The sequence below is a fragment of the Myodes glareolus genome, chromosome 20 (genome assembly GCF_982192425.1).
Source record: "Myodes glareolus chromosome 20, mMyoGla1.1, whole genome shotgun sequence".
NCBI lineage: Eukaryota > Metazoa > Chordata > Mammalia > Rodentia > Cricetidae > Myodes > Myodes glareolus.
This window is the reverse complement of record NC_142045.1, coordinates 10,824,797-10,885,744: the sequence shown is the minus strand read 5'-3', so window position 1 is coordinate 10,885,744 and position 60,948 is coordinate 10,824,797. Positions and strand designations below refer to the sequence as shown.

At 43.9% G+C, this 60,948-nt stretch overlaps 1 protein-coding gene and 1 pseudogene across 1 annotated transcript in view; one reads left to right on the top strand and one right to left on the bottom strand.

The window, feature by feature from the left end:
- Positions 1-24,897: 24,897 nt before the first annotated feature.
- On the bottom strand, positions 24,898-25,236 carry LOC146890103 (large ribosomal subunit protein eL38 pseudogene; annotated as a pseudogene).
- A 28,852-nt stretch (positions 25,237-54,088) lies between these two features.
- Spmip2 (sperm microtubule inner protein 2) overlaps positions 54,089-60,948 on the top strand; it is a 104,123-nt gene continuing 97,263 nt past the window's right edge. Inside the window, exon 1 of the mRNA XM_087899451.1 lies at positions 54,089-54,461. Within this exon, the coding sequence (XP_087755577.1) occupies positions 54,401-54,461 (61 nt within the window). The 5' untranslated portion in view covers positions 54,089-54,400. The remainder of the gene's footprint in view (positions 54,462-60,948) is intronic.

The following is a 60,948-nucleotide window of genomic DNA, read 5'->3' as shown; positions in this document are numbered from 1 at the left end:
GCCCCATCTGCTGTTCCTTCTACCACCATGTTTTCTCTACCTTCTCCATTCCACCCCCACCACCCAGAGAGAAAGAAAACATACGAGACAGTCAGAATGTTGTTTCTCACCTCCTTCATTCTCCTCTCAAATTCCTTTAGTCAAATGTCATTTTCCCCATAGCTGGATAGCCTATCTTCCTGGCTTTATTTACCAGCTCACATCCCACATATTATATTTATTATTTTTTGACCCCCTCCATTGTAATGTCAACTGCAAAAGTCAATAATTTTTACTTATTTTGTTGACTGCTATATCCTTACTATATCAACTAATATTGTGGGATAGATACATGAAGTGGAGAGTGCAGGAGGAAACAAACCCCCCTGAGACTGTTTTCTGCTCTACAAAAAGAAAGCATTTACATGCCCTGAGGATTTATGAGTATCAAACACAACGCATGCAAAGTATCTTGCATGGTGTTTGAGCCCTAGTATGAACCCAACAGAGGGTTGTTATTCTGAAGATCATTCTCATCCTCCCCACCCTTTGAGGTTTGTGGACAGTTATTATCATCCTGTTTACAGATGGGGAAACTGGCAATAAAATGGGCTGTGATTTGCCCTAGTTCCTGACCTGCCTGTAGCCTTGGAGTGATCTGGAGCAAGCTAACAACAGGGGACTCCTCTGATACCCCATCGTAAACTCTGAAAGCTCCAACTGAACCAGGTAAGCCCGGGTGTAGGGAGTGTTGACTGTGTTGACTGCCGGCCTGCACACTGTACTCCTCTTCAGCCTGCCTCTCCTGCCTCTCATTTTTCACCAGGACTCACACATTTGAAGTCAGCCAAGGGTGCAGTTAAACCATACCACCCGCCTCACAAGCGTCACCCACAGCCTCTCCCTGGGGACACTTTGTAGTTAACGGTTGGTAAGGACAGAAAGTAGCAAGGCAGGAGTTCAGAGCTGGTGAATTTCTTGTCTCATGGGAAAGGAGAAAATGCAGAGAGGGAGGTGCACAGCATGGGCCCTGGGCTGCAACATCCTCGGTCAAATCTCAGCCAGAATATTGTGCATCCCACCTCCAAACCCCATCTCTTCTCCTCTCTCTCCTCTCCTCCCTTCCTCCCTTCTCTCTCTCTCTCTCTCTCTCTCTCTCTCTCTCTCTCTCCCTCTCTTCCTCTTTCTTTCCCCTCCCCTCCCTTCTTGGTACTCCACTGTGATACTGAACTGTACCAATGACCTTTTAGGTAAGGCCTAATAGTAGGCCTTATGCACCAACAAAATGACTAACTCGGGTTCAACTTCTAAGCTATCATTTAACATCAATTAAAGCCAATATCCTCGCTATTTATAATCTACTTATCTGCATATGTCAACAAAGCTATCACCACTCAGAATCCAGGACACCCGATCCTTGCCGTGCGATGCTGCTTTAACGTGTGAGCATCCGGGCTGCGCTGGGTGTAACTAGCCGGAATCAAGCACGGGTCTGACAACATGCCAGCTAGTACTCCTACACCAAGCAACCCAGAATCGAAGCACGTCATCTCTTATGCTGCCTCAGACTGGCAAGTGTAAAAATGAGGGGCTTTCTGTCCTGTGTTCGTTCATCCATCTAGAAAATGTGATGATAGATCCAGAGAAGTATTTCAAGATCTGGCTTGAAGATGATATCTACTTATTGCTTTAAAGGCCTTTTTCTAATACATCCCTAAGCATGTTGTGTAGATTAGGTGTTCTGAGTCATTTGGGGTTTTGTTTTTTTAAGCTCCTAGGAGTCTGGCTACATACAACAGAAGATTTGGGAGAGAGACTCATTAAAACCTTCTCAGCACCTAGTGCTCAGTTCAATATTTATTCATTGCCTCTTTGCTACAGACTGTGCACTGTCTCGTTCCTTCCAAGGGACAGACAGATGAGTAGCTGCTTGTGTCATATGCCAGGCACTATTTTAAATAACTTGCCTTTCCACGGAGGAGGTGGGGTGATGGAAAGATCCAGAAAGCTGCCCTGCTCTACTGGAATAGAGCTTCCTCTGCCGTCCATCTTGCCCATCCATATAATCCTCACAAGGCCAGGTTTCTGTCTGAGCACTTGATTCTTCAAACTTTCTCCTTCCTTAGAAACATGCACTTTTCCAATTCCTTTAACCATTAAGGTCAGATGAGTAGACTCTCAGGAGGGCTGAAGCTAATTTAGAGCCTGAGTCATTCTCAGTCAGCGTGCTCTACCAGCAAACACTTAATTCCCTTGCCAGCAGCAGCAGTGGGTCTCCATGGGGAGCGCAGTGACATACAGCCGGGGAAGGAAGGCTGGTCTCAGAGAGGGGTTGGATACAGTGTATCAAGGCACAATCAGAATCAGAATCGTGGGTTTGATTGTAGAGGTGTCATCAGTTCAGAGTGAAGGATGGCTGTCACGCGGATCAGAATGACATGGCACATAGATACATTTTCCCCTGACTCATCAATGTTTTATCATGGCTCTACCTGCACATAAAATTAATTAAAAATATAAATCAAACAATATACAAACTAGCAAAAGCGCTCTGCTCAGTCACACTGTTAAATCTCTCACGCGGACACAACCGCTTTCCTCCCTAACTTTCTGTGGATCTGAAATATGGGAGCACTGAGACGGAAAGACTTGGTTTTCTCTACTGCAAGAGAGCTGGGGGCGCTAACATTTCTGGAGGGGAAAACATAGCTATACTTCTGACCACAAGCAATGCCTTCTATTGATGACCGTGTGTTTAGCATCGATTTTTATAAAGTGCCCATGGAATTGCAGTTCCAAATCAGTCTGTTGGGCCTGGGGCATGGCTTGTTTGGCAGTGTTTGCCTAATATGCCTGAAACTAGGGGTTTGATCCCTAGGACTGCAGAAACCGACTAGACACCATAGAGCATTATATATAATCCCATGTAATCTCAGCATGTGGGAGATCAGAAGTTCATGGTGATCCTTGACTACATAGTACATTTGAAGCCAGCCTTGCTTACGTAAGACCCTGCCTCAGAAACAGAAAGGAAGTTCCCATCCTAGAATCTACAGCAGAAGGAAGAACTCTCTCCTTAGGGGTTAATCCTCTGACCTTCAGCCACTCTCCATATTATAGTCATACCTGCACACACACATACACACACACTCACGCACACACATGCACGCACATGCATGCGCATGCACACACACACAACACACACACACATGGACATACACACACTCAAGTACACATGCACACACACGCACACATGCACATACACACTCACGTACACACGCATGCATGTGTATACATGCACACACACATTCACGCACCCACGCACACACATACACACATACATGCGCACACACACACATACAAATAATGTATAGCAAAATCATTCTGCCAATTTTAAAGGAACTTATAAATGCTTTAGTTAAGATATACAAAGTGAGTCAGATGTGGTGGTGCATACCTTTAATCCCAGCACTTGGGAGACAGAGGCAGGCGGATCTCTGTGAGTTCGAGGTCAGCCTGGTCTATAAAGCAAGTTCCAAGACAGCCAGAGCTGTTACAGAGAGAAACCCTGTCTCAAATAAGAAAAAGTAAATAAATAAACCACAAACAAAAGCAAGATGTGCAAACTGAAGTCTTTTCAAGCCTGAAAATAAGTAAAATTGGGATAGTGTTAAAACCTAACATCAATGCCACAGAATAATAAATAGAAGCAATGAGTGAGTACATTAGAAATGTATCGCATTATTTATTTTTTTATGTTTTGTATGTAGAGGTTAGAGGACAGCTTACAGAAATTGTTCTCTCCTTCCACCACATAGGACTCAAGATGAATTCATCTCAGGCTCAGAAGCAAGAGCCTTTATCCACTGAGCCATCTTGACAGCCACAATTGAGAATGTACAAATTAGTAATTCAGAAAGGAGAAATAATCCTTCCATCTGTAGCACGCGAAGTTAGAAGCAATCATTTCATAATTAAGCGCTGTTTAAGGTCATGTCTAGGTTTACAAGTTGTGTGAAGGTGAAGAGACACAACGAAATTGTGCAAACAGGGCAATGCAGGGCAAGGATCTGTATGAATTCCAAAGAAGATCGCCTCATTATTGCCAGCTCTGGTCTCCAGGTGGTGTTCAAGGGTAAATGTGATGCGCTATAGTACAGCTGCCTACCAGAAGTGTCTCAAATTCAAAGTCGTTTGAACAACAACAACAATAAAAATTGTATTTTTGGCCAGGTGTGATTTTTCAACTGGCAATACTAATAATCACCCTGAAGTCATGCTTGTTTAATATTTGTTAAATCCGGAACTAGTGCTAGGCACCATATGTACACAAATAAAGAAAGGGAGCCTATGCGTTGAGCTTACAAATCAAAGTTAGGCAACGGAAATGAAGGGCAAACAAGGGCATGGGAAATAGCACTGAGGAGGCTTAGAAAATGAGGCTGTTTTATCTGCATTGCTATTTTAGTCTTAACTAACAGAAGATCCATTATGTTGCAACACAAAATCTTAAAAGAAGATGGTTGAAGGGGGAAAGAACTTGGCCTTTTTGGAGATGGAAAGAGGAAATCTTAAACGTCACTCGATGAAGGGAGGAGAGCAGGAGCAAGTGGCAGAAAGGGACAAGCTGAACAGTGGGCAGATGTCCTAGCTTCCCTCTGCTGCTGTGATAAAAGACCTGACAAAAGCATCTTTAAGAGAAGGGTGCACATTCCAGGCGACTGTCTGTCACTGCAGGGGAGTCGGCAGAACTTCGAAGCAGCTAGTCGCATCGTAACTAAGAGCAGGGGGAAATGAATTCATCCACACTCGATGCTCAGTCAACCTCTACACTTGCACAGGCCTGGTCCCAAACCCAAGAATGGTACCACACGCTTTCAAGTTAATTTCACAACAATTAAGGCAATCAAGACAACCCCCTACAAACTTGCCCACTGGCCAATCTGACCTACCGAGTCCCTCTTGTGATTCACTTCCCAGGCAACTCTACATTGTGTCAAGCTGACAAGTAAGCAGGAGATAATACCGTAACTAAGTCAAGACAACACCCTAGCCTGGAATCAGAAGAATACAGTTGTCCCAGCCCGTCAGAGGCAGACAAGATGGGGACTGACTCTCTTTGAGATTTTTCCTATGCTGGCATGGTAATTACCACATAGAATAAATATGGTTAAATAAATAAGAGCTGGTAAGACATTTAAAACAGAGCTCGGTTTCACCTGATGCTTATCTCACCTACAAGGAATGGGTCTGTGTCATCACATCCTTTCGGTAAGAATCCACAGATAATTAAACCAAATTAAAGACCAATAAAAACTCAGAGCGCTCCACACCCAACCTGGCCACATGCCCACTGATGGTTCTGTTGGCACAAAGGCCATGGTGGTGAAGTGGCTGTAGTTACAGAGGTTTGTCACGTTGCTACTGGAGAGCAAATCTGCATTGTCAGTGGGGTTAACTCTTCTTTCCATGAGCATAAGCGAACCCATGCTGATAAACTGGAGGCCTCTTGGACACCAGACAGGCTTGAATGAAGAAGCCCATTACTATCTCTGGAACCGTAAGCAAGGAACTAAACTCTCTGGGTCTTAGTCTCTAAGCCTTTGTCACTGTGACTGACAGTATCTTTGTGGCTAGATTGCTAGGTGATGACTGGAACCGGAATTAACAACCGTGAGTGTTCTTTCTCATTCCTCTCTTCTCCCCACACAGGAGCTGCCTTAGTCATGGAGAATCAGTGTGGCCCAATCCACCCAGTCCTGAATGTTTCTAGGAAAAATTTTAGGCTAAAAATATTATCAGCCTATCTAATTAGCTTTACGGAACATTGAATTTAGTGAACCAAAGCATGGGAGTTCATTTATGGTAAATGACTCAGTCTCAAGTGTAAATAATTCTCTGTCTGGACCCGTAGTTCCAAGCTTGGGTGATTCGTATTTCACAACACTGAGCGCTATCACAGCGGGACAGAGCTGGCCGTCTTCAGGAAGCTGCAGATGTTCCATGGGCCTGGATGAAGAGCCCTGGTATCTGAGATCTGAAGGCATCTTTGCCTTTGTTGACAGCACACAAAAAAAATTGTTTAAATTCATGAAAAAGAGCAAAATACTGAGTGAGAAAATTAATAAGGCTCACTTCTTCAAAATTAAAGGTCTCACATTACCCTTTTCATGACTTTCTATACAGCTACATTCATCAAAACAGTTTGACCTTGGCAGAAAAGCAGACAAAATAGAAAGGCCATAAAAATATGTTCATCTGCTGTCTTCCAACATTGGCCAAACGGACAAAAATGAAGGGAAAGAGGCAAGGTAGCAGACGTATGTTCTCTAGACCTTTAGGAAACAGAGGGCTGTTCCCTTGGCCACAGATATGCAAACCTATGTATAGATGATACCAAAGATGTCACGGCACTGGGTCCGGTTAAAAAAAAATACCCCATAAATGTTACCATGACAAAATGAGAGTGTCCATTGTCACCCAGCATGCTGTTGGTATGGTGACAACAAGCAGGTCAAAGGCAAAGTTCTTCCCTGAGAGCTAAAGTCTGTCCTGAGCCTGTTGAGCCCCCTGAGAAATGAGGTAGCTTCTGAAACAGGTGAAGGAAAACAGGTAGAAAGAAGGAAGTCAAACATAAAGGAGCCTGTGTTTAACAGAAGTCCGTTTTTGTCCTCTAGAGAAACACAATGAGGAAAAAGTTCAGGGACAGGAACCCAGTACCTATGAATTCATGGCTAAATAAATGTCCCCAAAGAAGTATAAGATCTAGACTGGGGGGGTGTTAAGTGATTTTTGACAAAGTTGCTATTGAATAAGAACATTTTTTTAATAAACAAGTTTTATTTGTAAATTTTTTTGAATAAACAAGTTTTATTTGTACATTTTTTTAATAAACAAGTTTTATTTGTGAATTTTTTAGAACAATTTTTTCAACAAATGTTGCTCTAAGAATTTTGATAACCAGGTGAGGGGTGGTGCAGATGTTTAATCCCAGCCCTCCTGAGACCAGGAGAGCTGTGAGACCAGCCTGTTCTACATAATGAGTTCTGGACCAGCCAGGGCTTCATACTGAAACTGTCTACGGGGGACAATATACCCTCTCATTTACTCCAGCCACGGACATCACCTCTGACTCATTTTCTCACTTTCAGTTCTTGAGTTCAATCGGTGACATTACGTTGATTCATGTGGTCAGCCCTCCCTCAGCCCCGCCTCTCCTACCAGTGGCCTAGCCCAACACTCTTTCCTGAAGTTTCATTTCCTGTGTTCAGTCCACCCAAATTAACACCTGAGAAGTGTGACCAGAAGTATCAGAGGAAACCATTGGTCTGGGTACCACTTGTCAAACTGGTATGTTTTTAACATTCTTTAGAACATCTTGGCTAGATGGGTTGTGTGTTTATCATCAGAAGATATGGTTGCAATTATCCTGTCAAAAGGAGAGCCATAAATTGTTGAGAGATCACAATAAGCGGGGAGACCCTTTATTCCATCAGCTGCCCCTGGCCCAAACACAGATGCCACCCCTGACTGGCCCTTGGCCTTGGCTCTGCTTTAGTCAGTATCTGCTTTGGCATGTACCATCTTGTTTGTATCTGTTTCTACAGAGGCCTCTCTCTAAAAGGCAATTAGAGTTGTGTATACTTCTAAGGCCGAAAGTCCTTCAGTGGCTTCCCCACACTGACTCCAGTAAACCAAAAAATAAAATAAAGAAGCCAGCGCCTTTCCACGATATCCCTGTTCGCTGCAGGGACCCCTATCTAGGTTTCTCCCCCAGCACTTCCCACCCACATAATTTTCTACCCCAATTATTCTATATAATTGGGCCTCTGAGGATCTGCCAAGTTCCCTAATTCCTTAATGTCTTGCTGATGCACTTCCTGCCCATGGTTTTCTCCTGGGTGCAAGACTTACCTAATCAAAGGGGTCTCCTAAGAGGGTTTTCTGCCTGTTTGGTTGGTTTTGGTCATTAGTTTAGATAGCATTATCTATTGCAAAAGGAAGGCATGGAAAGTGTTTACCTGATGAAACACTAGAACTTCAGCAGAATGGGAAGCTTCCCGGGACACCACAAAGTGACTTCAATCACATGTGTTTCAAGAGTGGCTCCATCTCTAAATAAGAGCGAATCTTTGTTGCCTAGCATTGCTTTGGGGCCTCTACATTTCGAATGAAAAACTTTGTCTCCACCTTTCACAGCGGTTGGTTGACTCTCTTCATCCCTTCCTGTAGAGCCCAATACCACAGAACAATTGTTGCCTACGATACTGTTCCTTGAGCATTTTCTGGAAGCACAATGCCACCTTTGGTTACAATTGTAGTTGCATCCTTCACAACTGATACTCTGTTGAACACCAAAAGCAACTTTCCACGTGGCTGTCCTGTCCTGACTCTCCCTGCTGCAGCTCTCTTGCCACAGTTGCAAGGAGAGGCCTCTCACCTAGATCTTTCCCCACAGCCCAGCTGCTTGTCTAGAGGCAAATTGCGTATCTCCTGGGAGCCTCTGGGGAAGACAGGTGGGTAGAGCCAGGGTCTTGCTGTGGAGCCCAGACTAGCCTTGACTGAACTCCTGTCCTGTTTACCTAGTGCTAGGATTACGGGTCTATGAGCCACCATGCTAAACAACAGTTATTTTAAAAATAGTAAGATATTTCAAAGAAAAGAAAGAAGCAAAAATAGGTAAAAGAGAAGTAAAAGAATGTAAAAGATAAAAAAGAATAAGTACACCAAAGGATACATTGAAAGGTAATCGGAAGCCCGGTGGTGGTGGCACAAATCTTTAATCCCAGCAGTTGGGAGGCAGAGGCAGGTGGATCTCTGTGAGTCTGAGGCCAGCCTGATCCACAGAAATAGTTCTAGGACAGACAAAGCTACATAAAGAAACATATTGTACTGGCTGGATTTGTGTGTCAACTTGACACAAGCTAAAGTCATCAGAGAAAGAACCTTAGTTGAGAAAATGCCTCCATGAGATCCAGCTGTAAGGCAGCTTCTCATTTAGTGATCAGTGTAGGAGGGCTCAGACCGTAGTGGGTAGCCCCACCCCTGGGCTGCTGGTCCTGGGTTCTATAAGAAGGTGGGTTGAGCAAGCCATAGGAAGCAAGTCAGTAAGCAGCTCTCCTCCATGGCCTCTGCATCAGCTCCTGCCTCCAGAATGCTGCCCTGTTTGAGTTCCTGTCCTGACTTCCTTTAGTGATGAACAGTAATGCTGAAGTGTAAGCCAAATAAACCCTTTCCTCCCCAGCCTGCCTTTTGGTCATGGGATTTCATCACAGCAATAGAAACCCTAAGACACCCTGTCTCAGAAAAACACATACACAAAAAAAGTGATCAGATATCTTACAAAGTAGTACTGTCTCGATGAGAATTAAGTGTGGTGTGTTTAAGATTTCCGAGCCAGCAATTAATGCTAGTTGGCTGTGACAAGAACTTACAGAGAGACAATTTGCCAGAGATTAAAAAGCGGGCAGGGCTGTTTGCTATCAACTGTGAATGGAGTCATGTTTTCTTTTTTGAGAGCCATAATGGGAGAGAACCAGCAACCAGAACAGTATGCAAGGTTAAATGTACACTTTTTAAACAGGGAAAGCCTCTGTCCTAGTACAGTAGAAAGGTTGGTGCGTTGTATCTAGCACATCCATGGTGACTGTAAGTCATGTCACCCAGTGTCAAGCCATGTTCTGGTTCTACAATGCAGGAACTTGAAGACAGAATTCTTGTGGTCACTTAGCCTCATATTATCAAAACTAAATGATTGCACTATATGCAACCCCCTAACGTTTATAATTATACCTCTCCCCTAAATATGTTACACTTCCTTATTTCATTCAGAGAATTCGTTTTCATCTGTATTCTTAAAGCATGAAGATAGGTAATAAATTCATAAAAACATAGTATTTCTGTTTTAGTTATGGCTCCTGTTGCTTCAGTGAAACACCATGACCAAAAATAAGTTGGAAAGGAAAGGGTCGATTTGGCTTATGCTTCCGCATCTCAGTCCATCAGTCATGAAGTCAGGACAGGAATTCAAGCAGGGCAGAAGCCCAGAGGCAGGAGCTGATGCAGAGATCATGAAAGAGTGCTGTTTACTGGCTTGCTCACTGCGGCTTGTTCAGTCTGCTTTCTTCTAGATCCCAAGACCACCAGCCTAGGGATGCCACCACCCACAATGGGCTAGGCCTTCCCCCATCAATCACTAATTCAGAAAATACCTTACAGACTTGCCTGTGTCCCAATTTTATGGAAGAAGTTTCCTTTTCTTTTCTTTCCTCCTTTCTTTTCTTTTCTCATTCTTTCTTTCTTTTTTTTTTTTTGTTTGTTTGTTTTTGTTTTCCAAAACAAGTTTTCTCTATATAACAGTCCTGACTGTCCTGGAACTTGTTCTGTAAACCAAGCTGGTCTTGAACTCACCGAGATCCACCCACCTCTGCCTCCCTAGTGTTGGAATTAAAGGCCTGTACCACCACTGTCCAGCCTGGAATCAGTTTCTTAAGTGAGGTGCCTCTCTCGCAGATGACTTTAGCTTGTGTCAAGTTGACGTCAAGTTTTCTGACGCAATCGTGAAGGACCCACTGCCTATGTTTTCAACAACAGCTTTAGTGATTTCAACAATATCCTAAAACACACAATATTTACTGTACCCCTTTGGACCTATGCAGTTAGACTGGGGAGTCCCCCGTGACTGCAGAAGCACCTTTAAAGTAATGGAAATCACAATGTACTCTGGAGAGAATTATGAGGATTTAATTAAAGTCAACTTGTCCTACTTTTCAGAGTTCCTCCAAAATTGAGAAGGGTGGAGAGTACAGCAAAAACTGACATATTTTCAAAATATGCCTGCTCTGCTACGGCTTCAGAGTCTAATGAATATTGAGAAAAGACAATTTTTATCTCAAAAATTACACGGTAATTTATACTTAGGCTACACCAGGGACTCTTCTGCATCACTGAAATCTGAAAGCACTAGGCAGTTTCTGCCAGAGAGAAATCAGCAACGTCTCATCCCCCAAGATGTGGCCTATCTGGAGTCTGACTTTGATATGCACACATAGCTATGCTGTTCGCCATGATGACTGCTAAGCATCAATTTAGGGAGAAAATTACCATTGTGAATCCATCTCCCAAATGATTAATAAACATCAAAAGCTGCATTTAAATAGAAGTCTAACTTAAAATATCAGGAGTCAAAAAATTAAGTTCCAATTATGCTGTCAGGCAGTCAAACAAACTCCAGGAGAGTGAGGAAAGCCAAAAGTCTGTATTCATGTGTGATAAGTGCTTCCCTTGTTGAATCCACACTGTATCTTCTGCTATGTAGCCAGGAGGGTTTCTGAAACTTTGTAACCAACCAATTATTGTCAGATTAATTACATTTCGGAAATGAGGCTAGGCTGAGGCTGGAGATGTAGCAAAGTTGGGAGTGTGCTTGCCTGGCAGGCATCAAGGCCTGACTGGAATCCCCTGCAGGCATATAGGGTACAGGACGCTTACTTAGCTGCACACCCACCATTTGGGAGGCAGAGACAGAAAAATCACAAGGTCAAGGTCAGCCTCAGCCACTTGTGGAATTTGAGACTAATCTGGAATACAGGAGACCCTGTCTCATAATTTAAGAAAGAAAGCAAGAAAAAGTAATTAAGTCATTTAAAAAGTTTTTCAAATTTATGTGAAGCTACCATTTCGGTACTCTCAGCTCAATTTTCAGACTTTTCTAACAGGCATACCTTTACCCACTCCCAGCCTTGAGTTCATCTTTGCTACACTCCTGTTTGGTCAGTCCTCATCCTCAGATCTAAAGCGCAGAGGAAGACAAGGAAGAGGATTCTTTGTTCTGCTCTACTTTTTCTCTGCGGTTTTATCTCTTAATTAAACTAGAAGCACAACTTTTAGGGAGTGCTTCTAAATGACTGTTTTCTTCTACTGAGACTGGATGAGAAAAGATGGAATTCCAAGTCCTTCTTGACTTTCTGTATACTTCTACACATTGATGATAAATAAGAGCTAAACATAACGCTTGCTTACAGAAGTACAAAGATGGTAACAATTTAAACAATCGATAATAAAAGCCTTAATTAAATAAATTGTATTGCCACTGTGGTGCATGCCATTAATCCCAGCACTTGGGAGTTAGAGGCAGGCAGATCTCTGTGAGTTCAAGGCCAGCCTGGTTTACACAGTGATTTTCAGGACAGTCAGAGCTACACAGTGAGACCCTATTTCCAAAACAACAAAATAAGTAAACAAATAATTCTAAAACAATAGAATACTACGGAACTACCCAAATCACATTTTCAAGATCATTTAACAATAACACTACCTGGTTACACTGTATTCAGTATAAAGATGGAGGGAGTCCAAACCTAAGTTTACAATGATAAATCTGGTAAAGGAGTGTAGATCTGAGTTACAGTGTTTGCCTAGCGTTTGTGAGTGCTAGTATTGAGCCCTAAGCTGGAAGAAACACAGAAAGAGATAGGAGGGAGGAATGGGGGAGGGGAAGAAAAGAAAGAGGAAGGGAAGGGGGGGAGAGAAATAGGAGAAAGAGAACAAAGGACTCTCAACATAAGGAAATATCCAGGTGTTAACAGGCAGTGGCTACCTTTGCTTTATTAATCTTTTTTTGTTTGTTTGTTTGTTTTTAGAGACAGGGTTTCTCTGCAGCTTTGGAGCCTGTCCTGGAACTAACTCTTGTAGACCAGTCTGGCCTTGAACTCACAGAGATCAATCTGCCTCTGCCTTCTGAGTGCTGGGATTAAAGGCCTGCGCCACCATCGCTGCTGCTTTATTTTTTGAAGTTTGTATGCATGTGTGTAACTCTGCATTTGTGTGTTTGTGGCTATCTGAGCTGATGTGAATAAAATCATGCTTGCTCCAAAGGATCTCATAACAGTTTTCAGGTCTGTGGGACTTTCTTGTCCCTTTTCAGTCTGCTGGTTTTCCCTACCCCATCTCTAGTTACTGCCAATCTGTGTGTTAGGATAGTTTACTGTCCATTTGTAAATCAGTTTGAGAGTTTGTTCAGTCTCTGTGCCTGATGCTTTGGGCCTTGGGCACCTTTTTGGATGAAATGTGTCTAGCAGTCAGAAGAAATTGACTCAAGCTCTTCACAGATCCTGATATAGTAACAAATAACTGATAGTTGCTACCTTGATGATTATGAGACATAATGTTATGAACAAATGATTATTTTTGAGACTGTAGGCGGAATTTAAATGCCAGAGAAGGGCTATTTTTAAAACAGTGTCCTCCAAATCATTTCTAAATATCTAAAAACAAAAAGGGATAAAACCAAACCCCCCAAAAAAGATTTTTAAAAAGTGAATATTATTAGTAACAATTTTCATACCACCAATACAGACAGAGCTTGGGACAACCATTGAAGCAGAAGCTCAAATGAAACAGCATTTCGAAATCCCTACTCAATTATATAGGTCATGTCCAACTTGGTCCAGCCATGAAAGCCCTGCATCTCAGGCATGGCAGCAAGCACCTATTTTCCAAGAAGTAGGAGGTAGAGACGGGAGGATCAGGAGTTCAAGGCAGATTTAGATTACATAGCCAGTTCCAGATCAGCCTACGCATGTGTACATGAGAAAGTCTGCAGTCCCATTAGCCCCGGAAAAGAAGGACTGGGGAGAAGTTCAGTGGGTACAGTGCTTGCTGCACAAGAGGCACGATTTGGATCCCTGACACCCCTATAAGTAGGCAGGTGTCGCAGCACATACCTGTAACACCCATGCTGGGCACATGGGGGCCGGTCATGAAATCTAGCCAAATGTTGAGTTCTGGGTGTACTGAAAAACCCTGTCTCAACAAAATATGGTAAAGAGTGATTTAAGAAAATACCAGAAATAACCTCTGACCTCGATATTTGCATTGCTCTGACGATAAAGAATCCAAAGTCTTCCTGAAGAGCAAGTATTTAAATTTTTAAAAAGTTATGTGTGTATGCCTGTGATACGCATATATCTAGGCATGTCCCTGATGTGTCTGCCTGCATATGTGTGCAGGTGCATGTGCACACATGGATGTGGAGGCCAGAGGTTGCCATTGAGTGTCTAGCCCTATCATTCCATGTTACTGAAGCATAGCCTCTCACTATACCCAGAGCTCATTGACTTGGCCTTACTCAGGGATCGCCTAGTTCCATCCCCTGGAACAGAGTGGGCTTGGAGTTCTCATGAATTCCTTCAACCGAAACAAAGAGTGCTAACCAACTTAAAGCTGTATGCCTCTGAAGAGCCCTTGCTTGTTTCAGAACCTGAGTCCCGAAGCTCCCAGTATTTCTTTAGTTGAGGTACTTGCATTTGGGGCACCCATTCAAAGCTGCTAGGAATGCCTTGGGGTCACACTGGTGTGAAATCCGTGCTGTCTCCTCATTCTGGATTCCTACTGGCTGCTCAGGAATTCATTTATTCTGTGGAGATTCCTTGGAAGCCTACCACAAGGCTAGACACTGCTCTCAGATTTCAGCCTTATCTCCTGCTCCAGACTACACAGAAATTGTGCAATAAACCATGGAATAAATGGAAAACTTGGTTTAAGAGAAACAGTTCGCACTTGACTTGTTCTAGGTCTTCTCTCCTTCCTAATTTCTGTTTAATTTTAAAATCAACAACAAAGGTAAAAAGCAGAGGCGATTTAAGTGGCAAACTCCCTGCCTCACCACGCCTCTGCACTCCATCACATTTGCAGTGGATTTGTGGAAGTACCTTGGTTTGTTTTGTGATTCGTGAGTGGATTTGAGACTCCTCATCACACACCATGGAAAATAAAGGAATGAACATCTTGCTCCCACAGAGGGCAGGCTTTCATGCCCAAGTTCAGCCTTTGTCTGACAGGAGATGACCATATTACACCCAGCAAGAAGTCACTTTGTCCTGCTTGGTTATATTTGTCCCCATGATCATTCAAGACATTCTTCCTAGGTAATTTGAGGTCTCTTTATCTTATGCTTTGAACATAAAGGCTTCAATGAATTTAGCGGACTCTGATTGTCTGGACTATTTATCATAAAGTATTTAATGGGAGAAAAAATAGCAAATTGTCTAGGCTGGATGTATGAGTCAGTTGGCAGAGCATTTGCCTAACATGTACAAAACCTTGCTTGATGCTCAGTACCACACGAAGTGAGTTTGATGGCACACACCTGTAAATCCAGTTCTGAAGAGGTATAGTCAGTAGGGCCAGAAGTTTGAGGTCATCCTGGTGAGTTTCTTCAGCCTGAACCGCTGTAGAAGTCAACAGCAAGTGGAAAATTGTGGCAATCTATTGAGCTTTGTATGCATGCAGATAGACAGACAGACTGACGCACACATTCGATAGGCTAGAAACAGCTGTATAAGCAAAGGGGCTCTAACGCACAATGTCCAAAACCCTGAGTTTCATCCCCAGAACCACAACTGTGAGTGTATGCACAAGGACACACACACAGAGAAAGCAAAACTGCAATGAATAGTCAACACATATGTATATAAACATGTCAATGCAGTGATTTCCTGATAAATTAATGATTAAACCAAGCCCTGCTTGAACAAATATTGAACAACAAGATTTGACTCATGCTTTTCAACTTCTGGAAGCCATTCAGTGTTTCATAGACAGGTTTCTACTTCTGAACAGCCATGGGCGTTGGCTAATAATAACTTGTGCTTCACTGCTGGTGCTGAACAAAGATCTGATCACTGGATTCTTCTCATCTAAAGTCAAAAGATTGAGTTGGAGGTATAGCTCAGGGTAGAGACCTCTCTAGCATGTATGATGGGTTCCAGCATTTGAAAGAAGAAAAAAGAGAAAGGGAAGAAGGAAGAACGGAAGGAAGGAAGGAGAGAGAGAGAGAGAGAGAGAGAGAGAGAGAGAGAGAGAGAGAGAAGAGAAGAGAAGAGAAGAGAAGAGAAGAGAAGAGAAGAGAAGAGAAGGAAAGGAGGTAAGGAAAGAGGAAAGAAATGAAAAAGAAAAAAGTGAAGTGATGTCTGACCTGAAATCCGGCTACTCGGGAACTCATGCTTGCCCTCCCCAGAGACCAGTCTCTACACTGCGGCTCAGCAGATAGCTAGGAAGGATGGCTGACATCTATGGAGGCTTCTGTGACCACCACGGCCCCCAGAGAAACCATTTGCAGGAGCCAGGAAGGAAGTTCCATTCAATACAACTAAGCATTCAGTATTGGTCTAGAATTAGAGGGTGTGACTCCAAGGACTTATTTTAAGTATATTAAAGCACAATACAATTTGGTGAAAAATTTCCTGGCAGATCAATCCCATGCATACTCAAGCTTAAGATGTGACTACATTGGAACTATAAGTGATGGGACATCCCTGTAAAGGTGGGGTCTATGGACTGACTACACGCAACACCTTCCATAAAGGTAGGTTTTATAGACTGAGAAGCTCACAATTAGGGTCTAGGAGAGGATCTAGTGTGACCTCATAGATAGTGCAAAGGTCACCAGGCTACTAACCACATCCACTCCCAACTTTCTGGGTGGAAAACAGGTTACACATCGCTCCCTTTGAGTAGACAACCCTGTGTACTTAACATTGCTGGTTCCCCTAGTGCTTCTCTGTGAACACAGGACCTCTGTACCTCTCACAACCCCAAAGAGAGGGCCCTGAAATCACTGTGTCCAGGCCCCTATCCTAAGGTCCCTGGACTCCCAACCTTCAGCACTGTGAGAAATGAACTTCTTTTCAAAGACATCAAGCACCTGTCATCCTGTTACAACAAGAGACCAGACTAAAACAGTCAAATTTCGATTCAAATGATTGGAGTGTCCATCAAAGGCAGTTGAAGTACCGAATCGCATAATAGTGAAACAACAAGCTAATATTTGTGATATTTGAATTCCAGTTCTTTAGGGAAATTCAACAGTGGAGTCAAAAACAGCCCGGGAAAGGCCCTTGGCTACAGGCAGTGGGGGCTTTTTATTGCCAGCAGTTCTAAAATCTCTATTGAAAATTTTTAGGGAACATTTTGTACAGAATTCTGACTATATTACCCACTGGAGGAAAACATGATGAAACAGCGGAAAATGATCTTCCATTTTTTTTAATCTTCTTCCTCTTCCTCCTTTTCCCCTCCTCATGTGTATGTTTAGATGGTGTTTGATTGTCTTACTATGTTGCCCAGGCTAGCTCCAAACTCCAGGGCTCAAGGCATTATTCTCACTTAAGCGTCCTCTGTTCCAGGACTACAGACTCATGCCACTAGCTCTCTCTTTCTTTGGAGAAGAGACAGGTCATAGCCGAGGCTAACTTTAAATCAACTATGGAGTCAAAGATAACATTGAATGCTCAATCTTCCTGTTCTCACACCCCAACTCACAGGGGTACTCCACCACAGCCTGCTTCTTTTCGTTTCTGAAGTAAAAAAGCATAATTCAGTATCAATGATTAATAGTGGTAGTCTGATTTTGTTATTCACTGTGGGTTTTTTACTACGTTTTTAGTAGCCTTGGAATAAGTGTAGGTAGAATAACAGTAGAAAATTTATTTTTCTTAAACTTGGTGTGACATTGTGTATGGACTCAAAACAAGACAAACAAGGGCAGCACAGAACACAAGCGCGGACGTCCTCCGCACAGCGATCTGCACCAGTGAACGCTGGCAGCCCCGCCGCGAGTCTCACAGAGCCTTCAGAAAGACTGGACATGGCCCATAAATATTAAAGGGACTTTACCTTTGTATATTTAAAAAGATCAAGCCAATACGACTCATCACATTGTGTGTGCTTATCAATCAAAACCCATCTTTTCCAGTAAAATTATCAGTTCAGTTTTAGAGTACTTGTATTCTTGTCTGTGAGTTCTTTCTCTGAATATCTTGGGCACTGAAGCAACAATCTGTGAGATTAGCAACAGGCATCATTAGAACACTGGAATAGAAAGGTAGAAAGTGATTGCCCACAAATTGTTGCATTTAGCTCTCCAAAGAGATTTTGGTGGATTCATTCAGAATGCAGGAGAATGCATGCTTGGGGAAATAAAGTAAAGGTGGTAGATAGGTTTCCAGTGGGGTTTGTAAATCAACTAACTGTTATGGTTTAAGTAAAATGCTACAGAATCCCGAGTGGCTACAGTGTGCAGCGGGTCCCAAGACCATACCACAGGTTCCGGAAATGGTGGCAGGCAGTGGGCAGTTGGTCCCAAGACCACGGTTCCAAGCAGGGAGCCACATGGTGGGTGAGAAACAGAGACATGGATAGACATGCCATGCAGAGTGAAACTGGGTATTTGTTTAGTGGGCTGTGGAAGGGAAGGAGGAAAGTGGGAAGAGGAGACAGAGAGAGAGAGAGAGAGAGAGAGAGAGAGAGGGAGAGGGAAAGGGAGAGAGGGAGAGAGAGGGAGAGGGAGGAGAGAGGGAGAGGGAGAGGGGAAAGGAAGAAGGAAGGGACTGGGGCTGGAAGCTGAAGATCAGCTTGGGCGTGGCTTGTCTCTTAAAGGGACAGGACAGACCATTACACTAACCTCCTCATGATGGAACTAAACACCAGATACCTGTAGTTCATTCTAGAAAAAAGAGAAATCCCATCCTACGTGGAGGTGACTCGAATGACCTCCTGCATTTGGACACTCACTTCCCTCTGTAACTCTTCTACATCCTGGGGCAGGAGTGGACTCCTCCCATCACTTCTGAACCAATGAGGAAAAGATGGCCTCCCTCATGATGAAAAGGAACAGAAAGGGATTTTGAGGGAGCCAGTGTGAGAGGAGAGGGGGCTGTGATCGTAACCAACAGGGATGCTCTAGCTTAGTTTCCAGGACATGGGAAGACCCAGTTCAAACCTTTCCTTTCTTTTCCTTTGCAGTGAGTTTCTCATTGGCACCTTTGATAGACAATGCTGGGCAGGAAATGAGAGAGGGCTGTTTGTAGTCATTTACTTTCTGGTACTACTTATGACACGTGAATGCCCTTATCATCATTCTCTGGCACAAATACCATGACCCATGACCCATCAGTAACATCTCCATGGTGGAGACCTCCTTATGGACATTTCGGAGTGTTTCCATCCTTGAACATAAATAACATGATGACCAGAAATCCTGTTTACAAATACTATCCATGGTCAGTCATCAGGTAGATGATGGCCACTGTTTCCCCGGTCTAGGCAAGGGCGAGGCCCCTCCTACATCAAAGGGGATATCTGATTTTATAATCAAAAGTCCTGAGGAAAGCCAGAAGGTGAGAGGAAATAAGATATAACTGAGGACAGGATGTATCTCCTAATAAGATAAGTATGCATTCCCATAATTCCTTTCTCCCCCAGGAAGTCGCTTACAGACCCACAAGGCTAAGCCTGCTGCCACTCAGAAAAGGTCATCCATTTCTATTTCTTTGCATTTCCAATCCCCCAACCTGCTTGCCCTGATATTCGGCCCACTCTCTTTTCTCTGCAGCCCCCTTCCTGATGTAGTCGCTCACAACCTTTATTGTAGAGCCTTGTGTCTTTCTTGACTTCTAATTCAGAACACAGCACAACTTTCTCCCTCCTCTTTGCTTACCCCTCCCTGGCAGCTTAGCAAGTTCTCTAGCTTGGCTTTCCTGTTTCTCTCTTTCATCAACTCCAATAGATTGTCCTTAAGTTGTCATCTGTGTCTGTGTGTAAAGTATCTCACCTACGAGACCAAGAACTTCCAAAAGAGGAGCCTAAGTTCTTCAATGGCATACTGTGGTGGTTTGAATAAAAATGGCCCTATATTTGAATGTTTTGTTATCAGGGAGTCACATTAGAGAGGGATTAGAAGGTCTGGCTTTGTTGGAAGAAGGAAGTGTTGCTGGGCAGGCAGGGGAGGAGGGGAGTGGGGTTGGGGGGGCAAGCACACTTTGAGGTTTCAAAAGCCAAAGCCAGGCCCAGTATCTTTTTCTCTTCTGGCTGCCTGCAGGTGTAGACCTCTGAGCTACTTCTCCAGCACTGTGTCTGCCTGTGGGCAGCCAGGCTCCCTGCCATGATAAAGAACTAAACCTCTGAAACTGTAAGCCAGTCCCAATTAAATGCTTTCTATTATAGAAGTTGCCATGGTCATCTTGTCTTATCCCAGCCACTGAACACTGACCTATACACCCTGTGTTTGATTTAGTTTGAGAGACATAGCTGTGTTGCTCTTCTGTGAGAGATGGTGAGTGCTTGGAATCTTCTTTCTTGTGGAAAGACAGAAGAATTTGTCCTTTATCCTCAGAGGCAAGTTCACTTTAAGTGACCCCAACGGCCACGTCAGCAACCATAGGCAGGTCCAGCAGCTGCAGGGTCCCAGGACTTGTACAGTGTAACTAACATACAACTTCCAGCAACCAAAGCTACAGAGTACACTGAAATGCATTTTTAAACAAGTTTCTGAAGTTCTTCTCTCCACCTCCCCATGCCCCCGAATCATTAGCATGCAGAGGAGTTAATAGGAACTAATGACTTTTTTTTTGCAAAATTATTAGCTAGTTATTCCAATTATTGCATTCTTAGTCTATCAAACTATGCTTTGAGCATCCAAAGATGGAAATGTTCCCTGGAATCAATCCACAGGATAACAAACGGAATCGGTTTAGATCGCTCTTCCTGAAAACCACAGTGCTAGCAGGACTTGTCATCAGGGTTGGCCAGCGAGCCAAGACCTCTCAGAAGATGGGACTTCTCTTACCAATCTTCCCCACCTAAAGCATTCATAAAAATCAATATTTGCCTCCCAGGTGTATATTCTCTGACACGGTTACCATTCTCGTCCCTCTGTGTTCTGGAAATTCTGAGTGTATTGTCACACACACACACACGAGTAAGCATTCTGTTTAGAATTTTAAAAATGATTTCACTGAAGTTTTATTTTTATTATGTCTTATTCTTTGGGGGCACACACATTTCACAGAGCATGGGTGGAGGTCAGAGGACAACGTTCAGAAGTTAGGTCTGGGTCTCAAACTCTGGGCACCAGACTTGGCAGCAGGTGCCTCTACCAGCTGAGCCATCTCTCCACCTTCAGTTTAGATGTTAAAGCACCATTCCATATATGCCAAATGAGTTATATAATGCCTAAACATAACCCGGTGCAATCTGTATATTTGCAGTTAGATAAGAGCAAGAAGTAGCTATAAATAGCAGGCAGCAATTCATTATACATTAAAAAAAACTGCAAGAAAGGACTTTGCCTTTACCATAAAGAAACAATAACACTTGGGGATACGTATGTTCAAATGTTGCATAACACATACATGTGTCAAGATATCACACATTCCCCCTCTCACCATATATAAGTTTTATGTTTGTACCAGTCAAATTTAGAGACCTTACACAAGAAGAAGGTGAGAAATATCCACAAAATACCAAAAATCTTCGCCGCAGCCACGCCTGGCTGCTATTAATGATTTAGGGTTTTCTAAACCACCCGTGTACCTTTACATTGGAAAATCTCTGGGGGAGAGATTAGAAAGAGAAGCGTGAAAGTCTAATCATGAGGGAAAACTTGTCGTGTGTGGGTCAGAGTTGAGTGAACCTTAAAGCAGTCGTTAGCATTCACAGTGGAACTGTCAAGATGGTGGTAAACAATGTGGCAGCCATACCTGCAAGCCCCTTACAATAATTACTGTCAAGGACGGTTGTTCGCCACCTCTGCATCGCCTGTGAATCGCTTACTTGGTGGCTATTCATTTTTTTTATTTAAAATACTTTACTAATTTTTTGAGGATTTTATGTAATTTATTTAGAACACTTTCACCCCCTCCCTCTCCTAGCTTCTCCTAGATCCACCCCCCAGCTCCCTATCCACGCCGACTTACTAGCTCAACTTTGTATCTTTTTTTTTTAGAATCCCACAGAGTCTAATTTGTGCTCCATGATATTCTCCTGGGCATGAGGGCATCCTCCGGAGTCTGGTTGACCTACCGGTGGCCCTACTCTTAAGGAAAACTAACTCCCCCTCCCCTTGTGTGTGTATATTTATGAAGTAGTAAGCTTCCATATATGGTTTTTTCAAACATCCTTAGGGTGAGTTATCCCTCTCTTCATCCCCTCCCATCCTGCCTCCCCCTTCTATCTCTCTCCTTAATCCTTCCTCCCTATTATTCCCCCTTTCTCCTCCTTGTTACCTGCATTTTATCCCCCGCCCAAGATCTTTCTTTCTTCTCCCACCAATGGTCCCTTTCCAGTTCCCTAAATCTACAGGTACTCCAGATTAGACACTCAGATCTAGAGATTTGATGCTATAGTCCACATGTGAGTGAGAACACGTGACATGTGTCTCCTTGGGTTTGGGTTGTCTCATGTTCATGTTTGGTATGTTTCCAAGTTCCAGCCGTCAGTCCGAAAATTCGCTTTTGTTTACAGCTGCATAAAATCTCCTCATGTAATGTGTACCATTTTCATTATCTATTCATCAGCTGACGGACATCTAGGCTGTGATGGACAGCTAGGATGTGAACAGTGCATCCATGAACATGGATGAGCATGTGTCTCTGCGGCGGAAAGCAGAGCCCTTTGGTCATGTGCCCCAGAGTGGTCTAGCTGAGTTATACGGTAGATCGACTTCTGGTTTCCAGAGGAGCCACCACTCTGATTTCTCCAGTGGCCACACCAGTTTGTTCTCCCGCCGACAGTGTAGGAGGATCCTCGTGCCCGGCATCCCCACCAGCATCTGTTATCTTTTGTCTTCTCAACCTTAGCCATTCCAACTGGGGTAGGATACAATCTCAGAGCAGGTTTAATTTCCTTTTCCCTGATGCCAAAAGATGGTGAACCCTTTCTAAAATATCTCCTAGTCATCTGTATTTCTGCTGAGACCCTCGGCTTAGAGCCACAGTGACTGTTGGTTTATCCAGCCCCTTTCTACTTTCGCTCTCTGTGTTCTCGCCGTATTCATTACACTGTGATTTTAAACAATTCGGTGGCATAAACATAGTATGGATCTTTAGCATAGGTCATTTGGTACCCTATCCTATTTCTGGTAAGGAATAGGAATTGTAGTTAGGGGTGGAATGTAACAAGAACCAGCAGTCCTTTTTTGCCTCTGAGTCCTTCTGTTGTGGTTGTTCTCTCTCTCTCTCTCTCTCTCTCTCTCTCTCTCTCTCTCTCTCTCTCTCTCTCTCTCTCTCACACACACACACACACACACACACACACACACACACACCCCTACTACCTTCTTACCAGTGCTCTGTGAGGGTTATGAAAAACTGACATGCTTAGAACATTACATGCTGAGTTCTTTGTAGCTCTAAATACACAATCTCTGCTCTGGGGGCTTTAAACCCTTGCCACAGGCTTTATGACAGGTGGAAGGCAGGCCTGTTCAGGTCTAAGTCCAACAGAATGGAGGTGTCACTTAAATGGCTAGTCAAGAATGTTCCACTGGGCAATATGCCTCTCAGATTTCTGCATCTAAAGGAATTAAGAAAAAGAAAACTCATGAAAAGACCAACGTATCATATTTTCACTGATTATAACTTTCTAATGTGTGAGGAAAATGCTGATATTTCAACCAGGTATATTACTTTTAGTCTGATAGGAAATAAGTTAAAAGCATAATTCATATTCCCTAAAGACTTCTACCATCACAACTTCAAAAGCAAGCACTTCAGTGTTCATTTCAGCAATACAATACTGAAATCAAAAGCATTTCAAGAGAAAGAAAAAGCGGCCAGATTAGAAAAAAAAAAAAAACTACAACGAACTGATTTGGGTGGTACATAGGAAATGAAAGATCTTAGAGATGAACCATTATAATCTTTAAAGAGGTAGCTCCCAAAATGATCTAGTTTAGACCAGAGGAAAATTCCTGGAGATGTTTACCTTGTACGTATTCAGAGGAAGAGGCAAACGTGACAGAAGATATTAGTTCATTTTTTTTAATCACCAAGGACATTTAACACAGTTAGGAAAGTAAGATAAGACCCAGAGCAACAAATGAACAAACAGAAGCAGCCTATAGGGTTGTGATTCAAAACCATTTTTTGTTCCCTTGTCTTGATCTACCAATTTTTCTTTATCTTTCCTGACAACTCCATTAAACCAGGACAGATTTTATCTTCATGTAAAAGTGCGATGTGTGTGCATACGTACATGTGTGTGTCAGGCGCACGACGCACACACCCCGCTCTTACAAAGTTCTCAGTGTTTAAAGGTGCCCATATAATTATAAAATATTGTATCTTGGCTTTACTGTCACCTAAAACAAGGCTCTCTATATTAATAAAGAACAAGACATGAAATGAGAGGAGCAGAATGACTTCGCATCGGATGTGCAAAAGAGGCAAAGGCAGCGCTGGCAAGTTCTGAGAGTGACAAACCACAAGCACTCCTGGTTGACTGTGTGGCGAAGAGACCAGGCCTGGCATTGCTGTAAAAGACAGAAGTCAGTAAGCATTTGTCCAAGCTCTGGAACCTTCTTAGGAAGCCTAGTTGGGCAGGGTATGGCGACTCACACTCTGACTCCAGCACATGTGTGACTCGGGCAGAATTATGAACGTGAGGCCAGACTAGGCCATGTAGCCTGTTCCAGGCTAGCCTGGGCTGGTCAAAAGCGACCTTCGTGCTTGCTCCTGAGGCTGAGGGTCTAACTCGTGATAGAGTGTTTGCATTTGCTAATCTACAATTTCCCTAAGGCCGTTGCTTTGCTTGTTTGTGTTCTGTTTGGTTGAGACAGGGCCTTACATGGCCTCAAACTCGTCTTGTAGCCGCATTTCTCTTTGTTCTGCTTCCACCTTCCCAGGCCTCGCATTCGCCACTATGTCCAGCAGAGACATTGCCTTTACAATTCCGAATTCATGCCTAGGGATTGATTTGGATCATTATCTGTACAAAGCCCCACTGCCTGGAGACACTTAAATTCCTATTACTGCATTCCGGACTGTATGCAGCCCCCTCTGCATAGAACTCGATCCCTATAACCCCTATGTGCATGACCCTGTCTCCTGCTGATGACACTTTTGAAATCAGCCTTGCATCTTTTTTTTTTTTTTAATCTTTTAGAGTTTTTAATAGTCAAACACAGAGGTCTGCTTCATTTCAGCTCCTTTACTGCCAAGCCAGGGGGCAGGGACTGTTTCAACTTCTCGGCTTTCTCCTTGTCTGTGATGACCAGGGTGTAAAGGTACCTGCTGCAGCGAACCTTAAACTTCACATTATCCTTGTTCTTCTTGATCTTGACAGATTTGGCATCCTTTCGCCGGGCCGTGAGCAGGAAGTCCTTGATTTCCTCAATTTTCCAAGGCATGGCGACGGGCGCTCGGCGCTGGAGACCGTACCTCGGATTTAACCCCCTTCCCTGACTACCCCAAAGACTCACAGCCTCAGCCTTGCATCTTGATAGGCATTTTGTAGCAAAATATTTTTCAAGTTACATAATCTGCAATATTTCTGGGAATTGAACGTTATGTAAAATATCACCACAATTTTGGAAGACTGAAAAGTTTTCAATTTTGCAAAAACAATTTTAGACTCCTGAGTAAGTCAATTTCTGTAGAACTAGAAAGATAAACGCTGTCTAGAAAAATGGAGAGGGAAGTGGACCATGAAGGTAGTGAAGACATGTGTGCAGTCTCAATGGTTGGTAGCCACAGGAGGCAGAATTTTCTGATATCGGTCTTACCTGTATCTGAATCCTTCCTCAGGAACTGTGTTTGCCTGACTTTCTTGCTAATCGCATCCAGTGTCCAGGCGAGTCCTAGAGAAAAGAGTTCTGTCTATTTTAGCTCACAGCCTTGTAGGATGAAGGGCAAGAGGCTGCATCTGGTGGCACCCTTCCTGCCAGCAGAGCCCTGGATTGGTGCGCTGAGAGCCAAGGGAAGAGATGGAGATGCTTGCATGAGGCCTCCTCTGTCAGGGAACGCCACACTGACGACCTCATCCAATGGCAGTCACCCCGAAAAGCTACCTCTAAGCATCATAGTCAGAGTTCGCCTTCTTAACATCTCTCAATGAGAATTACAGTTCAATGCATCACGTAGTTGCCCCAGACACTTGGAAAACTAACTGGGAAAATCTCTTGAGTGAAAAAGTTTCAGTGCCTCTGGACAGGGTAGTAATACCCCATCTCAAAAAAAAAAATAATAAATTTCCACACATACACCATAGAGGGATACATTCAAGCCATGTCCAAACCACATAAGTGGTCTTGAAACATCATTTAACATCTGACAGCCTGTCTCCATATCTGTAAGATAGAATGACATCCAATATAGGAAAAATCTCAGTCTAGGACCCTTGTAATTGCTGTGGACAGATGCAAGGATGGACACTGGCTATGAAAGGGATATAAAGCTATCTTTTCTAGTTCTAATTCTGTCATAAACTTTTTGTTTTGTTATTGGTGGTGGATGGTGCATGCATAAGACACGTTTGATATAGAAAGTATAAAATTTAACATGAACCTCCACAGCTTCTGTTTCGACTGCCTATTCGAACTGTGTGGAGTTCAAGGCAGTGTATAGACTGCGGGTCTGGTTATTTCTGGTGAGTGATGCTTTTGTTCGTCTGCAACGATTTGATTGAACAATAAAGTGTATAAGATTATTTTAAAAGTAATTGCCATACGTCTAAAATGATGTTTTAAGAATGGATTAGGAGAGGTGCCACTCTGTAATCCTAGCGCTTCTGAGAGCGAGACAGGAAGACCATGAGTTCGAGCTCAGCTGGGGCAATAAAAACGTAACAAAGGGACCAAGAGAGCGAGAGAAACAGAGAGGGATGGAGGAAGAGACGGAGCGGAGAAGAAAGAAACGAACAGTAAACATAGGCCCAAGCGTATGGCTCTTCAGGTCGCCTCTCCTTCTGCGAAGGAAGGAAAGCTCTGTGCTTAATGTGAGGCACATGGGGCAGCAGATATTCCTAGCCAAACTTAGCCAGTCGCCGTTTCCATGGCAACCCCTCGCTCTGAGGAAAGGGACAAAACATAAAGAGATTCTGTACGCGATTTCTGGTCACTTCTTTGAGATGGTCTGGGTAACTCTCCGGGTGAAGAGGGAAGGAGTTTGCTCCAACACGGCGGGGGGGTGGGGGGAGCAGAGACATGAACTCTTTATGCACCATCTTATTTGGGAAAGCAATGTTTAATTGTTTAACCGTCTGGCCTCATTTTCAAGCGCAATTATCCTTCATAGCCTATCAGACGGCTGCAAGGAGTCGATCCGAGGATGCTCATTAGGGAGATGTTACAAAAGAAAAAAAAAAAACAAAAGCTAGAGAGGGTCTAGCTGGGAGAAGCAGGCGGGATGTTGTTGGTTATTCTCCTGGTCTGTGAAGCCTCCAGGAAGCAACAAGCCGGAGCCGCTCAGAGAACTGCCATCGGAACGAGGCAGGTCAATGCTGTTAGAGCTCATTGACGTCTCTCTACTCAGAAGGAACATTTTCTCCACGCTGAAGAGGGGTCAGAGAGGTGGCCCAGCGAGTACAGGCGCTTGTTACCAAAGCTGAAAGCCTGAATTTGATCCCCAGCACCCACATGGTGGAAGGAGAGACCCCACTTCAGAAGGCAAATGCGTATGCACACTGCACACTGCCCTTCCCCGGGGCATGTAGGGCTTTGCCTGTTGCCATACAAGAAGTGATCCTCTGACGATATAAAACTCGAAAACAGTCTTTTCAAGAATTTTTTAAAATAGAGTATCAGTATATAGCTCTGGCTGTCCTGGAACTAACTCCCTGTGTAGATCAGACTGGCCTTGAACTCAAAGAAGTCTACATGCCTCTCACTGGCTCCTGAGTGCTGGGATTAAAGGCCAGTGCCACCAGAGGTGGTTCCAAAAAAATCTTTGCTGATAGAATTTTTCATTGTCTGGTGTGAAAGACAGAAGACGGCCCAAGTCCCCAGCAAACACCTGATTTTTTTCTAATGTCGTACACTTCTGGAGCTGTTTCCAATTGAAACACTGAATTACAATGAATATACAAATAAAAGCCCTCTTTGGCTGAGAGCTTACATTATTTCTAAACATATATCAATGTGTCATAATTCACTTCAAGTAGACAAAAAGAAAAAAGGAAACAGTTTAGCGCTTGAATACTTCCTGTCACTAAAGGACAGATACTCTCCTCTAAAACCCTCATTATGAAGCTTTTCTTTTCGGGGGAGAAAGATCTGTTTCAGCTCATGAGTCTGAGGCATGATTCCCTCATGATGGAGAAGGTGAGAGGCTGGAGATGGAGGTGCCATGATGCTTGCCTGCATCTCCATGGATCAACAGACAGAGCAAAATCTCCCATTCTGTGAAAAAATTGTCTTTTAAAAGTCAGCTAAATGAAGAAACACTGAAGCATCTCAATTTTACTTAATAACAAGACTGATAAAAAGAAAGATACTTTTCCATGTGGTATGAGACATGAAAAAAAAAATGCTTCTACAGATGTCCGGGATACTTATTTCCGAAACATAGTGTCATTACCAAATCAGCTGAGGTCAATTCTAAAAGAGTCATGGGGCTAGGGAGCTGGTCCAGTCAGAAAAGACACTGTACAAGCAAGGGGGCCTAAAAACCTACATAAAATAAATCAATGTAGAAGAAGGGACCAACTCACGAAAGTTGTCTTCTGACCTTCACACACACACCGTGGAAAGTGCATCCCCTAAACAGAAATAAAATGAAACGATGCTGGGTGATGGAGGTGGACAACAGAGGAGGACACCAGCTGCTGACCGCTGGCTTCCGTGTGCATGCGCACCCACTTGCGAGCACACATGTGTGCATACGCACAAACTGCCCAGCTGTGAGTTCTATTAGAAAATTTGTTTAGAAAAGACCTGGCAAGGCACCTTTGACCAAGGGTTTTCCAAAATAAAAGGATTTATATGCAATTTTATATGTATAAAAGTATTTCTATACAGTTTTGTGACTTGGTAGTGTGTGAAACACAGTGAAAGGTCCCTAACCAAAATGCCTCTGCCAAGATCCCTGCAGACCAGGATTGCAAACATTCTGTTTGCAAATATGTGCATGCATTATTAATGCAAAGGAGTGGAAGCAAGTAGAATCCCAAGGCTGTGTCCTACTAATGTGACTGCAGAGCTAATCAATGCCTCCTTTATCATTTCAGTGCACGTGTGTGTCTTCTCCAGAAACTTGATTTTAAAAAAATCTATACAACTTCACAAGTGATAGACAGACTAAGACCTTTTCATGAAGATACACAAGGCACGTATGTGCACATGCACACACATATATATGATTGTTCTTAATATATATTATGTATATATAATACATAAATATTTATTGCAACTTTTATAAATTTGGAGTTATTCATTGTTTTTCACACATTAAAATAGAATTTAGAGAAAGAAATGTTATATATCATATCACGTTCGTGATAGGGAAGCATTAACACAAATAGCAAGTAATGTTTTTTAAAAGAAATACTTCAATCCTCATAGTTAGTAAAATAAGAAGAAAAATAATTGCTTTTCGATGTTTCAAACAGGACACAATGAAGAATTCCAAGAAAATCACTGTCTTAGTTGGGGTTTCTATTTGCTATGAAGAGATACCATGATCACAACAACTCTTAAAAAGGAAAATATTTAAGTGTTGTGGCTTACATTTTCAGAGGTTTAGTTCATTATCATCATGGTGGGACATGGTGGCATGCAAGCAGACATGGTGCTGGAGATGGAACTGTGAGTCCTACCGCTTGACCCACAGGCAGCAGGAATTGGTTTGAGACACTGAACTTGGCTTGAGGATCTATAAGACCTCAAAGCCCACCTCCATGGTGACACACTTCCACTAAGAAGGTCACATCCACTAATAGTACTACTCCCTTTGGAGGCCATTTTCTTTCAAATCACCACAAATCACTAACACAAAAATGTGATTTTCCCAAGTAATTTTTGTCGAGCCTGCTTGGCCTGCTATTTTTCTTTCTTTTTTTTTTTTTTTTTTTTTTTTTTTTTTTTTTTTCCTGTGTAACAGCTCTGGCTGTCCTGGAACTAGCTCTTATAGACCAGGTTGGCCTCAAACTCACAGAGATCCATCTGTCTCTGCCTCCCGAGTGCTGGGATTAAAGGTGAGCACCACCACACCACCCGACACCTGCTATTTTTCTAATGAAAATAGATATAGAAAAAATTGATATGGTCCTGTGAAACACTGATGTGGGCACTGAGACAGAACCGCAGTGAAGCTTGTAACACACAAACTCAATTTTCTTACAAACTTCTTGCTGCTGGTGGAAGGGTTTTGCTTTTTTGCTTTTTGTTTGTTTTTTTCTTGAGATAAGGGCTTGCTTTGCAGCCTGAGTTGACCTGGGGCTCTCCTTGCTCCTACCCCAGTCTCTGGAATGCTGGGGTTCCAGTCATGTTCTACCAGGCCAGCCCCCCTTCTTTCTTAGAGATATTTATATAGTGTGAATAATTTATCTGACATGTGTTAAAGCTTCCTGATAGTGTGAAAGCATCACATGGTCCTTTTGCCCAAGTAATATATATATAAAAAAAAAAGAGCTTCATGCTCTGAGCATCAGCCACTGTTCAAACTCCCTGCTCAAAATAATTCGCTGATTCAACACTTATTCACTGTTCATCTTGCTATTCATTTCTTATTTATCAACTCATTGCTAACACATTCTGATGAATTACAGGTATCAGAGTTAACACTCTGGCTACTTAAATAAGCAGATGAAAACTAAGGCTTACCGAACAAACTTCAGGGGCAAAAAGACAAGGAAAATACCACTGGTAAAGTCAGTTTGTTTATTTTTGGATCGCAACAAAACTAACTCATCTCCTGAGTCAGGAGAGTTTTCATTACATCGTGTGAGCCTCCTATTTTTGCTCTGCAGCATCCTTTTGTTGGTCTCTAAAACGAAAACACTGAAACTTGCATTACAAAGCCACCCTAAAATTTTATTCTGTAATTATCTTTGTGGGCTGAGTCAGAGAGAGAGAGAGCTAAACTTAAACCAAATGGTAATGTCTTGATACATTTTTGCCAACTTTTTAAAGGGTACAGACCACTAAAACTGCAATTGTTCTGAATGAACTCTAAGAGCAAATGGAGAGACGTAGAAACACCACGTCACAAGCCGTCTCTGAAACCAGTCATGCTTGGGTGGCTAGGAGTTGAGACACTACCCTTCACTCAGCTTGGTAAGCAGTAAATGAACATGTCAAGAATATGGGCTTTGAAATTAGGAACCAAACCTGGGTGAGTCTCTTGGGAAAAAAATCCAATGGCCAAATTCATTAAGTGAACAAGGAAGGTGGCAATCCGGACCCTGTAAGTCAAGTTTCTGTCCCACCATAATGGCTATCATATCAGGTTTAGCAGCAAAGACAAAAGATTTGCAGTAGACTCCAGTGTTAGCTGTAATCATTAAGCCAGCTGAGTAGAAGCGTCGTCCCTCTACAGTGAACTCGGGTCTCTGAATCTGCACCCTGCTTTGCCCCATCCTGCAGCTGAAGCCCTCACTAAAGTTGCAATTCCTAAATACCTTTTCTTTCTTTACCTCTTTTTTTTCTATGTATTTGTTTTTTTCTGTTTTGGGGGTGGGTTGGGTGTGGATATGCTGGATACTCCAGGCTGATTTTGGTCCTCACAAGCCTCCTGAGGAGCTGAGAGAAAGATATCACTGTGCTCCACTCCGAGTCCATTCTCTTATCGGTCTTAGCTGATAAAACCGGAAATCTACCTTGGTCCCTCTCCAAAAAGTACAAACATTACCAGAGTTTTAGAAAAGCCTGCTCCCCCCCCCCCACACACACACACAGTCAGGGCTGCGGGAATCTGGTTATTACCTGAGGCCGGAGTGTGACGAACCCTGGGCACCTGAATGAACCCCTGCTGTTTTCCCATGGGTCTTCACAGTCCTCACTGTGACCAAAACCACTGTCTGGCGCGTTTCCCGCGCATTGTCTGACCCCAGAGAGCCTCTAAAGTCGGCCCCTGGAGTCAAGCACCATGCCTTGAACATCTATGACCAACCATAAAGAGACCATGTGAGTCTCTCATTCCGTCTGCTAGAAACCAGCCAGCCAGCCCCATCCTCTCACCCTGACCATCTCCCTCCCCTGCTCAGACGCCATCCCTCCTGCCATCCCTCCTAGTACCACTTAGAGGGTGCCACAAGACTCATCGCCTTTTGTTCCTAATGGTGGCTGCCGTAAAGCGAAAATTTTGGGACCCCGGGATTTTATCACACCTAGATTCCCACTGATATTTTAGGCTACAAAACCTCAGGAATTTTACTTTCTGGACAAATGACGTGAGTTCAGCCCTGACTTCTGCTGATTTTGGAGAATATACGCTCACGCGCGGAGCTCCCTTCCAGGTGTATTATGCTGCAAAGTAGTCCCCCCACCCCATGACATTTGTACTTAGACGGGTTTTAAAACTCTACATCTTTGTCGTAATGATTATCTTAAAATCCAAGTGGAAAGGCAAATTAAAGGTATTATTAGCCATTTGTAGACCAGTATTTTACTTTGTGTAAGACTGTGGAGATAATGGGTAAGAAAGGGCTTTGTAAAATATTATTCACATTATTATTTTAGTCATTCATGTGTTACTGCATTTTTATAAATGTGCCCTGAAAATAAGGAAGGCGTGTTGGGCTCTATACTATAATTATGCTTTACCTGGAAATCAGCTCTTAGCCATGCATTCCCTCTGTAGCTATTTATTTTCTTTGTCCTGGAATAGCTATGCATTTTAAAAAATAATAGTCATAGAGCCACACACCAAACAAAAAAATAAAAAAGAAAGAAAGAGAGAAAAGAAAAGAAAAGAAGAGGAAAGAAAAGAAAGGGCTTAAGCTCTGAACAGTTTCTCTGCCATTACACGGAGCTGCCCTTAAACATTTTCAAACAGATAGCCATACATCATGGAAAAATACAAAGCCAACAGTTCCTGATTGTAGATAAGACTTACACATTAGAAAAGAAGAAGAAGACCCATGGTTCCTTCAGCTGGTTTGACATTACAAGACTCGGCGATCAAGGGCAAACCGAGGCAGTGCCAAAGGCCGCACTTTTGCTAGTGCTTAATGTGACTGGGCAGCAGTGTTCTTACCCTGAATTTTCTGACCCCTTTGTCCTATTTGCTTCTGCCTATAATTAGAAAAGAATAGCATTAGAGATGCTCAAAGCCTGGGCTAAGGAGGTAGGTTCTTCCCTAAAGTGCTTGCTTTGCAAGCAAGAGGATGTGTGAGCAGTCCATCCCCAGAACCCGTGAAAAAAGCTGGGTGTGGCAGCTTGCAGCACCAGGGAAGTGGAGGTGGGAGGAGCCCTGGGACTCACTAGCCACTCAGCCTAGTCTACTCTGCCAGTCTCTGGCCTGGGAGAGAGCCTGGCTAAATCCAGGACCCTGATGAACAGCCCTGGGGTTTCCTCAGGCCTCTATAGGCGCTGGCAAAGGTGTGAATGTAAATACACTCACGTGAAAAATATTCAGACTCATTAACAAGAATTTCTTCTAGAGGAAAACAAATGTAACAGGTAAGGAGAAGTCCCAGTGTGCACTGGGTAGCAGGGTGACTGCAATGCCAGTAATGTGCTGTGCATTTCAAAGAGCGGGTCACTCAGTGGTAGGGCACTTAGTGAGGGTGTAAGTTCAATTCCCAGTACTACAAAAACAAAAGAAAGAAAAGAAAAGTTGGTAATAGAAATGGGATAATTGAGTAGGACCAGAAGGTAAAGAGCACTCACAGGAATGTGAACTCATGATCTCACTAAGTACTCTACCTCTGTGAGATCTGAGCAGCCTGCTATGTACAATTTCTGTTTTAATGCACCAGTTAAAAGATATATTTAATGAGAGGCAGGCAGATCTCTGTGAGTTTGAGGCCAGCCTGGTCTACAAGAGCCTGTTCCAGAACAGGCTCCAAAGTTTCAGAGATACCCTGTCTCAAAAAACAAAACAACAACAAAAAAGATACAATTAATGAAAACGCAAGAAGACCTATGCCAATTTGAACATATGAAACAATGAAAATTGTCATTCTCTACTTCAGATTTCTGTATTTACCAAGATATGTACTGTTTTTTTTTTAAAAAAAATTGTAGTCATTCTCAGCTTTTTCATACAGGCTTCTATTATAAATATGTCTCTAGCCATATTTATATGAGGTTGCCAATGCTCACTTTAATAATTAATAGTATTTTAGTAGGTTAATATGCCCTTGTGGTTTGTTTTTTAACACTATGTAATGATACAATAAACATTTGGGGATATATATATATATCTTCCAAACTGAAGTTATATCTCTCCTCAGGAAAAGCAAATCAAAGTGTATGGCCTGAGTGAATTGGTGTGCACCACATGGTTGCAAGAACCTGAAGAGGACAGGAGGGGGCGCTGGGTTCCCTGGAACTGGAGTGACCGGTAGTCGTGAGCCTGCGAGTGGGTGCTAGAAACCAAGCCAGGTCCTCTGCAAGAGCAGCAAGTTCCCTTCACTACTGAATCATCTCTCCAGCCCCTGCTGCTGTTTTTTGAGGCAGGGTCTTAATCTAACTTTGCAAAAGTTGGGCTTGAGAGTACAGGCTGAGTTATTCCTTCAGGTGCTTCTCTTCTTCCATCAGCAGCAGACACAAGGACTTCAGCTCTGAACCGGCCAGTGACCGTGTGTCCTGGGCTAAGCATGTACTCGACCACTGAACCCTATTCCTAGCCTCAGTGACTTTGATTTGTACTAATTATAGAATAGTTGTCTTTGATATAATTCATTGTTTAGGAAGCAAAAAAAAAAGTACTTTTAACTGAGATTACAAAAACCTCCGATTACATTTAGATAATGAGAGAATACCCTTTCTAAGATCCCATATCAGATCATAACAAACAGATAAATAGATCAGTTATATTAGATATAGTATAATAATATATAAAGGGCAGACAGGAAATGAAAATTGCTGTTCCTTTTTTTACAAAGAGTGGCTCATCCAACTCTTTGTAAGAGGTTGTTGGATCACCGTAAAAGCTACACATTTTGAAGATGATTCTCTTCTCGTTTGATTATAATTCTCCCTTGTTAAAAAAATTGTTTCCATGGTTACTATGATCCATAAACTTGCAAATCTTACATCCTATTCAGGGACTATAAAGGATGCACGGACCAGCTGTACCCAGGAGGTCACCTGCCTCATGTGTAGAGGACCTGTGTTCTAGCCTCTCTCTATAGTAAAAATTTGTCTTCCAGCTCACTTCTCTGTGTTGTGATATTTACAAGGCTGCATGATCGGTGGATACTGTGCAAAGCCTCCCTGCACACAGCGAGAAGCAGCCTTCGTGTGAATCCCCGTCGCTTTAGCTTGGACTCAGCCCTTGTCATCTATCAGCCGTGGATCCCCTGGCCTATTTGATGCTCTCCTGTTCTCTATCTCTACAACTGTTGTCTCTAACAAATTCCTTTCCTCCCTAGCCCCAAAGCCCATTCACAAGCGAAGGAGAAACTTGTCTGGTATGAACTTTCCAACAGCAACAGACTTCTTGCCTCGGCCACCATACTTTCCCAAAGGACCACAATTTATAGCCACTCATACGGACATGGAGTCTGTGTCTCAAGGTTCTTTGTATGCCTACATCAGCTTAGCCTGATAGCAATGTGGCTCAAAGAAAGCAACTGGTTATTGCTTGTGCTTAGTTCTGTGTTGGTATAGCTCATGGTTTCTCTTACTCTCCCCCCCCCCCGCCTTTATTCTTCATATTTCACACCCAGGGTTGCCTCACACTGAACACAGCCACCGTGAACGCTGGAGATGGAAGACCGTCAATATCCCTTCACTTCCAAACAGGCACACAAAACTTCCAGTAAGCAAGTGAACCGAGTCTTGGAGAAGGGAGGAGGGAAAGCCAGCTTCTCAGAGAAGCAGCTTTTGCATGTCGAAATCTGCCTGCCTTGGGAAGGAAGCCAAAGTTGGGGGTCCAAGACAATTCCAACTGTATTGCATTCCATTTATTATTTATATAGTGCTTATTGCTGTAGTCGCGGGGTGCTTTCCAGTGAAATACAACGTACCGTTGGGAGCAAAGGAGGAAATGAGGAACGGGGAACGGGGGAGGTGCTGTGGCATCCGTTATCATGTGAGGTGCTGGAGCCTTGGCTGAGCCAGGAGGCGCCGCCCCTGTCTGACACAGGTGTGAATAATACATTGTTCGGTATCAGCAGCAGAAACCTTGGAAGCTGGAAGCCAAGCTTTGTACACAAGAGTATTTCTCCTCTAATCAAAGTTCTCACAGTCCTGCAGAGTGGGGGAAGGGAGAAAGGGGTCCATAGGTCTCGTGTATCCACCCTGAAATTCAAAACCTGTGTGGAACATAAAGGTTACCCAAACCCACCGTATCTCCTCACCCTTCCAGTTTTGGGGTTTGTGTGTGTGTGTGTTTTCGTTTAGCTTTGGTTCCTGTGGTAACAGAGAGAGCAAGAACTACAATTTCTGGAATTCAAGCTTCGTTCATCTGGATAACATTTGGAAATCCTCAAAAGGGGGGGAGGAAGGGAGAACCAGGTGATGACATCAGAGTACTTCTGGAGCCCCATCAGTGTGTGCGGTAGAGGTTCAATACACACTTTTCTCCAGCCAGTTCTTCACGTAGCCCCTAAGAAACGCTCCCTCCTTAAGGATGTCCCAGAAGCTGAGGAGCTGAAAATACAGCAGGCACTTGATGACATCAAAGACTATCCCTGAGTAAACGTTCCTTTTCTTGGGTAAGCAGGGACTTCCGTGAGCCACAAAAAGCCATGGAAATTTCTTTGCAGAAATCTTGTACTGATGAATAAGTTAAATACAGCTGCTTTAGCCTGCAGTGTTCAATATTGTCTTCAATGATTAAAAAGGCTGACTCCAGTGGGAGCAGAGCCCACGCTGCAGAGATGATTATGTTTTGAACCATTTTTCTGTAGGAGGAACAGGGGGTGGGGGTGGGGAGGAAAGGAACAAGGAAGATGCTAGCTTCTGCAATGAGCTGCCAGGCTCAGGATGACCACCACCCTTTGTAGCTTTTGCTTCTTTTGTTTAGACAGGATCTCCCTCTGTAATCCAGGATGGCCTCAGGCTTGTGGTCATCTTACTGCCTCAACCTCCCAAGTGCAGAAATCACAGGTGTGATTTGGCTCAAGAATCACGATTTAAAAACTCAAGCGTCCAGTGGATTTCCATGATGTCTGTTCATGTCCATCTGTAACTACCTACCCTTTGGTAAAGAATGTTAAACACCAGGTAAGTGTGGCCAGTCAGGCCTGTAGTCCCAGCTGCTCAGAAGGCTGAGGCAGGAAGTTCACAGGTTCCAGGTCAACCTGGATTACACAAGGAGACCTTGTCTCTAAATAAGTAGGTAGACAACATTAAAAGGAATGTTAAGTACAGCATGTCTCTTACTGGTGTTGGCAAGGAACCAGCTAAAGCATGTGCCTATGCTGGGAGTGGGGGTGGGGGTGGATATGGAATTGAGGCAAATGCTAGGGCAAAGGTGACCCAGGAAAGGCCTGAAGCAGAACGTTTTATGTTTATAGCCACAGTGGGCTTGCAGAACATGTGGACATGACCCCGGAAGAGAAGCACCAGGATTCAGGTTGTGTTTGCTGCACCCAAGTAAAACATGACAAGATAAGAGCGGAAGAAAGGTTATGATGGCATGAATTCTAAGCAAGGGTTGAGTTGAAAAGATAGGTTGCTTATGTCAGTGGGGTTTGGGGGAATCCCTTCATGGCTGCCAGATGACGCTGGGAGGAAATGGAGCCCTTTCCGGGGGTTCCTGGTCTTGTTAATAAGAGAAGTTGAGAACAGACAGAAGCGGAAGCTCAAATTCATTAGGGTTTAGAAGACACGTTCCTCACGGCAGGCAACGTGAATTCCAGCAGCTGCTGGAAGAAGAGAATGAGGAACGAGAAGATGTGGAAGGCGGACACATGGCCAGTGCGCAGCCATTGGATGCCAGGGAAGCGGTGTAGAAAGAGTAAGGAGGGTCAAAGGAAAAAAAATCTACTTAGGTTCTGACCAACATCTGAAAGTAAGACACAGGGGAAAGAAAAAGAAGGAATCGTTACCCCTTCCAGAAAGGTGATCAGACCCAATCAAAGGTCTCTCATGGCTGCTCAGCTCTAGGGGGTTGCAGAGGCGTGGGGGAGGTGGGGATTCTGGGAAGGGAACCTGTCGTACCTCATTAAGGAACCAATTTTCCCACCTATCTCTCTAGTGTGGCAGAAGGTGAGCCCACCTTCCTAGGGTGGTCCTTAGGCCAGGTGTTTGAACTGGCGCAACTGGAATATCTGGTCCAGCCGGAGATTCTGTTCTCTTGGCCAGAAGGAGCTTTTTCCTTAATGGGCCTTTACTGCTTCTCTGACACGTGGAACAAGAACCACAGATGTGTGAATGGATTTCTAATTGGGGGAGGAAAGGAAAGAGAAGGAAGCGAATGAGGGTCTATTGCAGGGCCCTGCATGGGTCCCATCTGCTCAGAACAGATCCTGGGGAAGGAGCGGAGATCCCGTGTACACAAGAAGGGACATTAAATGATGCCATTAAATGAGTAGAAGTTAGAAACAGAACACACTTCAAGTGACTAGAACATGAATGTGTGGGTTCGAGGGACCCCCAGACTGTGAAATGCTAAGTTCTCTAGCTAGGGTGCCCCTAATTGCTCGGCAATCATCTCTGAAGTCTCAAAGACATTACTTGCAGGTAACTTTTCCTGGGACGTGTGAACAAATATTCCAGACAGAGCACCAAGAACAGACCAAAGTAAGCATTTCTCCGAAGGATAACTTGGTAAAGTTTATTTGGCTTACTTAGAAGACTCTGGGTAGAGGGTTACAAACAGCGCGTGTGCGATCCTCTAACAATTCTCCATGGAAAAGTCCAACCCCACCCCCCACCCCTGCACAGTCACAATTGCCTAAAAGCAGCCCAGATGGAGGAGGAGTGGCTGGAATCTCAGGTGTGGGTCTAATGACCTTTCTCATTCCCCCATTCTCTGAGGGGACATTAGCCCACCTGGTATCATGAGGGCCTCCTGAAGATAATCACAGGTTCTCTGATTTCAAAAATGCGCTCGTCCAGCCAGGTCCAGAGGACAGCATTCCACACCACACATTGCTCAATATAGTGACTGCCCGTGGCTGGTTGTGTTTGAAAAGAAGGTACATCCTGTAGGTAATGCTTAACCCGAAAGAATGATCGGGGAAAGCTAACAGCTACTCCGTTTAGTGTACATTTGGTACTTTCGTTCCGATCATTACAAACTATTTGCATCCGTCCCACGACCTACCCCACGAAGACAGCAGCATCAACAAGCTATCCACAGAAGGAAAGGTACTGACCCAGACGTAGTTGGGAAAGCGTGCCTATGAAAGGGAGAGGCACGTTTCAAATCACAACCTTTCACCTTCTTCAGACCTCTTTACCCTACACAGCACGCTAGTGGGAGCCTGTGGCAGGGAGGTGGAGTTGTGCACAGCAGGGCTCTCGGGCTCCGTGCTTCGGGAACCTCTGTTCAGTCCTGTTGACGGCTTCTCAAGGGCAAATATAAGCCCAGATCATCTCATTTTCCCAGAGAGGCTGGACATTTATATGTCAAGTCTGCTATTTTAATGTTGATGCATTTGAAAATGAAAATAAACAAACCTCATGTGATTTGAGCAAACACGCGCAGGCCTGAATGGGAGACTGCTGCTTTGCCCCTGTGTTCTTGGCTCCCTCCAGGGTGGTTTCCAGGAAGAGCTCAGACCTGATGTCCCTGATGTCTGCGCCTCTGCACCAGGGTCTTCCTTGCTCTCAAGCGCAGCCTCTCAATCCTTCAGGTCTTTCGTCAGTTTCTCTCCATTGACTCGGTCTTACCTCTCGGAGGGGACAATTGAAAATGAAGTTACACAGGGGAACTTGGTTTCTTTCTTGTGGTCCTTGTCTGTCTGTCTGTCTGTTGTTTTGCATTCAGCACTGGGCTGAGCTATAGCCGGCACTGACGGCAGTGGGGACAGGGTGAGGAGCCAGCAGGGATGGAAGGCTTCGCACCCGGAACTTGCACAGGAAGATAAGGAAATAAAAGGACAGCGCCCGCTGTCATAAAATAGAGAGTAATAATCTACCAAGACAATGCCATGCGCATGCCAGGCCTGGGCTGCATTTTAGTCCCCAGACAGGCAACTTCCCTTGTTCCTCTGACACTGCAGACAGCTTTACTGTGCTGGGGGAGAGGAGGGGGGAGCCAAAAACAAAAACAAAAAAAAACCAAAATAAAAGACAACTGTGTTTGCTCTTAAAGAAACAAGTTAAGTCATAGGAACAAAACGCAAAGAAAAGAGAGGAACTTAATTTTTATTTTTTCCAAATAGATATTTTAACTTTTGACAGACAGGATTCCATTTATTGATAGTAAGTAATTTTGAAAACTATGCACACTACAAGTGGACCCTTCTCTACATTCAGCCATGAAAGTGCTTCAAATGTGGTGCTTTAGCAATTCAGACACACTATTAAATTAAAACAAACAGACAACAACCTATATTTGTCAGGATCAGGGGAGGGGGCACTCACAGTGAACAGAGGACCAACCCCTTCCACAACATTGATCCGGAGGATCAAATTAAGGTCACTAGGCTTGACAGCAGGTGCCTTTACCCATTGAGCCACCTCCCTGATCCTAGACACTGGTTCTCAGCTCCTGTTGTGCACAGGGTGCCAGGCACTGTCGGGAGAGGACTGGCAAACAGTGGCTGGAATGTCTTCAGAGCAGCTCACAGTGATAGATTTTCAAGGGGGACACGAAGCTCCCCACACGCCCGTGTCAAATCCTAAACAGCTCCGAGCAATGCGAAAACGCCACACCAGACACCGTGCCCAGAAACATCGGTTCGCATTCATGTGAGCATAATTCGAAACACATTTGCTTCGCAGGAGCCCCTTGGTTTTTGTTTCTCCAAAGAAAAGTGCAAAATTGCACTTTCTCGGGAGCTCCTTCAAGATCTTAAACAGTCAGTGGTGCTAATATTTAATCTCGAGTCAATCTTGAGACAGGCTGGAGGTTTCAGTTACTACCCACAGAGATTTTCTGTTTCAGCCCGACTGCTTTCCCCACCTCTATATTGCGTTTCCTCACTATATCTTCAGGAATTCCATGTCAGTTTGTGGAAAAGGCTGTCACAGCTCTCCCCACTTTCTCTCCACCTAGTACAAAAGCTGGGGAGTCACACCTATCTTCCTGTTCTGAAGGCTGATGAGAATTATCAGTAATCACACACACAGACAATAAAATAAAATAAATAAAATAAAAATGGAGCAGTCCGGTGGTTCTGTCGCCCAGCAAGAAGAATGAATTCCAGATGCTGCCAAAATAAAATGGGCTTGCCTAGTGTGTCAATTCACTGTATTTTGCTGCCTCTCCAGCAGGGTCAAGAGCAGCCACTTCGGACCAGAGAACAGTGCAAACCCCGAGCATGTCAGTTAATAAAGAAGAGACTTATCCTAAAATTTATTTTTTGCTCAAGTCCTGGCTATTTGGCACATTACCAAAAGGTTGTCTTCAACCGTCCCGCGCTCATTCCCTACCGATAACCGCGGTGTGATCGCCACTTGCCTCCTCAGAGGCACCACTACCTCTGCTGTGCCGCAGTGTGCACTCGGGCCCTGGGACATCTGTGGAACTTAGATCCTGTTTTCCAGGCAGGGATAAAATTTGTGTGGTTTTTAATTTATTTTTTTAAGTAGATCCCGACCTAGTATACAAAATTGAGAACAGGTGACCAGTGTTTCCCAAAGAATGGTAACAATTCCAGGCATTCTAAAGAAGAAATGGTGTCAGGAAAATCCCAAGCCAGGAGTGAGTAAGTGGCTGTCCTTGAAATCACCTGGGGAAGGGCGGCCGGGTGGCACTCAGGGATGGAGCGCATCTGAGCATTGACAAAGCTCTGGGTTTCGTCCCCAGGACTAAAATACAATAAGGTGAAATTATAAAATTAATAAAATGAAATCGAGCTTTAAAACCACATGGTTCCCATCCCACGCAACCCTGTTTAAACCTTGATATCTATGCTTTAAACTTTTATTCACCTCCTCCCAACCAGTTCTAAGGCTATGTGAGGAGGGCAGCACTACCTGGCAGGAAAAGGCTTTCGCCATCAAGTCTGACAACCTGAGGACGTTCCTGGGCCTCACATGGCAGAGTCTCCGACCTCCACCTGCGCATAGACATAAATAGCAGTAAGAACAAAATAATCCGAAGCTACTGTCGTAATAGTAGGTAGTCAATAAAAAATGTCACAGGGTTCTGTGTAGGGAAAGAATAGAAAAATACAAAGAGCTTAGCTGGCCTGGCTGGCTTTTCTTGATTACTCATATTTTTTAAAAAGGGCCTAATTGGTGTCGACTGTATGTAGCCCACTGAAACGCGATGATGCCTCCGTCTTCCTTGAATCTCTCCTCAAGTAACTTTTTAGAAGTCTGTATTAGTTGGTAATAAATTTAAATATAAAATTATTTTGGTGACAGTGTCTAGTAATTTTTTTCTAAATTAACACACACACACACATATCTGAACCAGAGATTGTAACCAATCTAACAGCTCCTCGAGTAGCCCCCCAGGAGCTCGGAAGAGACTGTGGAGTAAAATGGCGACTCTTCACCCGCACCCAAAGTGAGCTTAAATGGCTGTGTGGTAGGAAAGGGTTCTGATGGGAACCCAGTAGCAAGGGAGGGCAGATGTTCGAAAGCCTCTTCCATCCCATGACTCTGATGACTCGTGGAGAAAGAACTTGAACCTGCGGGATGACGCAATCACATGCGCGTCTTCAGGGAAAAGACGCCGGTGTAGGGTCTAGCGCATGTGATTCCAAGGCTGTTTACGCACAAGCCTCCGCTCCTTCGCGTTAATGTCTACTGAATCCAAACAGCAGTGTGAGCAGCCGCTCTTCCTCTGCATCCAGATTTCAGCCCGTTGTTTTTAACAGTGGCTTTCTCCCGCCATTGTTAAATCATTAAAGACGATTTAATTTTTTAAAATTCAAGGTAACAGTCAACATGCATTTATTCATTTTATTAATCCATGCTTTCCATCTTATCCAGTGTATGCTGGACAAAGGTTCTACCACTAAGCTATGCACCCAGCCCAACGTCTGTACTTTAATCACATTTTACCAATTAAATCACTTTAATCACTTTAAACCGCATTTTGCCAATTAAAAACCTATGTTGTTTGTATGTATTTTTTTTTCAGGTATGGAGATTAAACCTAAGACCTGGAGCAAGCTAGGTAAAAACAGCCCCTGAGATACACCTCCTGTTCTGATTTAAAATAACTCTTAAAAACCCCATTATTGGGTAAATTATCTCAATTAAAAATGTTGTCAGTTATTATTGTAAACATGCTTCTTTGGCAGTATCTTTATAAGCCAGCCAGCGTCAGTGGCCTGCATTTGCTACCCTGGGCTCCCATCCACGTGGCTCCGGACCAACTGAGATTCCTGAAGAAAGGGAAGCCTTTGCGAACATGCTGGCTGCATTGTGCAAGACAAAAAGACAAAGCTGCATCCAGAGAAACGTCTGAGGACACTTCCACATAACTGAGCATTTTGAACAGCCCTAGTGGGAATGCGAGCTTGGAACCGGAAGGCGATGTGGAGCTTTCTCTCTAAGATCCCAGCATTCCGGGGCAGGTGCAGGACAGTGATGAAGGAACTCTGTTGAGGACCTCGTTTCTGAGTCCTCTCTGTAGAGGCAAAATGTCAATCTCTTTTGACTGGTCTCAGATGAGGCATTTTGGAGAAGGCATAAGAATATCTTCTATTGTCCGTGAGCACAGGCCGCCCAGAGAAAGGTAGAGTAACACCTTTATAGGAGGTAGGCATCACCAGAATGGGCCAGGATCTCTTCGAGGGAGTGAACATCCTCTTTCTAAATGCCTGTAGCGTGAGCTGCGCTTCTTTTTCTGTGTGTTTTTCCCCTAGGATCTGCTTGTTCTGTGACTGGTATCACATCGTGGGCTTCAGAACATCCAGCCTCCGCTCCCAGGGCTGTGGAGCCCTGGGCCAGAACCCAGCAAAGCGGAATGGCCCGCTAACCACAGAGAACCCACTCTACCGCCTGCTGGTTTTTCTTCAGAGCATTTTCAAAAGCATGATGGGAATTCTCCGTCACTGGGGTTTCATTTATCCAAGAGCATCTTGCCGTTTTTTTCAGATTACCGAGAATCTATTATAATGTGATGCTGACCCCGTGGATAAGGAGATCAGGACCGATTGCTCCTGCAGACCGTTTCCTGGTGTGGGTGATAAGCAAAAGTAGATAAAAAATGCAAACAATCGGGACCCCGCAGGAACAGGAAGAGGACTTCAAATTCAAAGTCTGGTGTAAATTCAGCCCTTAAGAAAATCAGAGAAAATGTGAAGAGTCAAGAAAACCTAAAAACCTTGAAACTGTGTGTTGTTTAGTTACCTGGAGATATAACTGATCAGTAGAGCATTTGCCTAGCCATGTGAGGTCCTGGGTTCAGCCCTGGCCCTGTTTATAAAAAAACGGATATTTGAAATGGTGGATGTAGATACAAGCATATCTATGTGTGTTCAGATGTAGGTTTTTCTTTCTTGTTAGGATCAAGTAACTTTTTTCTTCTCTAAAAAATAAGTTTTATTAATTTTTTACAAATTTCCTTAAAAGTATTCGGATCATATTCACCCCCCTCCTGCAACTCCTCCGAGACCTTCCCCTGTTTTCTTCCCCACCCAACTTCACCGTCACTCATCGTTTATTTTCCCCTTTGAAAACCAGTTGCGTCCAGTTCGTGCCGCCCAAGTACTCTTGGGTATGAGGCCATCCACTGGAGCATGGTCACCCTACCAGAAGCCAGACACTTACTGAACACTGATGCTCCTCCCCTCAGCAGCTGTCAATCACCAATGCTCCTCAAGTATCAGTGGGACATCGAGCCCACCTCTCCTTTGGACTGGCTTGACCAAGGTTTGTCATGCTTTTTGTTTTCAGGAACTGTAGGGGAAGGAAGTCATGGCTCCATGCTGCCTTAGAGACTATTTTAAGTTTATAGAAGACTAGCCAGATAGGGTTCTCCGCAGGGGGACCAAGACAGTACATACTTAATATTTTCCATGGTCATATAAATGACCACATAGGTCTCAATATCGTTGTTTCTCTGACTCAGTCAGTTCAACAGAGCCCCCCAAGAGCTTCCCTGTCACCTAGCAGATGCCCAAATATTCCGACAGAACTCCAAATTTGTTCACAAAAGCTTCCAAATGGCTAAGGCGTGTCATGCAAATGGTGCAACAGCCCAAACAGTTCAGCAAACCAGAACAGTTTAGAAAAACCCTGAAAGACAAAGTCAATCACCAGATGGCAGGACTCCAAAACAGTTCCAAGGGCTGAAGGGGGCCTCTAGACCAGCATGGCGGAGAACTAGGGCCCGGAGATTGGGGCAAATGGACAAGGCAGACTGTCAGCCCACTAAAACCAAGTCCAGCTTCTCAAGTCTCGGCTTCCCCAAACAGCGGTGATAAGCGGCTGGTGGTGGCCGAAACTGAAGCTAGGCTTGGAATAAAGTGATTCCGTCAGCTACGCGGAACTGTTCAGGCTGTCGTCTCTAGCCAGGACCAACTAGAACAGTGTGACACCCAAAGTGTGCTTTTGTTCGTTAGTTTGTTTTTCTTGGCTGACTTGCCCAAAATTGCTACTGGAGTTGTTGACAACAGTGCCTAGACCCTGGTAGCTGCTCTAACAAGTTAGGCTAGGGCACCTAACCCTCCAATTAATTAGTTATATTTCTATATGGGTCAGTAAAAAAGGCCTCCCAGAAAATATACCTGGTATCAGTAGAAAGACACATTAAACACTATAGCAAATGCCAAGCCTCGCGATATCACACCGCCATGAATGAGAAAGACAGCTAGGTTGCCTTGAAAGGGGGAACAGAGAGGAAAGCACCCTGGCCTAAGGGTGAGCAGCACTGAGCCCCTAGTCCCAGCTCTGTTAGGACCTCAACTAGCCTCATGGGATCCCGCGGCTCACGGGGGGAAAATGAGCACTCAATCTCCATCATGGCTGAGGACATACTTAATGAAAACACACCATTGTAAGGTATGCGGGTATGCAATGTGTGGCTCACTTGTTTCATAATGCTTCTTTTAATTATTTATTCTTAACATGTAGTATAGCGATTGGGTGTTAGCAGTGCAAATGCTTTATGATTTTAATTTAAGTGTATTTTAATGAGGAAGTTGGGCCGCATAGACAGAGAGGGATTAACAAGCCCACACAATGGTGCCATTTTACCCAAATTAGAACCAAATGAGGAGGAGGGAGATGGCTGCAGACTCTCTTATGAGTCAATTTTCAGACCTAAAAATGAAAAAAGGTAAACAATGGTCACAGTTTATATTTGCATTTGACATGTGTATTTTTTTCAGAGAACTCTGGGTGGTGGCAGCAAGGGGGCAATTAGACCAATAATAGGGCTGGCATTATTAAGTATATACTGTATGTCTGGAATATTGATATTAATAACCATTGACATACATTTCATTTATTCTACAGATTGACAGAGCAAAAAAAAAATCTCCTTGCCAATATTATATAAAAGACTTGAAATTTGAAGCCAAGCCTGTAACTATTTGGTTTGTTTTCGGGATTATTTTCTAAGTCAGGTACACTTGTAAGAGGCATGACCATATTTGCTATTAAAAGGTATGAAGAAATTCCTGGGATAGTGGCATATGCCTGTACTCCTAGCACTTGGGAGGTAGAGGTAGGAAAATTTGGCTTTCAGGGACGGGCTCTGCTACATGGGGAGTCTGAGGATAGACTGGGTTACAAGGAGACATTGTCTCAAAACACCCAAAGAGTATACAGAAAGCAGTAGATATGTGACTAAGAGCTAAAGCACTGGCAGAGTATGTTCAAGGCACTGGGTTTCGTTTCTACTATGAAATAGAAGTCCCATGCAGGTAAAAAGTAGCTGACATGGATTATCTTTAGGATGAGATTGACTAAGAGAGTGTTATTCACAGCTATGGGCTATCTATGATCAGATCTTGAGGTGAAAGAGCATTAGAAGAAATAGCACCAGACCACAGGCAGTGCAGTGGGCTGCAAACGGAGAAATCTTCTTCCCTGCTGATCCCAAAGAAGAGCTCTATTAGGAGAGACGTGATGAGAGCCCAAAGAAAAGATCCTCATATCTCAGAAGAAGGGTAGCAGAAAGTTATGCATCATTTGACAGCCTATGCCAGGAGACAGACACTAGGTAGGACTGTAATTCAAAGTTTCCTTGGTCCTTGTGGTAGTTTGAATATAATTGGTCCCCATAATCCCAAAGGAAGTGGCACTATTAGAAGATGTGCCCTTGTGAAGTAGGTGTGGCCTTGTTGGAGGAAGTGTGTCATTGTGGAGACGGGCTTTGAGGTCTCTTTTGCTCAAGCTTCCCACAGTGTGACACTCAGACTATTTCCTGTTGCTTGCAAGATGTAGGACTCTCAGCTAGTTCTCCAGCACCATGTCTGCCAGCATGCCACACGTCCCATCATGGTGATAATGGACTGAACCTCTGAAACTGTAAGTGAGCCACCCCAGTTAGATGTTTTACTTATAAGAGTTGCCTTTGTGATGCTGTCTCTTCACAGCAATAGAAACCCTGAGACAGTCCTGATCAGCAAGTGGGGTTGGGGAAGATGGGGCTTGCTTTTCCCATGTTGGAGTCACAGCAGCAGTGAGCTCCTGTTCAGTTCTTTTTTCTAAGGCAGACTGCAGGCTTGTATGACCTGATTTTTAGCAGGGGGCGGTGTCTGTGATCTAACACTATCCTGAAAAGGTAATAAATGAAGAACTTTTGAGACATGTTTACAAAGCTCACCAGTTTGCGAAATCCGCTGAGTAAGTCTTCCCCCTTTCTCCAACTCCTCCCCAGACCCCTCTCTTCCCCACTCTTTTCCAATTTCCTTTCTCTTCCCCTTCCTTTCTCCTTTCCGTTCCCCCTTCCTCCTTTCTGTCCCTTTGTTTTTCTTCCCTTTTCCTTTATTTTCCCCCTTTGACCCTTGCCCTTCCTTTCCCTTCTTCTTCCCCTTCCATTCCCTTTCCTTTCCTGTTAATGCTAGAGATCAAATCCAGAGACCTTTATGGTAAGTCCATACAAACTAAGATCCTGTCTTAGTTTCTTTTTTGTTGTTGTATAAAGCACTCTGACAAGAAGCAACTTAAGGAAAGAAGGAAGGAAGCAAGGAAGCAAGGAAGGAAGGAAGGGAGGAAGGGAGGAAGGGAGGAAGGAAGGAAGGAAGGAAGGGAGGAAGGGAGGAAGGAAGGAAGGAAAGGCTTATTTGGCTTACAGTCTATCACTGAGAGGAAGTCAAGGCAGTAGGACCTTGAAGCCATAGTCCATTACCCTCAAGGTCAAGAGCAGAGAGTAATGAATTCATGATGCTAGTATTTAGCTTGTTTTCACCACTATTAAGCATCCGCTACCTAGAGGATGATGCCACCCACAGTAGGTGGGCATTCTTACCTCAACTAGTGTAATAACAATAATTCCCCCACAGACCTATCTACAGGCCTGTCTAATCTAGATAACCCATCATTGAAACTGTCTTCACATGGAATTCTAGACTGTGTCAAGTTGAGAAATTAACACCGACCACCACAGTCCTCACAATTAGGATATTTGATTGTTATGTAATTACAGCAAATGTGGCCTATATTTGCCTGTATCTATTTCTTATTCCTGTGTTCCTAAATTTTTAGATGAAAATGTATACCTTGAGTATTTACATTAGAACAAAATGGTTTTGCAGGGCCACCATGTTGACCTCTACAGTTGTAGCTGTTGAAGTGATTATGCTCTCTGAAGTAACTATTAAATTATCAAAGCAAGAGAGTGGCAAGATATTTTATGACAAGTTAGGGATTAATTTTTAACAACTTTATTAACCTGTTAAGCGTCACATAACAAATCCATACCTAGTTGATAGTATCTCTTTATCACTAGTACTGTTACTTTGTTTATTGGCTTCCATTTCATTTCTTTGTTTTCTCTCTTATTCAACCATGCTGGAAAACTGAGGCCAGTCATGGTCCTCACAGCCAATACTCAGTATGTGGTTCACAAGCACCCCGTCCCTACCTTTCCAGTCACCCCTCATATGGATCAGGTGCTTCACGTTCCTGGGCCATAACTGATTCAGAAAAGTGGGAGTGCTTGAGTCCAGTGGAGGCTTTCCCTCTCATCTCAGGTGAGTACAGCTTGGGCTGCTGGGGTCCTAGACAAATCAACAGCCTCCAGAGCAAATCCCAAGGCCCTTTGCCTCATGAATTTTAAGAACAAATTTCATGGACAGTAAGAGAATGAGCTTAGAAAGGGATTTTATAAGATTATAAACAGGAGCCCAAAAGAAAGAAGGCGGACTTCCTGTATAACAGGAATTAGTCCCAGAAGTAGGGTACCACGGTGATTTTTCTAGGACTTATGACAGAATCTGGGGGGCGGCATGAGGTGGGGAATGCATTGGTTTGCCGAAGTGTTTCTCTGTTTTCACGTCCCTCACACAGTTTCCAGGCAGGAGTGGTCATTTAGGGGAAGAGAGGTAATAAACTCCCTTCAGGCATTCCTAGCTTCTGGTAAGGACAAGAACTGTTGACGAGACCAAGAACATTCCCGCTTCTATCCAAGGAAGAGTCAAAACTGTGTTCAGGGGCCCTGCCTGCAGTCAACAGCTGTCTGTGTTGGGCCTCCAGGCCTTCTTCACCAAGCCCGTTCTCCAGATAATTGGTTCTATTTCCAAACCAAGATAGACCTGGCCCATGCTCCTAAGCAGATGTCTTCCACAGGTGGTCCTAATACAGTGAGTTGTGGGACTTAGAGTATCTCTCCCGACTCACCACCCAGTTCACCCTCTGCTAGAGTTAGAACATTTTCCTAAGTGCTGAAGTCTTGGTTGACAAGACAGAGAGCTACTGGGAAGGGCTGGAATATTTAGTAAGGGATATCTGTCGGGGGAGAGGTCCCTGGGGACAAGTCTTTGGAGAGAAGCTTGGACTCTGGCCCTTCTTCTTGGCTTCCTTCTTGACTGCCGTGAGATAAACAGCTTTCTGCTGTTGTGTCCGTGCTCCCTATGAGGATGTGTAGCCTCACTCTAAGCCCCAGAGCCACGGAACTGGCAAACCATGGGCCGAACCTCTGAAACCAACATTCCTTGTAAGTTCATACCCTCAGGTACAGACAGAAAGAGGACTCGAATGACTAGCAGCCAAGAACTTGTATTTTTGCTCTTCCCTGGACTGTTGACCATTTCTCTTCTCTAGCTAGACTTTGGCTCAAGGTGTCCTCCAAAAGTCCTCCAACCACGCCCTCTCTTGGCTTCTAGCCATTCTTCAAAGCAGTTCAGGTATCACCTATTCAAAGAAATCCTACCTCTCTCCATGTAGGTCTTATGTACCATCCTACTCTGGAGATAAGTACATCCCTGTTCCCATGACTCAGGGAGCAAAATTAGGAGGCTACTAGATGTATCGCTATAACCACCATTGCCCTTATTACATCCTATAGTCATTCTTGCATGAATATTTCATTATAAATATTTCATTATTAATTTTTTTGCCAGTGATTTAGTCTTTAAATTAAAATTTTATATTAGCATTCAAAGCATTGGGTTTTGTCATAACACCTTCATATTTGCCCTTGTTTTGTTCTTATTTGTTTTACTTGTGTTTCTCCTTAGAATATTAGCTCATTCTTTTAATGAGGAGGCTATAAAAAAAACTGACCTGAATGAAAATACAACACAAGAAGAGGTTTGATTAGATGATTCATAGACAGTAATAGGGTAGATGTGCAGATCTGTAGTTGAGTACTAAGCTACCATGTGCAGTTTCCAGTCTGCATTTGCAAGGATGTCCAGTCACACTAGCAGCAAGAGAAACACAAATTACTGTCACTATGTCTTGTCTGTCACATGGACAAAAACCAAAGGGAATAACCCATTCTATGACTGGGTGATCTGAATACCCCAATAGGTATTCTCAGTCGCTGTGGGTAGGAATTCTAAATGATACAGCCATAAAGGGGTGGGGCTGTAAAAATCCATCTGCCTTAGACCAGCATATTACTTCCAGGAGTCTAGCCCAAAGATGTTGGCAAACAAGCTGCAGCTGTATGGAGGAATTGTATTTGATAGAGTAATCCTTTTGTATACTGTGAAGATTTGTCACTCAGATTCATTTAATGAAAAACTGAATAGCCAATAACTAGGCAGGGTTTGGGGGGCAGAGAGGACCCTGGGAAGAAGGACAGAAATAGGGTTGACAGCCAGACTCAGAGGAAGCAGGTGATGAATATGCTGTGCTAAAAAAAAAAGTACTGCCATGTGGTACAGCATAGATGAGAATTATGGGTTCAGTTAAGATGTAAGAGCTAGTTTTTAACAAGCCCAAGCTATTGACAGAGCATTTATAATTAATAAGAAATCTCTGTGTGGTTATTTGGGAGCAGGTTGGTGGGACGGAAAACCACACCTATGTTATAGTACTCTCTGTATAAAAAAAGGGGGGGATTGTTTGACTGACCATTAACTGGTGGAATGAATTATGGCAAATGCATTTAGTTGAATATATTCTAGTTGTGCCCACAAAATGAGAACTGAGTTTACCTAGTGCTGTGTACAGTAGACTGCTCTGCAGATGCACTATGACAATGAAGTAAGATGAGAAAGCGTGTTCCACACATCACTGTTCATTTAGATGGGAAGGGATATAGATATAAATATGTCTCTGTGTCTATATATGTATATAATTGTAGTTACAATTTTAGAAATACTACTGAAAAAGAATATATTGTGGGATTAACAAGGATAAATGTAGAGTTTTTTTTTAAAAAAAGTTCCTTATTTTAAGAATTTTACTTATGAACCATGCCATTATTTTCCTTTATAAAATTTTTAGAAAAATCCTTAAAAACTGGTGACTGGAGAGATGGCTCAGTGGTTAAGAGCACTCACCGCTCTTCCAGAGGACCCCAGTTCAAACCCCAGCACCCTCATGGCAACTCACAACTGCCTGCAACTCCAGTTCTGATACCTTCACACCAATGCACATAAAATCAAGATAAATTATTTTTAAAAACCCTTAAAAACTGAAATATGCAACAAGTGACCCCAAACTTATGTTGACCTGGTCCATAATCTCAAATAGAAGAATTTGCTGCCTCCTCCCCTCTGTTTCCTTCCCTTCAGCGTTTTGGTGTGAGAGTTGTTAACCCTGAATCTCAAAAAGTTTGCAAGAGGTTTAGAATCAGAGGAGAAGCTTCCTTCCCCATGATGGCTTAAAGGAAGGTACTCAGGCAAAGCCATGATCTTTTCTTTTTTTCCTGTTTAAGTTACGAACAATTGCTTTAAAAAAGTTCAGTTGTTGTATGTGCATGGGTGTTTGGTCTGCATGTATGTCTGTGTGCTATGTGTGTGCCTTGTGCCCAAGAGGCCAGAGAGGGCATCAGATCCCCTGGAACGGGAGTTACAGCCATTTGTGAGAGAACATGTGGGTGCTGGGAACTGAACTTGTGTCCTCTGGAAGAGCAGCCAGTGCTTTTAATTTCCAAGCCATCTCACCAGGTCCGTAATTACTTCCCTTAATTTAGGTTTATCCATCTTTTTCTCTTTGAAGCATTATTAAAAATGCAAGTGAGCCATGTTTATGTTGTTGGGGTTTCTATCCTGCCCAAAGAAATCACACAGAGGTCTACATTAACTATAAACAGATTGGCCCGTTAGCTCAGGCTTCTTATTAACTCTTATAACTTATATTAACCCATTATTCTAGTATATGTTAGCCACATGGCTCGGTGCCTTTTTCAGCGAGGCAGTCACATCTTGTTTCTTCTGTGGCAGGCTCAGAACTGCAGAGGCATGGACTTCCTCCTTTCCAGAATTCTCTACTACTTCCTGTCTGGTTGTCCTGCCTATACTTCCTGCCTGGCTACTGGCCAATCAGTGTTTATTTAAAATATAATTGACAGAATACAGATCATTCTCCCACACCATGTTTAGTAGTGCATCTATGGTCCCAACGACTTGGGTGGCTAAAGCAGGAGGATTCTTTGAGTCCAGTGGTACAAGCTTGGGCAATACAGCAACAAATAAAAGGACACACCCCAATGGGCTGGTTCCTGTGGTCCACACTTCAATGCCAGTTTTTTGTTTGTTTGTTTGTGTTTTTGGTTTTGTTTAAGATATGGTCCTGTGTATCCTAAACTAGCCTTGAACTTTCCATGAAGTCAAAGATGACAGTGGACATCCTCTGGCACTCACTTCCTGAATGCTGTGATTGCAGACGCGTGCCACCATCCACCGGGTTTGAGTTCCTGTCTATCGGAACACGGTCCGAGAATGGAGTCCTGTGTGGAGAATTCTGAGTGCTTGTGAGAAAATAGACAAGAGCCTTGTGCCCTCACTTTCTTCAGAATGCGGAATTGTTCTTGGAATGTGTCTTTGTGCTCTTCCCAGGTGCAGCAGGTAGGAATGGGTTGACTTTAGATTATTCATGGCAAGTGGCTATTGTTATTTGTTTATGTGCCCCTATGGGAAAACATGCTGCCTTGCTGTTGCTTGTGGTATGATCAGGCACTTACTCTGGTGATGCTTCTTAACCCTCAGAGTAGAAACTATCTGATGCTCTGAATAAAGCAATTACACGAGACTCCATTCTGCCTCATCGAGCAGCTCCATCCTCCCAGGTCCCACTGCCTCTAGAGCAGTGGCCCTTATCTCTACTAAGTCAGTTCCAAATTGGATACCTCAGACAATGGTTCTTTCAAGGACAGAGTGTTTTCAAAGAGGGTTGTGTTGTGATGACCCAGTACCTTTAAACACAGTCATCAGGACTGGGTAACCTCCTAGTAGAGAAAATCCTGCAACAGTGAACCAGCATGGCAGCAAAGAAGAGTAAATACAGGCCTGAGTCAAATGACAGACACTGAAGGCCAGGAAAATGAGAAAGGTTTGACCCATTCTTCCACACTAGGAAATGGAATCAGCTCTGTTTGGAAGCCCTGTGTAGCAGAAATGGAAAGCTCTCGGTGTAACCATTCTGGTGCGTGTCTGTTGTAGTCTAGCTGTCTCAGGGCGGGCTTTATCTTTTCTTGCGAGTATCTTTCAGATGTGTTTAACCATGTTTTGCATTTTTCTTTCTCCCCCACACACCCCCAATTTGTCCCTGTAGAACATTCTCCAGAAATGCTGAAAGATACTGGAGACAGCCGGCTGGGCTGTTCTAGGACATCATGGACAAGATGCTTCTGGTTGATATGGGCAGACAAGGGACAGTGGTGGTGGGGTGCAGCTCTGGGGAATCCTCCAGTTATGTCTGCTCTCGGGCACTGGAATACAGAGCTCTGGCAGAAGGGATATCTGCTCCTCCTGTCATAAAGTATCCTTAGTAACCAGCCAGCCTAGGTCACAGACCGGGAGAGCAGAGACCCCGTCCTTGCTACTTCCTGGTACATTCACTGTTCTGAGGACATTCGGGCAGTAAGTGCAGCAAAGAGGCTTAAAGGTCAGCATGTCTGTCTCGTACCGGGAGCCGCTCTCTGAGACCGTGGGAAAGCGCATGGTCGTCACAGGTGAGCCAAGAGCGTGGGTTCACTTTCTCAGGGATCTAAGCCGTTTTCGTCCTCACGTAAGGGGTTCGACAGTGAAATAAGCACGTGATTGTTGTTGTCTTATGCGCGGGTCCTGTCGTGGACACCTGTACTGTCCACAGGTCTTTACAGCCACTGTCAGTCTGCCAAAGCTAGCTTTGACAAGGGAGCTTTCCATTAGCATAAACTCATGATTCGTGGGAGGGAAACGGATTGATGCTAGTAAGAAGTATCTTGGTCACACTTCTCACTAGTAGTGATTTAGATTTATTGCAGCTTTTAAAATTGAACATATTTCATGGATAAGAATTTGAGCAAAGTTAGACTACTTTTTAAATAAATGTCTTAAAATTCTAAGTGTTATTCTATTTTTCCTGTCATTTTGTTTGTTGAGACAGAGCCTCGCTATGTAGCCCTGACTGGCCTCACACTTCTTATGTAAACCAGGCTGGTCTTGAACTCATAGGGAGCCACTTTTGTCTATCTGAGTGATGGAATTAAAGGCATGCACCACTGCACTGAGGAAAAAAAAAAAACACTTTTTCTTAAAGAAGATGTATGTTAAACCTCATAAAATAGTTGGATTTCATTTTATTCTTTCAGCTTACACTTATGCTTAACAGTGATTTGGGCAGTGTGTGTGTGTGTGTGTGTGTGTGTGTGTGTGTGCATGTACGGTTACAATCCAATTCAAAAAAATAAGACATGACCAGTTGGGTCAAGTCCTTATAACATAAAACAAATTTTCATCTTATTTCATCTATATTTCAAACTACAAGCACATCTAACAGCCTTGCGGAAATCAGTTCGCTGCCTGTTCACTGTGAGCACTAGCGAGTCTTTCCGTCATCTGGCTCAGCCACCTGTCTTGTAAGTCTCTTGGCGCTGACAGAGCCACCTTTCCCTATCTGAGTTTGCGAAGAAGAGGGCTTCCTTCACCCCTGGCTGGCTTCACGGCAGATGCAGCACAGGGACGAAACTAAGCTAGTCGCGCCTCCTCTCCCTTCACAGAACAGCTGACTTAGGATGGGCGCAAGACCCCACAGACTGCCCAGGTAATTCCAGAAGTGACAAACCAAGCTGAAAGACAAGGCCTGTCCAAACTAACTCTTGACTGCTGTGGACAGACTCTGAAAGAGCCAGGAATCCACGTGGAGGCTGGGGGGCGCTTTAGAGCCCAAGTCAGAAGCCTTGGGAAAGCAGTGGGTGGAAGATTGGTTTGGGGTGTTCCTTTCTGCCTCTGAAACCTCTCCTAGAATCGTCTCAATTCGTCTTTAAAAGGGGGGTGGGTGGGTGGGTAGTAGTTGTGTCTGTTTCGCAGGAAATTATGAAGTCCAGAACATTTCTATGTCCCCACCACGGCTTCCTCAATTATTCTACCATTTGGTGCTGAGTGCGGAATCCAGGGCCTTCTGAACACTAAGCATGGGCTTTTAACCTCAGCTCTCCTCAGTTCTTGTTAGCAGGGTGACTTGTTGCAGTTCATGGGATAATAACAATGCATTATTATTAGCTACAGTGTTAGTTAGAATACACACTTCCTTCAGATTTGCTAGTGCTGCCCAATGTCCTTTTCTATTCCAGAAGTTTGTCCGCCACATTGCTTTCAGCTGCCCCGCCTTCCGGGAGTCAATGGGCTGTGATAACTCATGAATGTCTTCTTGCTTTCAGACCTTGTCATTTTAAAGAGTACATACAGCAATACAGTTCTCTCTCTCTCTCTCTCTCTCTCCTCTCTCTCGTATGAGTGTGTGTGGTGTGTGGTAAAGCTGTCCCTTACTTTGAATCTGTCTGAAAGGGTTTGTGTGTGTATGTCTGGGGTTAAATTAGGGTTATTGCATTGGGGAAGCCACAGAGGTAAAGTGACATTTGCATCATGTTGCACAAAAACTCAGTATCAACATGACTTGGCCTGCGGCTGCTGACACCTGGCTAGCCAGCTGCAGTGGAAGCTGGCAGGTGTCTCCATGGCAACGTCATTATTTTTTCTCTCCTCCCGCTACCGTGCAGCCTCTACTTTTCCTTGCGGCTGAAACTTCTCCGTGCATCATCTGCACCACGCCTGCATAAGAGAGAGGGCTGTCTTCTCGTCAACACCTTTTCACTGATTCACTCATTTATATCAGTATAAATTCATGACGATTCATTTTATTCTGTGGGCTCTGCTCCAGTGCTAATCGGTTCATGTCGTTGCCGGTCGTTTCACCGTTAGCCATTGCGCTCTTTCTGCTGTCTGCTGAGCCCACCTTGCAAAGCATCAACGTGGATGTGGTTGGTTGACTTGTATTTGTTTCTTTTCCCTCCTGCTCCACTCCTAAAACTGACTGTTCTCGAAGCAGCTTTGGGTTTTTTTCGTCAGGTGCCAGACATGATCATTGCTGTTAGAGGGTAGTTTCTTTTAGATAATTTCAGCAGAACAAGGAAATATGTGTATATATGCTAACTTGCATAAGCATGACTAGATAATCCTGGGTGTAGTCAACAATCTGTGTCTATATTAAGCTCAAGACGAGTGAGTGTATTTGAGACAGGCTCTCACTGTATAGTCCAGGCTGGCTTCAAACTCACAATCCTGACTTGTTTAGCCTTCTTGGAGTCTACAGCTGCTTCCCAGGGCTGTCTCTTACCCTGGGTTCATGGCTTACTTATTTCAGGGTCTTTGATTTATGACTGTTCTCTGTTCTCAGGTCCCTATATCAGCTCAGTTTTAAACACTGTTCCCTTCCAACATGGTGCCCAGCCAGAGCCCTCTGGGTTCTACAGAGGGACAAAGTAGAACTCAGATGACCACCCCAGAGGAATCACTGTCTCGGCAAAACCTACAATAGAGTTTGAAGCCTTTGAGGAGTTTGTTGGAGGAACTGCTAGTCACTTTCCACCAGGGCCACAAGGTTTACCTTTCTCATAGGCTTCTGCCTATCTGCCCCCTCCCCACAGAGCAGCGGCAGGTGCCAGGGTGAGCTGGCTTACTTCCCTTCTTCTCTGTCCCTCCCACTGGCCTGTCACTACTTTGTGAAGCTTTGAAGCTCTTCCTTTCTTTTTTCTCTTTGTAGCAGAGCCCATATTTTCTTTTCCTAATGCTATTTCTATTAACTCTTCGAGAGTTTTCTACAATGCATTTTGAGCACAATCACCCCGTGCAATTTCTTCCTCTGCTCTCTAATCTCTTCTCACCCAACTCTGACATTTGTTCCTTTCTGCTTGCTTTCCCCCAACAAGTCCAGTTGGTGTTCCCCAGCGAGTTTTGGGAGCAGGTTCTGTCCTGGCATGTGGTTGACCTACCAGGGGTCATATCACTCAAAACAAAAGAAAACAAAAGCTAAAAACTAACTCTCTCCCAGCAGCTAGCAAATGTCAAGAGTCCTAGCTAGCCGAGGGATTTCACGCCCACCTTCCCTCCTCTAGGTTGGGTAATTGACACAGAGACCCTTACCTGTTCAAGGAGAAGAGAATTATCTTTGTGGCATGCTCAACCCGAAAGGAAACCTCTATTTTCTTATCCTGACTCTCCCTCCTTCTCTTAGTCACATGGGAGCTGTTTCTAGTCCTCAAGAAGAGTTTTAATCTTGTGTCTAACTATCGTCCTCTTCCTGGGGTCATTCTGGCCCCTTCCTTTTCCTTATCTCTGCATCTCACCTCCAGTGTGAGAAACGTTCCCCTCCCCACTGCCATTTGATTCAAGGCCGGGATGCAGCATCAGTTATTAACAGGAAGTCCTGTGGGCAAAGTTTCACCAACCGAGTGTGGTCCGTTCTGCCCATCCTTGCAGCCCCTTGGGCTCTGTCCTGATAAATGCTCCCCATTTCCAGACACTAGAGTCAGGGTCCTTTATCCTCCAGCCCCCTTGCTGAAGTCTCCCCAGCATTTGTCACACAGGGTTTCGAAGTTTTCTTATTTTTGTCACCATCTGAATACCGGCTAGAATCTTCCTCTTTGCACTGCCTAAGTAAATTATTTTTTATTGTCATACATTCAATTGTCCCTCTGTGCTATAAATTTTACAGGTTTTTGATGAATTCTTTAAGGACATACCCACTGCATAGACTCACACAGAATGGTTTCAGTCCTTGTCGCGAGTGCTTACCTCTCAGTCGAGAGGGAGGAATTAGGTTTCCATACACGAGTGTGGCTAATTCATTCATTCAACGTGAAATCAGCACACACACACATACACATCAGTAGGGTCCGGGTACCGTTGTCATGAAGGACATCGACTACCCCGTATATATACCTGTCACGATGCAGTGATCCGGCTTGGACGACTTCCTCTGCATTGCTCTGTGAGATCCTTGAGCAGCTGAGACAAGGTAAAGCAGTTCTTGCTTCAGGGTCTGGTGGAGGAGAAGGTCATCACGACTGCATCAGAAGGTTTCTGTCTGCCTGGTTCTGGGTTGTGGCTTTATATTTCCCTTCTTATCATTACCTTACATTCATGGTATAGCACAACACTCCATTTTTAGGGTTTTATCTCTGCACTACACTCCAGACACTTACATCATTGTGTCTATTCACCTCCTCCTTACAGTCCTCTAAAAAAATCCCCCTGCCTCACTTACTCACTCCTTCTATTCTCCCCTTACATCCATAGCAATTGCTGATTTTTTTTACCCTATAGTTTTGCCACTAAGTCAGAGTTAGGTAGGAGGATTCCCTGATCCCATGGGTTTGAGGCCACCTTGTCCACTTAAATTGTTAACAGAGTAACAGGCTCATATTTTCAGAACCTGCCTGAAACCCAAACAACATGTAAAATAAGCAAGCAAACAAACAACAGCAGCACCCAGAAGCAGGTATCATAGCCTTGCCCACTCTGGAGATGCATGCACCAAGGGAAAACAGAACAAAGCAACAGAAATGCAGCCAGTACAGTTTATAAGAAGCATCAGCCAAAATAATCTTCTAAATGAACTCCTCTTTCTAATAATTTCTTATATTTATGAAAAGCAGAATTAGCAGATGTGATACAAACAAATACATAACTCTAACTAATGACATAAGCTTTAGGGATTTATGTCTAATATGATGAATAATGTATCTAAACTCATCAATACTAAAAAACCAGCAATTTTAGTTATTTTGAAAAGATGTACAAATCTTTCACTTTAGCTTTTGAAATTTTTATTACATATAAAACTTATGCCAATGGACTCTTACCTATCACCCAGAGTCAGTGGCTACCAGAATTTTGCCACAATTAATCAATTCATTGGTTTCTTCTACCAAACTGTTTTAGAGAAAAATGCAGATGCATCATTCACATATATCATTTTTCCTCCCTAAAAATTATCAAATTACTCTTCCATCACCACAGATTAGTGCATCAGCTAATACAACTGACAGTTATCCCTTGACATTGCACAATCACTACTCCATAATTAAGTTTTTCTGGTTGTCGCTAATTGGATTTTTAGGGGCTGGAGAGATGGCTCAGTGGGTAAAGAACTTGCCGAGCAAGCATGAAGACTTGAGTTCAGGTCCCCAGCACGCTGAACTGCTGCTGTGGGGGCGGCCATATGTCAACCCAGCACTGGTGGAGGGGGTAGAGACACAGGGATCTCTGGAGCTCGCCAGACAGCCAGTCAAGTCAGTCCGCGAACTCCAGATTCCATGAGAGACACTGTCTCAGAAAAGGAGGCAGGGCTGGAGAGATGGCTTAGTGAGCAGAAGAGCTGACTGCGGAAGGTGAGGACTGGAATTTCAGTTCCCAGGACCCATGTCTTCATCTGGGTTTCTATTGAGGTGAAGAGACACCATGATCACAGCAACTCTTAGAAAGGAAAACTTTCTAATGGGACTGGTTTACAGTTTCAAAGAGTTAGTCCATTATTGCCATGGCAACATGCAGGCAGACATGGTGCTGGAGAAGGAGCTGAGAATTCTATGTTTGGATCCACAGACAGTCGGAAGTGAACCGAGACACCCTTTCTCCAACAATGCCACGCCTATGCCACCAAAGGCCACGCCCAATAGTTTCACTCCCTCTGGTGGCCAGTTACGTTCAGACTACCACCACATATTTCTTGAGCATCTCTACCCACGGTGTTCTTATGGGGCAACCGAGACTGGAGCCAGGGAAATCCTGGAAACTAGAAAGCCAGCTAGCCAAGTGGGTCAACTATCCTACGCAATGGAAAAGCAGCAGAGACCCAGGATCCAAAGCGGGGAACGGCGAGACAGGCGCCAGGGGTTCTTTCTGACCTCCACCTGAGTGCCACAGCACATATGTGCCCATATTTACATAGACGCTTGAACACACACACACTCACACACATGGACAAAGTAAGGTGGAGAGAGCTAGAGGAAGGTTCCTTACATGGATCTTTGACCTCCACATGCATGCCATATACTTACATATACATACAAACAAACACACGACACACAATTTCTCACAGCTGACTGTGAGAAGGAGTGTAGTCAAAGATGCCTGCACGTGGTGCACGGCTCACTCTGGCCACTTCTGTGTCTTTCC